A 72,089-nucleotide genomic window follows, 5' to 3' on the forward strand; every position below is an offset into this window, starting at 1 on the left:
ACCGACGCCCTTGTTGGTAGGCCATCGATCTGACATTCTTACCACTAGACCACGCCGCATGAGTGGAGACAGAAGAAGCTTTAAATTTTTCTCAGGCGGTTTCAAACAAATAGGACAGTAGCAACCTTGTTTCACTTGGCTGAAAAACTAGGAAGTTTATTGTTTGAAAATGAACTTTACAGTACGGTAATATAACATTTAGAGTTTAGTTGCTGAAAATTACGCAGCAGTTTACATTTGTATTTTTTTTTTAGAGAAAATAAATGTTGAAATGAAGGTTAACAAAACTTGGTTTTTCGTCATCTTGCTCGTTTCAACTGTTTTTCGACCAAGTTCAGGATGGTAAGATCTTCATTGTAACAGTAAAAGAAGATATTTCACTTCTACAAGCAGGATAAGACGTTTTATAATCTATATCATTTAAGGTCAATGGTAGATTTAATTTAAGTACAGTGGAGTGCGTAGTGGCGCTGAGAGAATAATAGGCGGGTCAATATATGAAAAATATGGGGGCAACCCCAAAAAAATTTATACAAAAGGTTTTTTTGTTCCAAGTGTATGATTAGATTGTAGGCTACTATACCCCAGAAAAAAAGTCTACAAAAATCTGACCCCGGGAAAGAAGTCAATTTACATAATTTGAAAATGGTGACCCCCAACTTTTTCAATGTACACAAAATTTTTTTTAGTTCAATTAACACACTATAAATGTATTATACACATATAAACATGGTATCTATGCACCAAATGAACATATCAGAAACCGTCTGTGATGTCATGGAAGACATAGGCGTCGATATTTTAAAATTTAAGAAAAAATCTGAGGGGGCAAGATGATAAAAAGTGTGAAATATGTACCCAAATTTGAACAGTTCCATAAAATTACACTGTCAAAGCTACAAAAAAGAACAGAAAAGCAATGTGGCTGCCCCCCCAAACAATTTCTACTGGGGGGCGCACCCCCCTGCCTCCCGGGAATCGACGCCTATGATGGAAGAGTATATGCACTAAACGTCAGAAAATGTCAGAGATGAAGTACCATTTTTCAAGTTATGATTGTTACATACTAGTAGTCGTCACAGTTATCATCGGTACTGTCTGTGTCGTCTTGATCCAATGGAAAGACATTGTTTGGGTTTTCACAGGACACAAGTTGGCATTGTCCACAAGGGTCAGGTCTGATGGACATTCTCGAAACTGTTTATGGGGACAATGCAGTAAAGCATATGATGGATGGCAAAGCTGTACAGAGAGCTTTGCGGGGCCACCTCTTGATAGAAAAATGCTTGAATGGGATGCTGGTCTCTGAAATGATGGATAGTGATCCCGAGTTAGCTGGTTCAGTGAAGTCGTGTGAGGACATGTACACCTTGTTGATAGAAGGAAAGACCACATTGAAAACAGTAGCTACTTCGGAGACAAAAGCTAAACTTCAGCAAGCACTTGACAAGAAGAAACTTGGCTTGTCTGATAAATTCAGGACAAGTAAGCTTTGGATTTGTTACATGAACATGGTCAAATGTACACGAATGCTGCTGATGGCAGATCGAATTGGTTCCTGGGATAGACATCTTATTGCTGTTGCCGAGTGCTTACCAATATTTGCTGCTGCAGGGCACCACAACAGCACAACTACTTGAAATCAGCATACTTGTACTTGCAAAACATGCAAAACCTTAAAATGAAGGACCCTGCTGTCTTCAAGAAATTTGGATTACATGTCATCAGGCGAACCGACAAAGTCTGTGCTGGCCTTGGTTCGGACCTTGTAATTGAACAGACATTGATGAGATCGCTAAAGACAACCGGTGGCTTGACAAGGGGTAGTGGAATGAACGAGGAGCAGCGAGCCTTGTGGGTGTTATCCTCACCAGCTTGTTCAGAATACAATCATGCGATGGAGGACTTCAATCCGACTTCAACAAGCGTGCATTTACAACGAGTGCACAGCATAAGGAAATGAGTGGGGCAAGGATGAAGAGAGATCAGGCCGACCTTGCGAAAATCAAAGAAAAGCTCCAATCATTCAGTCCATTTTGTGCGGATCCAACGCTGAGGAACATCATCACTGGAGTGATTGCAAAAGATGGCGTAAATGTTGATGACTATCGAACAGTCGGGAGGAAAATCTTAGAAAAAATGGAGGGTCAGCCAGTTTTTACATATGCAAGTAAACAGAAAGACAAAGTGAAAACTTTACGTGCTTCATGTTGCATCAAAGTTTCTCAAGATAGATCCATCGATCCCGCCCTACTTTTTCAGAGATTTTTGGTCATATCGAATGCAGGTGACTTTTCTCTAGAGGAGGTTCTAGAAGACGAACTGAGCCCATTCCCACCTGCCCTGTTTGAGACAAGCAACATTATGAGGAAGCCAGAGAAAACACAGCTTGCTAAAGCAATCGATGAGTACGCAAGCAGCCTATCTGATGAGGCTGTTACCAACGAAGTACCACAGACCGAGAAGTATGTCCTTGATGGTGGTTCCTCATGCATCGCGTACAATGGACGAAGGGAGGCACCTACGGTGCCATTGCGGATGGCTATGTCGACTTTACCCTACGCAATTACGGGATGGCGACAGTCGTTATGACGGTTATCGTGATCAACCATCAGTGAAGGACTGCACCCACCAACGCAGTCAGCAGAAAAATCATCCAAAAGTTAGCTTCACTCCAGCAACAGTCTTCACTGGAAACAAGAAGGAATTCCTGTCACAGGGCTGCAATAAGCAAGGCCTGATCAATATGATAAGCAACAAACTGCGAGAGAAAGGCCCCACAGCTATAAACGCTGAAGGAGATGCCGACTATGATATTGTTCAGGCAGCTATTGCAGCTTCTGAATACCACACTACAACCCTGGTTGGAGAAGACACAGATCTCTTGATCCTTCTCCTCTATCATATGGACAGTCGGAAGAAGACAATGTATTTTCGTTCGCACAAGAGGTCAAAAGATCAGAGGGTGTACAATATTAATACCCTAAAGGAATGTCTCGGACAACAGCTATGTTCTCAGTTACTCTTCATCCATGCGTTTACAGGATGCGATACCACCTCACGAATCTTCGGAATAGGAAACAGAACACTCTTTCAGAAAACCACCAAAGGCGACAAAGAGCTAGAATCCTTGGCACTTGCATTTACACAACCTGGCCAGAGGGTGGATGCAATTGAAGAGTATGGCAAACAGTCAATGGCTCTACTCTATGCTGGAAAGCAAAGCGATTCGCTGGCATCTTTGCGACATTCTGTGTTGAAAAAGAAAGTAGTTTCAGTGTCATCCTTCGTTGCGCCAGTCCGACTCCCACCAACTGCATCTTCTACAATATTCCATTTCCTACGTGCTTACTATCAAATAATGATATGGTTAGGACTAGAAAGCAATTTGGACCCTAGTGGCTGGGGTTGGAAGATTGAGGACAAACAATTCGCACCAGTAACGACTCTGAAAAACCCTGCACCGGACAATCTGTTAAAGATTGTGCATTGTAATTGCACGATCGCTTGCACAACACGGCGATGTACATGTAGGACGTACGGATTTCCGTGTACCTCTGCTTGTGGACAATGCCAACTTGTGTCCTGTGAAAACCCAAACAATGTCCTTCCATTGGATCAAGACGACACAGACAGTACCGATGATAACTGTGACGACTACTAGTATGTAACAATCATAACTTGAAAAATGGTACTTCATCTCTGACATTCTTTGACGTTTAGTGCATATACTCTTCCATCATAGGCGTCGATTCCCGGGAGGCTGGGGGGCGTGCCCCCCAGTAGAAATTGTTTGGGGGGGCAGCCACCCTGCTTTTCTGTTCTTTTTTGTAGCTTTGACAGTGTAATTTTATGGAACTGTTCAAATTTGGGTACATATTTCACACTTTTTATCATCTTGCCCCCTCAGATTTTTTCTTAAATTTTAAAATATCGACGCCTATGTCTTCCATGACATCATAATGACATCACAGACGGTTTCTGATATGTTCATTTGGTGCATAGATACCATGTTTATATGTGTATAATACATTTATAGTGTGTTAATTGAACTAAAAAAATCTGTGTACATTGAAAAATTTGGGGGGTCACCATTTTCAAATTATGTAAATTGACCACTTTCCCGGGGTCAGATTTTTGTAGACTTTTTTTTCTGGGGTATAGTACAACCTAATCATACACTTGGAACAAAAAAACATTTTGTATAAATTTTTTTGGGGTCAAACCTTATATTGACCCGCCTATAATTGGAGCCCGGTTCCAGTGAGATCCTCGGACACCTAATTGAGACACTTCTAAGAAAATCACACTATATCCAAGAATACGCGGTAGTTAAAAACGACTTTCGTTAATTTGAATTGCTCTGATTAGCCAAATTCTCTTCTTCTTCTTCTTCTTCTTCTTCTTCTTCTTCTTCTTCTTCTTCTTCTTCTTCTTCTTCCTATGAATACTTCATGATACTCGGTTTATTTTATTCTGACGATAGCTCCTGGAGAAAGTCAGACGAAAACTTGCATCTTCAAGCTATGAGTAACTTTCTACTCTTTATGTTTAAGTTATATAGCCTACCACGAAGGAACTCTTATATGTATCATCACTTTCTAAACTAATCAGTGCCAGATTATCTATAAAGCTGAACAAACTGAAGCTTTAGACCGACGAAAATTAGGCCTACCATACATAATAAATAAAATTACTCATGGAAAAAAGACTTAATACTTTTTAAATGCTTCGCTTCTAGTAGTCCTATAATTGCGGTGGTCGGACCACTCGCATGCGACAACTCACCAAGTGCTTGAGCTCAGCAAGTACATTTCAGCTACTGCCAAGTCAGCAAATAATATTTACGTGCTCACGTCGGACTTGCTTGGTCATTGCTTGTCAAACTCATTTTGCTGACTTGTGACATTCCAAAGTTCGGCTTGCACAGTTTTTACTTAATCAGTTTCATCATTTAAGTTACTAACTTCAGTCACTTGCTGAAATGTTGCTAGCTCAGTTGTCACTTGCTCAGTTGTCGCTTGATCAGTTCATCACTACTGCCTTGTAGGAGACTCTATTATTGCGCCATAAGAAATCCTTTCAAAACGGTGTAAAAAATAATTCTTTATTGCCAAGTTTATGCTGTAGCTATAATTTTATACACAATACACCACCAGCAAGAAAAAAACTGCGTTGTATTCTTGCATGATTGTAAAACATTTGTCTTCATTTAACTTTAACAACGTCAAACGTTACAATAACTAGTTGAAATAAGTTTAATACTCATTGCGAGCCAACATAGACCTTGGAAGATTTTGCGCACGTAAAAATCGGCCCACAAGTACAAGTAATCAGGCAGTGAAACTAATTCGTATCTTAGTGATTTTTAGGACGTTTATAAAAAACGAAAAAACTAGACTCCTTAAACTTTCTTATATTCAATTAAAATCTGTAAAGTATTCTAATATCAGTTTCATTCAGGAGAAGAAGAAGAAGAAGATATTGCCCCCAACATAACTGCAGTTGGATTTATAAACCTTGCACACGGTCCTGCGGAGGAGGTGTAAATATACCGAAAGTTGTCAGTCCTGCTGGGCCATGTGGAAGGTGCAATTTGCCTGGCCCCAGGACTTGCAATACACATTGCTGTGTTCGAGACTGTGTGTGGTCTGAGTGGAGTCTTTGGGATGACGAGTGTCCAGTATCTTGTGGTGGAGGAACGAAAATTCGATCAAGAAGTACATTGGTTAAAGAATTTTGTGGAGGCTTGCCATGTACCGGACCGACTAATGAAATAAAGTAAGTGTACAGTCAACAGAAGATTTGAAATAAAAAGTACTTCTCACTAAACAGACTTTTTGAGTAAGAAGAGACTGAAGTGCAGAAGACCAAGATGACGGTTTGACCGTTGGATTGACAATTATATACTACTCTACGTCAGTGGCGGCTTGTGGCTAGTTTTAATGGATAGGCTGCAATAGGCTGCAGAAATGTTTTACATTGATTTACATTACACTTTACATTCACCAGTTCCACGAGGGTAGGCTGCAGCCTTGCAGTCTATTAGAGCGAGCCGCCGATATTCTACGTCATTTTAACATCAACTCAAAACATCAAAAGTGTGACTAGTTCTTAAATCCAGGCTTTCGATTGTCCATGTTGAACATACGAATGAATCATTTTGACTCATAAACAATGAAACAGTTTTGTTTTTATGTTCTCTTGTCTCTGTAGCTTGAGGTTAGATATTTACAAATAATGTAAAAAAACGTGAAATTCAATTTTGCATAATTTGTGAATATAGAAACGAAAAACTGGTGGCATTAAAATTGACACTTGTTTATGAGTCTTTTTAAAGATTTTTCATGAGCGAGTGTTAAAATGTTGTCACAAAAATAATGGATATGATTGCATCTTTATGTAGCCTAACATACCTAATCTTTTGACACCTGCTAAGTTGATGTGAGGCTTCTGTTCCAACAGTACGTCAGTAGCACATACCATTCAATTATTGCATATCATTTTCTGCTTTGTTGTAGAACATCAATTGAACCAATACTTTCTAAATAAGTCATATACTGTAACATATGAAAAACACTTTTCGTATTTGTCTATACAGTGCTTGCAATACCCAGTAGGCTACTGCCTTGTGGGTATTGTGATTGAAACGAATGGTATTCGTTCGAGTTGAAGATTTATACATGGACATGAAGGCAAGGAAACCAATTTCGTGTTCACTTTAAGCATGCCATTGAATAATTGAAAAAGACACATACACATGCTATTGATCGGTGTCGAATAGAATAGACGATCTTCAGGGGCGCCGGAAGCGGGGAGGCAGGGGGGCGGATGCCCCCCTGCCCTCAAATTTTCTGCAGATGGAGGGGCAGGGGGGGCAATGGTGCCCTTTTAAAGTCATGTAAGCTACTGCACATTTTGCAATATAACAATTTCTGCTATTCGCTTTTAGCCTAGTTATAATCTTTCATTTTTGCCTCAAAATAATATTTACGGCACAAAATTTTGCACCCCAGTAGGCCTACAGGCCTTAAAAGTCGTTTTTTTTCGGCAGCCATCGTGGCCTACCGGGAGCTCCTTCTTAGCGGCCAAATCTGCGTGCTTGGAGGCCAAAATACAAAATAAAAATAACGATAGCACAAGTAAATAGAATTAAACTTGCAACAATGCTAAAATGATCACTTAGCGTTGTTGAAGTCTGGGCCTGGGCGACGTCCCACAATAGAATCGCTGCACCCAGGGGCGCCGGAAGCGGGGGGGCAGGGGGGCGAATGCCCCCCCTGCCCTCAATTTTTCTGCAGATGGGGGGGCAGGGGGGGCAATGGTGCCCTTTTAAAGTCATGTAAGCTACTGCACATTCTACAATATAACAATTTCTGCTTTTCGCCTTAAAACTCGTTGTTTTTTTGGCAGCCATCGTGGCCTACCGGGAGCTCCTTCTCGGCGGCCAAATCTGCGTGCTTGGAGGCCAAAATACAAAATAACGATAGCACAAGTAAATAGAATTAAACTTGCAACAATGCTAAAATCATCACTTAGCGTTGTTGAAGTCTGGGTCTGGGCGACGTCCTACAATAGAATCGTTGCACCACGCAATAACTGCTTCATCGGGATTGTAATCCAGTACTGCGAGACCATCTAACGACACTCGCACGAGTGTCTCCAATGTGGCTGATTTTAAAGAAGTTCGCCACTCATCTAGAATTATTTTTAGCAACGAAAAGCAACGTTCGACATGTGTTGACAATGACGGCAAGGTAATAAAATAAGTATTTCAATGATGTGAAGGACATTACTAAAAGAAGCATAATTTTTGCAAAATAGGATGATAAAATGTTTTCCCCTTGGATGTCAACTAACCTAGTTCTCCTTTTTAACAACGATTCAATGTCCGACAACATCGATTCGACATAAAAATGACAATATTGCCAGCCGATGTAAATTAGCACTTTCGAATAAGACTTTATTCAAATATACATCGGGAATTACAAACAAGACTTACAGCGCTGTTGATCGGCTGATCGCAGATGGATATATTCCAGCAATAACAAATATTCCCGCACAATGCAACAGTGGCGATTATGACGCGCTGATCTAATTTTGCGTCACTCTTTGACACTACATATTTTCGACAGTTAATCCACGATCATTCTATTGCGAAATTAAATAATTGGCTAGAAGAGACTGGCGGCCAAACTTGGCCGATTGAGGAGGTAGCACCGGCGGTCATTCAAGCACTACTTAGCGGCCATGGCCGCAGGCTGCTTTAAGGCTTGACAGTAGGTTACATCATTATAACATAGGCTTGCCATTTTTTAGAAATGCAAATCCGGGACGCATATAAAACTGCAAATAATCTTAATGTAGGCCTAATACAAAATAATTTAATGCAACTATAATTATTTAATATGGGAAAATTACCAATATATTTAAGCCTATTTCTCCAACGAAAGCAAGGGAACTTAACAATATTTATGAGCACATGAATCAGGCCTAATAATATTTTTCTGTGCCAAGTACCTTTTTCGAAAGTAGGCTACAGTGTTAGATTTTATCTTTTCATAAAATTCACTACATGTCAAATCAACATTAATTTTGCAAGTGAGGAGAGCTTTGACATTCTGTTCTAGCATTTGGCCTCTGTCATCAGACCACATATTGTTCATAATTGAAAAAATTTGTTCAACTGGTGCTGATGTCCCAGGCAAACAAAATACAAACTCGACAAGGTTTTGAAAGTTTGGAATGGTTATGTTTTTGTTAAAAGTTTACTTTTGTTCAAGAGATGTCGTTGCATTTTGCCATGATTCTTTCCTCTCACTCTTAGACATCTATTTCTTTACCAAAATGTGCTCATCGAAAAAGAAGTCGATGTTGATCATTTGCTTCTGAAACATTTTGTTGATATTTTCCGCAGACCCACTTGAGAAAGAATTGTTTAAGATGACTAGCTCAAGAATTTTTTTTTGCAAATCTCAAATTGAAAACTCCGGAACAAATTGGTTAACCGGGCGAGACAACTGGACAAGGCCTTAAAATCGGGACTGTCCCGGCTAAACCGGGACGTATGGCAAGCATATAATAACATAGCATGATGCCCTTCTTTGCATACCGGACACTTGTATGCTATCATTACTCAACACATAGTGAGCTGATAGATTAGCATTATCGCTATATCTTATCTTAAAACTTGAAAAAAAATTGGCCTTTTAGTAAACAAAAGTGCTCTTTTTTCGTAATCTTGCCCCCCCAGTCAAAAATCGTTCCGGCGCCCCTGGCTGCACCACGCAATAACTGCTTTATCGGGATTGTAATCCAGTACTATTCAAACGACACTCGCACGAGTGTCTCCAATGTGGCTGATTTTATAAAGTTCGCTACTCCCCTAGAATTCTTTTTAGCAACGAAAAACAACGTTCGACATGTGTTGACGATGACGGCAAGGTAATAAAATAAGTATTTCAATGATTAAAACATTACTTGTAGGCTTTAACTGCCCTTTATCAGAACTGACGATGCACTAGCAAGTGCGAAATATTTTTTCTGTTACATCTACTGACATCTGATCCTGTTGCCTTAGCAATTAAGGTTTTAGCTATTTCAATGATGTACATTACTAAAAGACATTACTAAAAGAAGCATAATTTTTGCAAAATATGATCAAAAAATGTTTTCCCCATTTATGTCAACTAACTTTGTTCTCCTTTTTAACAACGATTCAATGTCCGACAACATCGAATCGACATAAAAACGACAATATTGCCAGCCGATGTAAATTAGCAATTCGGATTAAGACTTTGTTAAAATAAACGTCGGGAATTACAAACAAGACTTACAGCGCTGGCGATCGCAGATGGATATTCCATCAATAACAAATATTCCCCACACAATGCAACAGTGGCGATTATGACGCGCTGACCTAACTTTGCGTCACTCTTTGATACTGCATGTTTTCGACAGTTAATCCACGATCATTGTATTGCGAAATTAAATAATTGGCTAGGAGAGACCGGCGGCCAAACTTGGCCGATTGAGGAAGTAGCACCGGCGGTTCATTCAAGCACTACTTAGCGGCCATGGCCGCAGGCTGCTTTAAGGCTTGACAGTAGGTTACATCATTATAAAATAGCATGATGCCCTTCTTTGCATACCGGACACTTGTAGGCTATCATTACTCAATACAGCTGATAGATTAGCATTATCGCTATGCCTTATCTTAAAACTTGAAAAAAAATTGGCCTTTTAGTAAACAAAAGTGCCCTTTTTTCGTAATCTTGCCCCCCCAGTCAAAAATCGTTCCGGCGCCCCTGACGATCTTTCAAATATTACCAGGGCTCTCACCATTTGGCTTTGCAGTCGATTTCGTTTGCGAGATAATGTCAAAATGAGATTTTGCATGAAGTCTTTTGAAACATTTCTGTAACGTAAATGTTGTTTATCCACAATTTAATCATCACAGAAAATGCAACACGAAGTGCTGCGCTGTTGATTGCGTTTGGAACAATTGGGGAAAGTATGGGGATTGTTCGAAAACTTGCGGTGGTGGAAATCAAAAAAGAACTAGAAAAATTGCGAGGCAAGCATCGTGCAATGGCGCACAGTGCGTTGGAAGCTTTGAAGAACAAAGGTAATGATAGTTGATTTAATCAATTAATTTTAATTAGTGCGTGATTGTTTTATTTTAAATGTTGAAAAGATTTCTTTTGTTTCACAAACTTTTACAAGTTCGTTTTTAAGAATAAAACAGTGTTTTTAGAAAAAATGTATTGGCGTATGACGAACTCATTTGTGTCAATGGTCGTGGCTGATCATCGCAGTGGTGGATTCCTGGGGGAGGTGGATTGGGCGATCATCCCCTCTTGAAACGCAGAAAAGTTACTTTATTCATGTTGAATGTGTAATGTAGGATTAATATAGACCGACACATCATTGTGTTTTGTTGATATCGCCCCCCTAAGGTTACTTGTTGGATTCGCCCTTGGATCATCTAAAGTTTGCTCAAACTATTCAAACAAAGAGTAATCTTTGTTTTTCATCGTTTTTATATCCAAGCCTACGCCCAGTTGAACATTTTTAAAGGGACACGAAGGCAAGGGGCAATTAAGCACGCCATTGAATATTTTGAAAAACACACAGACACATACTATTGATCGGTGTCGAATAGACCATTTTTCAAATATTACCAGGGCTCTCACCATTTGGCTATGCAGTCGATTTCGTTTGAGAGGTTGTACCAAAATGAGATTTTTTGCATGAAGTCTTTTGAAACATTTCTGTAACATAAGTGTTGTTTATCCATAACTTAATCATCACAGAAAATGCAACACCAAGTGCTGCGCTGTTGATTGCGTTTGGAACGATTGGGGAAAGTATGGGGATTGTTCGAAAACTTGCGGTGGTGGAAATCAAAAAAGAACTAGAACAATTGCGAGGCAAGCATCGTGCAATGGCGCACAGTGCGTTGGGAGCTTTGAAGAACAAAGGTAATGAAAGTTGATTTAATCAATTAATTTTGATTAGTGCTTGACAGTTTTATTTTAAATGTTGAAAAGAATTCCATTGTTTCACAAACATTTACAAATTCATTTTTAAGAATAAAATAGTGTTTTTAGAAAAAAATGTATTGGCGTATGACGAACTCATTTGTGTCAATGGTCGTGGCTGATCATCGCAGTGGTGGATTCCTGGGGGAGGTGGATTGGGGCGAACACCCCTCTTGAAACGCAGAAATGTTACTTTATTCATGTTGAATGTGTAATGTAAGATTAATATATACCGACACATCATTGTGGTTTGTTGAAATCGCCACCCCAAAGGTGAATTGTTTTTATCGTTTTCGTATCCAAGCCTATGCCCAGTTGAAGATTTATAAATGGACATGAAGGCAAGGAAAACAATTTTGTGTCCACTTTAACCCTATCTTAATTTAAGCTGTTTTCGTACGCGTAAAGCACGTCACAGGTTATGTTAGCCTCGTGCTAATTAATCGGTAATAACGGGAGCTATGAAAATCACAGAGCCAAAATATTTTACAAGATAATAGCCATGTGTATTGTGCATATAGAAATTAAATTTTTGTCCAACAAATTTATTCAAATGAATTGTTTGAGGTGAAAAAACGTCAGAAAGTCGGTTTTTATTCTAATTTCCCGAAAATACCTTCAGAATTGAAATTTGTGAATAACATAAAGTAATGTTAAACTAAACAAAAGATTATTTTTTCTCATAAATATAAGCCATTTTTAGGCGTTTTTACATTTCAAAGTAACTGCACTAACATTTATATTGCACTAACACTAACAAATAAATACAGTAATTAACATTGCACGAAAATGTCTAACCACTTGAGACGAAATGCTTATTGTGAAGGGCAGGAAGGTAGAAAAATGACCAGTTTAAGTTTAGAAATTTTGCAAAGAATAAAAACTAAATATCAAGAAATTTCACATTTCTAGCATATTTCCTTCTGAGAAATATTTCACTACTAGAGTGGGGAGTGCACATAAAGCCTCATGTCAGTACAGATAGGGTTAAGTATGCCATTGAATATTTGAAAAAGACACTACCACATGCTATTGATCGGTGTCAAATAGACGATCTTTCAAATATTACCAGGGCTCTCACCATTTGGCTATGCACTCGATTTCGTTTGAGAGGTTATGTCAGAATGAGATTTTTTGCATGAAGTCTTTTGAAAAATTTTATCAAACGTAAATGTTGTTTATCCACAATTTAATCATCACAGAAAATGCAACACGAAGTGCTGCGCTGTTGATTGCGTTTGGAACGATTGGGGAAATTATAGGGATTGTTCAAAAACTTGCGGTGGTGGAAAGCAAAAAAGAACTAGAACAATTGCGAGGCAAGCATCGTGCAATGGCGCACAGTGCGTTGGGAGCTTTGAAGAACAAAGGTAATGAAAGTTGATTTAATCAATTAATTTTAATTAGTGCTTGACAGTTTCATTTTAAATGTTGAAAAGATTTCCATTGTTTCACAAACTTTTACAAGTTCGTTATTAAGAATAAAACAGTGTTTTTAGAAAAAATGTATTGGCGTATTACGAACTCATTTGTGTCAATGGTTGTGGCTGATCATCGCAGTGGTGGATTCCTGGGGGAGGTGGATTGGGGCGATCACCCCCTCTTGAAACGCAGAAAAGTTACTTTATTCATGTTGAATGTGTAATGTAGGATTATTATAGATCTACAAATCATTGTGTTTTGTTGAAATGGCCACCCCTAAGGTGACTTGTTGGATTCGCCCTTGGATCATCTAAAGTTTGCTCAAATTATTGAAACAAAGAGTAATCTTTGTTTTTTATCGTTTTTATATCCAAGCCTACGCCCAGTTGAACATTTTTAAAGGGACACGAAGGCAAGGGGCAATTAAGCATGCCATTGAATATTTTGAAAAACACACAGCCACATGTTATTGATCGGTGTCGAATAGACGATCTTTCAAATATTACCAGGGCTCTCACCATTTGGCTATGCAGTCGATATCGTTTGAGAGGTTGTACCAAAATGAGATTTTTTGCATGAAATCTTTTGAAACATTTCTGTAACGTAAATGTTGTTTATCCACAATTTAATCATCACAGAAAATGCAACACCAAGTGCTGCGCTATTGATTGCGTTTGGAACGATTGGGGAAAGTATGGGGATTGTTCGAAAACTTGCGGTGGTGGAAAGCAAAAAAGAACTAGAACAATTGCGAGGCAAGCATCGTGCAATGGCGCACAGTGCGTTGGGAGCTTTGAAGAACAAAGGTACTGAAAGTTGCTCAATTAATTTCAATGATTGTTTGACAGTTTTATTTTAAATGTTGAAAAGATTTCTTTTGTTTCACAAACTTTTACAAATTCATTTTTAAGAATCAAATAGTGTTTTTAGAAAAAATGTATTAGCGTATGACGAACTCATTTGTGTCAATGCTTGTGGCTGATCATCGCAGTGGTGGATTCCTGGGAGATGTGGATTGGGGCGATCACCCCTCTTGAAACGCAGAAAAGTTACTTTATTCATGGTGAATTTGTAATGTAGGATTAATATAGATCTACACATCATTGTGGTTTGTTGAAATCGCCACCCCAAAGGTGAATTGTTTTTATCGTTTTCGTATCCAAGCCTATGCCCAGTTGAAGATTTATAAATGGACATGAAGGCAAGGAAAACAATTTTGTGTCCACTTTAACCCTATCTTAATTTAAGCTGTTTTTGTACGCGTAAAGCACGTCACAGGTTATGTTAGCCTTGTGCTAATTAATCGGTAATAACGGGAGCTATGAAAATCACAGAGCCAAAATATTTTACAAGATAATAGCCATGTGTATTGTGCGTATAGAAATTAAAATTTTATTCAACAAATTTATTGAAATAAATTGTTTGAGGTGAAAAAGCGTCAGAAAGTCGGTTTGTATTCTAATTTCCCGAAAATAGCTTCAAAATTGAAATTTTTGAATTGTAACATAAAGTAATGTTAAACTAAACAAAAAATTACTTTTTCTCATAAATATAAGCCATTTTTAGGCGTTTTTACATTTCAAGGTAATTGCACTAATTAACATTTCTATTGCATTAACATTATATATAACTAACATTGCACGAAAATGTCTAACCACTTGAGACGAAATGCTTATTGCGAAGGGCAGGAAGGTAGAAAAATGACCTGTGTAGATTTAGAAAATTCGCCAAGAAGAAAAACTGAAAGTCAAGAAATTTCACATTTCTAGCATATTCACTACTAGAGTGGGGCGTGCTAATAAAGCCCCGTGTTGCTACAGATAAGGTTAAGCATGCCATTGAATATTTTGAAAAATACACAGCCACATACTATTGATCGGTGTCGAATAGACGATCTTTCAAATATTACCTGGGCTCTCACCATTTGGCTATGCAGTCGATTTCGTTTGAGAGGTTATGTCAAAATGAGATTTTTGCATGAAGTTGTTTGAAACATTTCTGTAACGTAAATGTTGTTTATCCACAATATAATCACCACAGAAAATGCAATACCAAGTGCTGCGCTGTTGATTGCGTTTGGAACGATTGGGGAAAGTATGGGGATTGTTCGAAAACTTGCGGTGGTGGAAAGCAAAAAAGAACTAGAACAATTGCGAGGCAATCATCGTGCAATGGCGCACAGTGCGTTGGGAGCTTTGAAGAACAAAGGTAATGAAAAGTTTCTGGGCAGCCGATTGTAGCATCGAATAGACAGCGATAGACACGTGTTTCGCCCATGAGGCTGGGCTCATTAGTATCGCACCGTAGTGTTGAACTGTTTTATTCGCATCAGTGGCTCACGGTACAAAAGATTGACGCGGTGAGAGAGTACAAACAAACATAGCCAGGTCGAGGACTTTAAGAAACCGGCCTGCCACACCCCGCGGCGGCGGGGAGCGGCGTGATTTATGGGGTGACGATGCACCCGGAGAGTTAAGTCCACCAGCTTAGGTCGCGAGGGCCAGGCTGGGGAGTCGAGGTACCTGTGGAGGGAGAGTGTGGATCGAAACACTATATGGCCCGTCCGCAAATTTAGAATGGCGGAGCGGGCCAGGGAGACAGGCTCTTTCTGCATAGCCCAGAATGAAGCCCTGCGACGGACCGGGCGACCCGTCGCGTGTGGAGGCTGAAACCGGCAGTAATTGACCGCTGGGCAGCGCCCACGTCTCCTTTACGCGTCCTCGCGCAGGTACTTTGACTCTTATACCCGGTCTGCCAGTAGGCAGAGCGGATAAAATTGGGGTCTCCCACGAGGAAGAGAGTCGAACCATTTAAGGATAATTTGGCTCTCGTGGCAGACGAATATTCAATAAAAATGTGGAGCAGAGGCTCGATGAATCAATATACTGTAATAAAAAAAAAGTTATGTAATTAATACTCACTGGAGAAGAGTAAGCTTTCATTCGGCGAGCACGGATGTGCACTGGCCAGACGTTGAGGCAGGTTCGCCCAGCTGGGTCGGGGAGGCTAGCGATCGAAACCAGAGGCACTGATAGGCTACATTATCGGTAAAAATAGAAAATTGGGGTAGAAGTTTTGAGGCTGCATCGAGTTGATCAGGGGATCGTGTTGATCAATGCATTGAAAGTGGAGCGATGTTGATCCGAGCGGGCAAGAACAGCGTTACAAGGCGAAAGCAGCGTACTTGGGTAATCGACCGCCGCTTTACCAGTCAGTTTAACTCTTATCTTAGTGGAAAGAAAAGAGCCAACAAAACCAGCAGGTGTCAGGGGTAAGACATGTGAAGAAGGGGTGTTCTGCTCGCTGTACGCTTGCTACTCGCTTGCTGCTCGCTGTACTAGCGAGTGATCAGCCTTGTGCTGATGGCCGGGAAGAACACCCCTTCTTCACAAAGGTAATAAAAGTTGATTTAATCAATTAATTTTAATTAGTGCTTGACTGTTTTATTTTAAAATGTTGAAAAGATTTCCATTGTTTCACAAACTTTCACAAATTCATTTTTAAGAATTAAATAGTGGTTTTAGAAAAAATGTATTGGCGTATTACGAACTCATTTGTGTCAATGCTCGTGGCTGATCATCACAGTGGTGGATTCCTGGGGGAGGTGGATTGGGCGATCATCCCCTTTTGAAACGCAGAAAAGTTACTTTATTCATGATGAACTTGTAATGTGGGATTAATATAGACCGACACATCATTGTGTTTTGTTGAAATGACCACCCCTAAGGTTACTTGTTGGATTCGCCCTTGGATCATTGAAAGTTTGCTCAAATCGTTGAAACAAAGAGCTATCTTTGTTTTTTTTATAGTTTTCGTATCCAAGCCTATGCCCAGTTGGAGATTTATAAATGGACATGAAGGCAAGGAAACCAATTTCGTGTTCACTTTAAGCATGCCATTGAATACTTTGAAAAAGACACAGCCACATGCTATTGATCGGTGTTGAATAGACCATCTTTCAAATATTACTAGGGCTCTCACCATTTGGCTATGCACTCGATTTCGTTTGAGAGGTTATGTCAAAATGGGATTTTTTGCATGAAGTCTTTTGAAACATTTCTGTAACGGAAATGTTGTTTATCCACAATTTAATCATCACAGAAAATGTAACACCAAGTGCTGCGCTGTTGATTGCGTTTGGAACGATTGGGGAAAGTATGGGGATTGTTCGAAAACTTGCGGTGGTGGAAATCAAAAAAGAACTAGAACAATTGCGAGGCAAGCATCGTGCAATGGCGCACAGTGCGTTGGGAGCTTTGAAGAACAAAGGTAATGAAAGTTGATTTAATCAATTAATTTTAATTAGTGCTTGACTGTTTTATTTTAAATGTTGAAAAGATTTCCATTGTTTCACAAACTTTTACAAATTCGTTTTTAAGAATAAAATAGAGTTTTTAGAAAACAATGTACTGGCGTATGACGAACTCATTTGTGTCAATGGTCGTGGCTGATCATCGCAGTGGTGGATTCCTGGGAGATGTGGATTGGGGCGATCACCCCTCTTGAAACGCAGAAAAGTTACTTTATTCATGGTGAATTTGTAATGTAGGACTAATATAGACCTACACATCATTGTGTTTTGTTGAAATGGCCACCCCTAAAGTTACTTGTTGGATTCGCCCTTGGATCATTGAAATTTTGCGCAAATCTATGAAACAAAAAGCTATTTTTGCTTTTTTATTGGTTTCATATCCAAGCCTACCTCCATTTGAAGATTTATAAAGGAACATGAAGGCAAGAAAACCAATTTCGTGTGCACTTTAATTGGAGCTACGAAAATCACAGAGCCAAAATATTTTACAAAATAATAACCATGTGTATTGTGCGTATAGAAATTAAATTTTTATCCAACAAATTTATTGAAATGAATTGTTTGAGGTGAAAAAGCGTCAGAAAGTCGGTTTTTATTCTAATTTCCTGAAAATAGCTTCAAAATTGAAATTTGTGAATAACATAAAGTAATGTTAATCGAAACAAAAAATTATTTTTTCTCATAAATATAAGCCATTTTTAGGCGTTTATACATTTCAAAGTAACTGAACTAACATTTATATTGCACTAACATTAACATAACAGCAATTAACATTGCACGAAAATGTCCAACCACTTAAGACGAAATGCTTATTATGAAGGGCAGGAAGGTAGAAAAATGACCAGTGTAGGTATAGAAATTTCGCAAAGAATAAAAACTAAATATCAAGAAATTTCACATTTCTAGTATATTTCCTTCTGAGAAATACTTCACTACTAGGGTGGGGAGTGCTAATAAAGCCCCGTGTCAGTACAGATAGGGTTAAGCCTGCCATTGAATATTTTGAAAAAGACACAGACACATGCTATTGATCGGTGTCGAATAGAATAGACGATCTTTCAAATATTACCAGGGCTCTCACCATTTAGCTACGCAGTCGATTTCTTTTGAGAGGTTATGACAAAATGGGATTTTTTGCATGAAGTTTTTTGAAACATTTCTCTAACGTAAATGTTGTTTATCCACAATTTAATCATCACAGAAAATGCAACACCAAGTGCTGCGCTGTTGATTGCATTTGGAACGATTGGGGAAAGTATGGGGATTGTTCGAAAACTTGCGGTGGTGGAAATCAAAAAAGAACTAGAACAATTGCGAGGCAAGCATCGTGCAATGGCGCACAGTGCGTTGGGAGCTTAGAAGAACAAAGGTAAAGAAAGTTAATCAATAAATATTAATTATTGTTTGTTTGTTTTATTTTAAATGTTGAAAAGATTTCCATTGTTTCACAATTCGTTTCTAAGAATAAAATAGTGTTTTTAGAAAAAATGTATTGGCGTATTACCAACTCATTTGTGTCAATGCTTGTGGTTGTGGTTCATTCCTGGAAGAGATGGATTGGGGCGATCATCCCCTCTTCAAACGCAGAATAGTTACTTTATTCATGGTGAATTTGTAATGTAGGATTAATATAGACCTACACATCATTGTGTATTGTTGAAATGGCCACCCCTAAGGTTACTTGTTGGATTCGCCCTTGGATCATTGAAAGTTTGCGCAAATCGTTGAAACAAAAAACTATATTTTTTTTATCGTTTTCGTATCCAAGCCTACCCCTAGTTGAAGATTCATAAATGGACATGAAGGCAAGGAAACCAATTTCGTGTACGCCGAAAGCAGGTCCCCGTTTATTTTAGCCTCGTGCTAATTAATCGCTAATAACAGGAGCTATGAAAATCACAGAGCCAAAATGTTTTACAAGATAAATAGCCATGTATATTGTGAGTATAGAAATTAAATTTTTATCCAACAAATTTATTGAAATAAATTTTTGAGGTAAAAAACGTCAAAAAGTCTGTTTTTATTCTAATTTTCCAAAAATAGCTTCACAATTGAAATTTTTGAATTATAATATAAAGTAATGTTAAACTAAACAAAATATTACTTTTTCTCATAAATATAAGCTATTTTTAGGCGTTTATACATTTCAAAGTAAATGCACTAACATTTATATTGCACTAACATTAACATATATATAGCTAACATTATACGAAAATGTCTAACCACTTAAGACGAAATGCTTATTGTGAAGGGCAGGAAGGTAGAAAAATGACCAATTTAGGTTTAGAAAAATCCCAAAGAATAAGAACTAAAAGTCAAGAAATTTCACATTTCTAGTATATTTCCTTCTGTAAAATATTTCACTACTAGAGTTGGGCGTGCTCATAAAGCCCGTGTTGCTACAGATAGGGTTAAGCATGCCATTGAATATTTTGAAAAATACACAGCCACATACTATTGATCGGTGTCGAATAGAATAGACGATCTTTCAAATATTACCAGGGCTCTCACCATTTGGCTATGCAGTCGATATCGTTTGAGAGGTTATGTCAAAATGAGATTTTTTGCATGAAGTCTTTTGAAAAATTTTATCAACCGTAACTGTTGTTTATCTACAATTTAATCATCACAGAAAATGCAACACGAAGTGCTGCGCTGTTGATTGCGTTTGGAACGATTGGGGAAAGTATGGGGATTGTTCGAAAACTTGCGGTGGTGGAAAGCAAAAAAGAACTAGAACAATTGCGAGGCAAGCATCGTGCAATGGCGCACAGTGCGTTGGGAGCTTTGAAGAACAAAGGTACTGAAAGTTGATCAATTAATTTTAATTATTGTTTGACTGTTTCACTTTAAATGTTGAAAAGATTTCCATGGTTTCACAATTCGTTTCTAAAAATAAAATAAGGTTTTTAGAAAAAATGTATTAGCGTATTACGAACTCATTTGTGTCAATGCTTGTGGCTGATCATCGCAGTGGTGGATTCCTGGGGGAGGTGGATTGGGGCAATCACCCCCTCTTGAAACGCAAAAAAGTTACTTTATTCATGGTGAATTTGTAATGAAGGATTAATATAGACCGACACATCATTGTGTTTTGTTGAAATGGCCACAATTAAGGTTACTTGTTGGATCATTGAAAGTTTGCGCAAATCGTTGAAACAAAGAGCTATCTTTGTTTTTTATCGTTTTCGTATCCAAGCCTATGCCCAGTTGAAGATTTATAAATGGACATGAAGGCAAGGAAAATAATTTCGTGTTCACTTCAAGCATGTCATTGAATATTTGGAAAAGACACAGCCACATGCTATGGATCGGTGTCAAATAGCCGATCTTTGAAATATTACCAGGGCTCTCACCATTTGGCTATGCAGTAGGCTGGCGCAAAATCTCAAAAAAATTTTTTTTTCTTTTAAACTTTTTGTCAGTTTGGAATATTGTTCCTTTTGGTAAATGTATCTCCTACACCAAATTTCACAAAAAAATATTAACGTTTGACCCTAGTTCTTCTGGTTTAAATTTTTTCCAAATATCGAATTTTCGCTTATCCCTGAAACTGCTCACACGCTATCTTCTAATGCACTCTAGCATCTTAACGGACACAATAAGAGGCATTGAAAACATGCTGTGTGGGAGATAGCCAGTCGTCGATTGTATAAAGACTGACTTCGAGCAAAAACTTTAGAGTTTTGTGTCAATAAGAGGCAGTAACACAAACTTGTAGCGAGCAAAGTGGTTTAATTAGCAACTCCATGAACACTGACACGTGTATTACTCTCAAAATGTCGAATTCTACCACATTTCAGACATGATTTTCTTTGTGCACCCTTCACCGTAGTAAATATCTACTGCTTTCAGTTTCTTGAATCATTTGACGATGTTTATCGATTTTCACAGGCCAACAAAACTTTTTTTTATACAAAGGCAGTCATTTTAAGGCATTTCGAGGCCACTTATTCTGAAAATGCACTAAGTTTTCTCGAACTGGCTCTAGTTTTTGAGTAAGAGCAAAAATATTTTTTTCGTAATTTTTGAGACCCTATAGATTTAACGTCGTGTCGTTTACTACATAGACAAAACTGGAAGTAATCCCAGGCACATTTCTGAGTTGTATAAACGCCATTTGGAACCAATCACGTTGATTACAACCCAAACAAACAGCTATTTAACGTTTACTGGTCTAGTAACAATCAAAATATGATGTGAAGTAAGCCTGAGGATACAAGATGTAGAATATATAACTTGCGTTTTGCATTAATATATTTGTTGACTTCAACAGTATCAGACTTACTAAGTAAGCTATTAAGTACAAACAAAATGCATACATTGTTTTGCTTAACAGACTAGACAAATAAGCAAAACAAAGCTGTCGATGAACAAACGCAACTCTTTATTATGATTGGCCTACTGAGCAACACCCCATCAAGGTACGAAGGCCATTTATATAATTACAGAATACAAAGTTATGTTATTCAGTAAAGTAGCTGCTTAGAATTTTATCCTTGCTGCGGAAGAACGTAATCTTGGCCTTGGAGTCAAGAATGCCATGTTAATCGAGATGAGGAGCCAAGATTCCAGCTACCACTTTTGATAGCTAAATCTTTAACTACTACAGTAGGTGGTAGAAATTTGGTTTTGAGAAAAAAAACTTGACCTTGCTCCAAAACACTACTGAAGGTATTGAGGTTACTCTCAGTCATGCCCGTTTTCCTATTGTTTCAAGCAAATCACCACTTGAAACTAGAGAGGGCAAACAAAAAACAGAAGTAGCAACGTCCATGCAATGACTGCCTTGCACATTCCATGTAAACATAATGTTCCAACTTCCTTCGAACATCCTCACCGTGCAGAAGTATCAATTTTCATGGTGATGCCACTGCTTTCTTTATGCCATGACACTCTGAACTTCTTAGCCTTGAGCCTAGAAACGGGTTTGCGTGCAATGTTTGCATACTTTATAGGAGGAACCCAGGACTTATCTTGATCACCCAGCTTCATGCCCAAGTTATAATAATAATAATGCTTGTTTTTATATAGCGCTGTATCTATCGCAGAATGCGTTGCTCCTCTGCGTTGCCTCATGCAGCAAAATATATCTGGGTTGTTTGTACAGCATCCTACTTGTCAAAGGCATATTTTATTAGCCTATATGCCATTTATTTAGCCTATAGACCAGAAAAAAAAACTTCTTGCAGCAAAGACTTGGCCTTAGCAAAGGCTTAGAATAAAATTTCATTTGTACAGTATCCATTTCAGTAGGCCTACCTATTCAATATAAAGCTGCATTCATAAACACATGACTTTCGGGATATTTTTCTTGTGAGGTAGGCCTACTGATTCACAACTGTTTTCATTGAATGTTTATGTCTCCCTTATTTTAAACACAGTTCATTTCAACCTTTGCTTGCGATTTGAACTTTTGTCAAGACGGACTATATAGAGGCCATGACAACGTACAATGGGATTGTTAAAACTGGGGGCAGATAGTGACGTCATAGTGCCATTGTCTTCAATTGAATTTCTCTACAGATGCTTCCATTTTGCAGTGCGTTTAGTTCAGGGTAGTCAGGAATTATTTTACCTTAATGAGTACCGGTACAGTAGCCTACTTAAGTTACAACTCTAAACTTGGTAGGAATGTGATTTATCGGTGTCCTACATCAGCATAAGGATGAGATAGATCGATATTTGAAATAGAAATAGCCTACTTTGATTTGTTTTGGTATTTCAAAATATGTTTTTTTAATCGTTTCAAAATCCAAGCAATTTCATTTGGTTATGCGTTTGAAACGATTGTGAAAGACTGGAGAATCTCAGAACGTAGGCCTAAGCTGCAGGACTAAATTTGACCCAACACGTCTGAGGTCTATATGAATGAGAGAGTCTCCTAGGCTACAAGTCAGCAGTTCTTGAGATCACCAGCTGAGTGTATGAAACTGCCATACAAAACTACTAGACTAGGCTACTAGTTTGAGAATCTCAAATAGGTCTTTCAGTTTCTGTGAGGTAGAAAACGAATAATTTACTTTTGCCTTTTCCGGAGTGTTTTTTTTTTATCATTTCATTTTGATTTGAAGAAAATTATATTTTCTTGGCTTCCCCTGAATCCATATTTCGAAGCTTTTTGCAATAAACAGATTGAAATCATCAGTCAAGAAGTTTTCCAACCCCCAGTGCTAAATAGATTTACATTTAGATTCAACCCCCAACCCTAAGTACCCATATTTCGAAATATGTTTGTTTTGAACAGCATTGATGGATAGGCTATTTAACGTCCTAATACGTCTATATTTGATTCAATCTTATATTTGATTTGTTTTACGTTGTGAAGCATTGTTTGTGATATATTAGTACTCTTGTAAATGTGGTTAAGAAGTGCTGTGTCTTTAATTGCAATGGAAATTATAGTGAAGAAAATAAAGTTGCAGTGTTTAAACTGCCTAAATGCGAACCGGAACGTGATAGATGGCTTGCCACTATCCCAAGGGATAATATTTCCGATTCAAAGGACAACTTCGTTTGTGAACGCCATTGGCCAGAAAACTATCCTACCACAAAAGTGACATTATTGTGAGCTTTGAAAATGTCCTGGCTAATGCTTTTAGTGTCCAATTTCCTTTTTTAGCAGGTGATGATGTTGTATTTCGGGCTCATCAGACGCTTGTTTTTCAATGCAAGGAATTTATGCAAGATTCCGACATACCCAAGTTTGTGTTAAGAATTGATGACAATCTGAGCTTTGGAGCATTTCATTCTGGAGTAAAATGCTCTATAACGTCTCTATCAGCAAGTAAATGTTCCAGATGGTCACAAATTCAAGAAGCTGTGAGATTCTTGCATTAAATGGAATTATCTCATCAACAAAGTATTAATCTTTTAACTAAGCGAGTCTTGGCTACGAGTAGCTGGTGCATTGTTTTTTTTAGATACTTTTTGCTAGTGAAGTTACCACTTTTTTAAATATCTCAGTGTTATCATGGCTGTTTTTTTTTTTGTTTTTTTTTTTGCTGACCTTCGTTCTTTGCTGATTTTTTTCCATGGCTGATCCATCGCAATTTTCAAGGTTGGTGTGGTACAATATCAAATGAACGATTTAATTGTATTTTTCCTTTTACAAGTTTGTGGTGGGCCCGTTTGATACGAGATTAAAAAATATATAAATTGTTTACGAGTAGCGTACTTGGTGATTTATTTCAACTTTCAGTAGGCTACCGTTCTGTAACAACATATTAGTTTTTTAAAGCTGCCTGACAGTGCCACAGCTTTCGTTTCAGTGTTATAAATATTAGCCTAACGTACGGTTCAATGTCGGTTCAATTGAAGACAATGGCACTATGACGTCACTATCTGCCCCCAGTTTTAACAATCCCATTGTACGTTGTCATGGCCTCTATATAGTCCGTCTTGACTTTTGTGCAATATAAACTAATTGAACTAGACAAGTGCAATTATGACATCATAATGGTAAACAGGGCTGAAAATAAGTGATTTGCTAATTGAAGATTTTGAGAAACGATTTCAAAAATATTTTCATTGTCGAATATCTCAAAAACTAGAGCCAATTCGAAAAAACTAAGTGCATTTTCGGAATCAGGGGCCCTGAAATACTCTATAATGACTCTCATCTTCTGTGCCAAACTTTTTTTGTTGGTCTATGTTATAAATTCACTGACTGCAAAAAGGATGTAAAATCAACTAAAATGACACTAAAAGCATGCACTATTAGTGTCTCTCAGGCTTGGAGTAGGGTGAAGATGTTCCATGTGGAAGTTAACAGAGGAAGTGATGTCAAAATCAGGTGGTCAAATTTTGAGAAATCCCCTCTTCAGATACTGCTAAACCACTTCGAAATTTATTAATTTTTCAGAAAAATTCAGAATTTCTCCTTGGGTGAACCAGGGTCAAAGGTCAAAACCCAACATAAATTTTTGGTTTACAAATATCAGTGAGCAAAATGGAAAATTATTCAAAACTGACAAAAATTTTAAAGAACATCAAGGAAAATGAGCCACCCTACTATGCAGTCGATTTCGTTTGAGAGGTTATGTCAAAATGAGATTTTTTTGCATGAAGTTTTTTGAAACATTTCTGTAACATAAGTGTTGTTTATCCACAATTTAATCATCACAGAGAATGCAACACCAAGTGCTGCGCTGTTGATTGCGTTTGGAACGATTGGGGAAAGTATGGAGATTGTTCGAAAACTTGCGGTGGTGGAAAGCAAAAAAGAACTAGAACAATTGCGAGGCAAGCATCGTGCAATGGCGCACAGTGCGTTGGGAGCTTTGAAGAACAAAGGTACTGAAAGTTGATCAATTAATTTTAATTATTGTTTGACTGTTTTATTTTAGATGTTGAAAAGATTTTTATTGTTTCACAAACTTTTACAAATTTGTTTTTAAGAATAAAGTAGAGTTTTTAGAAAAAAATGTGTCGGCGTATTAGGAACTCATTTGTGTCAATGCTTGTGGCTGATCATCGCATTGTTTGATTCCTGGGGGAGGTGGATTGGGGCGAACACCTCTCTTGAAACACAGAAAAGTTACTTTATTTATGGTGAATTTGTAATGTAGGATTAGTATAGACCTACACATCATTGTGTTTTGTTGAAATGGCCACAACTAAGGTTACTTGTTGGATTCGCCCTTGGATCATTGAAATTTTGCGCAAATCGTTAAAACAAAAAGCTATTTTTGTTTTTTTATCGTTTTCGTATCCAAGTCTTCGCCCAGTTGAAGATTTATAAATGGACATGAAGGCAAGGAAACCAATTTCGTGTCCACTTTAATGGGAGCTATGAAAATCACAGAGCCAAAATATTTTACAAGATAATAGCCATGTGCATTGTGCGTATAGAAATTAAATTTTTATCCAACAAATTTATTGAAATGAATTGTTTGAGGTGAAAAAACGTCAGAAAGTCGGTTTTTATTCTAATTTCCCGAAAATAGCTTGATATCGCCACCCCTAAAGTTACTTGTTGGATTCGCTCTTGGATCATTGAAAGTTTGCGCAAATCGTTGAAACAAAGAGCTATCTTTGTTTTTTTTTTATCGTTTACGTATGCAAGCCTACGCCCAGTTGAAGATTTATAAATGGACATGAAGGGAAGGAAAACAATTTCGTGTCCACTTTAAGCATGCCATTGAATATTTTGAAAAAGACACAGCCACATGCTATTGATCGGTGTCGAATAGACGATCTTTGAAATATTACCAGGGCTCTCACCATTTGGCTATGCAGTCGATTTCGTTTGAGAGATTATGTCAAAATGAGATTTTTGCATGAAGTTTTTTGAAACATTTCTGTAACGTAAATGTTGTTTATCCACAATTTAATCATCACAGAAAATGCAACACCAAGTGCTGCGCTGTTGATTGCGTTTGGAACAATTGGGGAAATTATGGAGAATGTTCTAAATCGTGTGGTGCAGGAAATCAAACAAGAAATCGAACAATTGCGAGGCAAGCATCGTGTAATGGCGCACAGTGCGTTGGGAGCTTTGAAGAACAAAGGTACAGGAAATTGAATGCACAACCTGCGGTTATTATAAACATATTAAACGATTCTATTTCTACATGGTTAAAGTAGCTACAATGTTGCATAAGTCACAATAGTAACCGAAAGAGTTCAGTTTAATAAAAATGCTTTTAATCAATTTCATCTGAATCAAATTATTGCCTTGCATGTTTTTGAAAAATGCACTTTCAAGACAAAGCCTCATTTGAAACGCTTGATGCTTTATTCAAATTATGGATTAGAAATAAATCATGCTGTCATGTAGATGTAAATGTATTGATCTGTAAATCATAGCGTGAAAAACTCTATTTTTGCCTGGTCAATTTTTCCTTTTAAAATTCTTACTTCAGGATTTGCAATAGCGTTTGTTGTCCTGTTGATTGTATATGGAACGACTGGGAGGAATGGTCCAACTGTTCAAAACCTTGCGGAACTGGTAACTAGGTTAACATTTCTAAACATGACAAAGCATGCAACTTCGTCTATTTGGAAGAAATATCTTCTGAAAGATTTCAAGACTTGGATGAATGTCTTGTATTGCAAATAAACTTATTTTCACACAGTCAGTTCAATGCTATGTCATCAAACGATCGATTTCGACGTGCTATAATTAGGTTATTCAAGTAAAATATTCTTTTTTTACATATCATATACATTATCAATTACAAAATTATATTTCTACAACTTTAGGAAATGAGACAGCAATACGGTCCTATGCTGTGAATTCAACTTGCGGCGGCCACACTTGCGAAGGAAGCAATGATAAGCAACGTAGTTGCAACGAGTTTTCTTGCAAAGGTAAAGGTCCAAGTTTGGATTTTAATGTCGCAGCAAGATTCTACTGTATAATGTAATGATCTTTTCATATTTTGACTAGCTGTGATTTGCCAAGCTCAGTGGGTTTTTTTTTCTGAACATGTTCTGCTAACAAGTTGATTCAGTAGCCTGTGTCAATGCACAATCACCGCTACGATGAAGAACAAAAGTTGCTATGAACTAGGAAATAAATGTTTACATCCAAAAAAAAAAAAAAACGAGACAAAAAGCAGTACTTGTCATTTTAATAAATTTCAATCCAATGTGATATTAAATTATTATTTTTTATTAGCACACCGTTACAAATTTTTTTTACCACATCTTACATCTTATCAAGTTAGTTTGTTCGTGATGTCGAGATAAATTTGTTCTACTTTATTCTTTTGGTCTCTTGCATTTTTTGTGGCTGTTTAACCATGCATTGACGTAGCGTAACCGGCAATTAAGGAAGTGAACTTTTATCCCAACAACCAGTATCCTAAGCGAGTAACGCTACAAGATAGGAGCACACTGTTGCAACTCTTCTATTTTTCGCTTAAGCGGATTGCGAGGTCACTGAGTGGATGGAATGGAGCAACTGTTCTCCCCCTTGTGACGCTACTGGCGCAAGCAACAGGAGTAGGTTGGTATCAGTGATGCATGCATGTGGTGGCGACCCTTGCCCAAGTGTCTTGTGGTAGTCAAAGCCTTGCAACCGGTTCTGCTACAATGGTGGTGTTATGGATGACAGAGGATGCATTTGCCCACCGTATTGGGAAGGCGACTGCTGCCAGACAGTTTTTTTTCTTTAAATCTTCATTTGTGTATGGCAAGATATTCATCCAATGTTATTTGACCAGTCGTCAGCTGCATTGTTGAGTGGTGAGAGCCTTGGTATGACGCTCGAAAGGGCGCTGGTTCAGCACCGCTCAAGAGCAGGCAGTTGTGTCTTTGACATGTCACTTTATGACATGCTTAAAAATCGACACAAAAATTGGCTTCTTGATTTTTCGTCCACTTAATTTAAATCTTCAACAAAGCAGCTTGTCGTAAGCCTATGTAGGCCTACTGTACAACAAAAATAATCTAACCATCAATCTGCAGCAAGCATTATGGGTGCGATAGCCTATTGAAATCAATTTCAAAAATTTAGGAAACCTTCTCAAAATCCATTTTAGATACAAATCAATTCCAAAAACAAACACCATCTGGATTTTGCTATCTTATTAAATGTTTTGATGAGTCCCTTTTTGCGTCTAAACTAGTCAATTTCACAAAAAAATCAGCGGACCAGAATGTAGCCAAAATGTTTGTTAACCGACTAGAAAAAGATGTGACTGATATCTTCCAACAGTTTAAATTTCCAAAGAAAATGACTTTCACTAGCAAAGACAAACAGCACTTAAAAAAAGCTAAAGAATGTCATATCTGTGGAAACCCTTTCGATTCCAACGACGACAAAGTTAGAGATCATTGTCACCTTTCAGAAAAATTTCGAGGGGCTGCTTACAACGAATGCAACCTTAAGTTCAAAGTCCCATAATCTTTCTGGATACGACTCTCATCTGTTCATCAAAAACCTCAGCGGGAATATTAATTGTATTCTCAACAGCGAAGAAAAATACATCTCTTTCACAAAAACAATAGTTATCTACCAATTCATAAATAAACAAGGTAATACCGTAAATGTAAAACGTGATCTGAGATTTATTGATAGTTTCAAATTTATATCAGCCAGTCTAGCAAACCTCGCTTCAAATTTAAACCCAGAAAAATTCTACGTCTTGAAAAAATATTTCTCTGAAGAAAAGAAACTTGATTTGGTGCTCAGAAAGGTGTTTACGTATATGACTACGTTTATTTCTTAGAAAAACTAAACAAAGCATCTCTAGCTTACATCCTAAAGATGCATTTTATTCACAATTAACTGATGAACACATCTCTGACCAGAACTATCTACATGCACAAAAGGTTTGGAAAGAATTCGGATTAAACACACTCAAGGGATATCACAACTTTTACCCTCGAACTGATGTATTCCTTCTTGCCCAAGCCTTTAAAAACTGCCTGGAAACCTGTTTAAACCATTATCAACTCGACCCGCTTGGTACTACACAGCCCCAGGATTAGTGTGGATGCTGCACTGAAGAAAACCAACGTTAATCTTGAATTATTAACCGACCCTGATATGATACTCATGGTTGAGTCTGGCATTCGTGGTGGGATTTCAACAGTTATTACCCTACATGAAAAAGCAAATAACCCTTATATGAAATATTTTTGACAAGTCACTTTCAACCAAGTATCTGATGTATCTTGACGCAAACAATCTGTGTGGTTGGGCGATGAGTAAACCCCTTACGACTTGTGATTTTAAAGGGATGGACTCTACTGAGAACTGGAAGAATACACCCTGTATTCTCTAGGTTGACTTGAAATACCACACTGATCTCGATGACTTACACAACAAATATCTCCTTGTCCCAAAGAAAATTGAAGTAAACATGGTAGAAAAACAAATACCCAATCTTAACAACAAAAGAAAATATGTTGGCCATCATGAAACACTTAAATTATACGAATGCCTTCGGTTGAAAATTTTAAAGATCCATCTGGGGGTGCAATTTACAGAATCTCCTTGGCTGAAACAATATATTGATCTCAACACATGCCTCAGAGCAAAAGCAAAGAACGACTTTGAGAAAAACTTTTTCAAATTGATGAATAACAGTGTATTTGGAGCGACAACGGAAAACATAAGAAACAGGGTTGATGTTCTATTGGATACGAGAAAACGAAAACTTTTAAATCCTTTTTATATATCGTCAATGGGAAATGATCTTATCGATTTCTTTATTTAAAGCTATCTAAATAAGTAGGCTATCTAAGTAAATATCTTAAGTAGCTGCAAATCTAGGTAAAGATCAGTATCTTATTCTTAACCACCGACTGTTTCTGCTTCAGATACAAATTCACAGCAAACTACGACATGTAGAGCGGAAGACTGGACGGACTACTTTGATGGGGATGATCCTACTGGTAGAGGAGACTTTGAAACTCTTGACATACTCAACAAAAAGTACCCCGAGGAGATCTGTTCCAATCCAACTGCTGCAGAGGGAAGAGTAAAAGGAAACACAAATGATGATTCTCTTTCTAGTCAGAACGTAGTGGTCACGAAAACCGGACTCGTTTGCCAAAATATTAACCAAAATTGTCGCGATTATGAAGTCAGGTTCTGTTGTCCAAAAAGTAAGTTGTAAGCAACAAATTAAAGTAATTCTTCTCGTTTGTTTAAACTCAACTAAAAGTGGGAACATCAAGTGAAAAATGGAAACATGCAGCCTACTTATTTTCCAACTTTATAGAATGTATAGACTACTTTAACATAATAACATTTGATAATATATTTTCTCAGTTTCCAATTTCCCATTATATTAAATTAATTTTATATGATTACGGATAATTAGTGACCGAGTGATACAAATTTTAACACAAATTAATTTTATCGGTATCGGATACCATTTGGTTTTAGACACATGACAAGTTTGGTTTGGTTTTGAATCTTTATCGTCGGACTGACAAAGCCTTGATCGGTTATTCGTGGTAGTTTCGCATACTTGTAGAGGCTTTTGATGCAGGTTCGGTTACCGAGATCGACAGAGTGAAGTTTCGATTGTTGAAGTGTTGTTGCCGGGGAATTATTCCATTCACTAGGTGCCGATGAATGTAGAGCAGTCCTGAAATGCGTTGTTCAAGCGCATAAGCAAGAGTCTAACTAGCGCCACGTGATCTTGAGCCGGGCGCGGCGCGTATCCACGGAACTAACCGTGCGGAAATAGGCTCTATAGTTGAATCTGAATATTCCACTAATTTTTTAGTTTTGTGTTGTTGAAGATAACTCTTGTGGTGTATTAACTGTTGCACTACAATTATATTTTGCATAGTTCCAGAATGTGTGAATGGGGAATGGACGTCTTTCCTCGACAGTGACGATCCAACTGGGCGGTGCGATTGTGAATTGCTGCCGAAGTTGCGTTTCAAGTATGGAGACAAAATTTGTGAAAAGCCAACTGCAATTGACGCCAGAAGAGTAGCTGATCAAGAGCACTGGCATTATACTGATTTTGTCTCAGCCATTGATATTAATTTGGAAAGAGGGTTTCGGTGTGATAATACATTGGCCAGAAGGTGTGATGACTTTGAAATTCGCCTGTGTTGTCCCAAAGGTGAGTGTAGATAGTCTTACTACCAGAGTTATTTTTGTAATTTATTGTAACGACAGATTCTAAGGTGATTTTTCAGTTTTTATCTTCATTGAATTGAAAGGTATTTTGGGTCTATATGTACTAGACCTAAACAAATAGATGAAATGCTTCTTCTCTTTTCTCGTGTTGTCGCTATATGTCAGGGCATCCGTTGGTTAGCCACTGCCTGGTGTCGTCATCGATAGAAACTAGGCCTTCCATATGGTCTGTATAACCGGCAATCTTTGATAATGTGGGCTGCCGTCCGCATTTCATCACACTCACAAGCAGTGCTCTCTGCCAAGGCCCAGCGCAACATGTCTGCACCATAGCGTCCAACACCAGTGAGCAAACGGTTACGCCTTGATGAGGCAAGTCTAGAGAGGCCATGGCCCAGCTGGTTCTCGGGCGGGGATCTGCATACTTGGCGAAGTGGAGATGTGCTGCTTGACCATTGTTCACACCATGCGCTGAAATGCTAAATAGTTGATAGGTAAAATCAACAGAAAATTCAACGTTTACTCGGAGTTAAAGAGTTTTTTCACTATCTTTATACCTTTGTTTCCCATTGCAGTTATCAAGCAACAATGCGGACCGAACGATTGGACTGCTTGGTTAAATTGCGACACCCCTTCAGGCCTTGGAGATATTGAGACGATTGATGCCATAAATGAGCGCTATCCTGAATCTATATCATGCACAACACCCGCTGCGATTGAGATAAGAACCGCTGACGATGGAGTCCTTTACAATCCTCAAGTCCCTGACTGGAACATCAGAGCGAGTCCAACATATGGTTTTAGCTGTTATAACCAACCCTATCTGCAATGTCGAGACTTTACTGTCAGATTTTGCTGCCCGAAAAGTGAGAATAATATCTTTTTACTAACTATGCTATATGTTAAGTGAAATCAAGTAAATTGGCATAAGCACCAAAAGCGTTAGGAAATACTTTATAAATATAAATGCTGAACATCAAAAGGTGTTAAACAGATCACATGATATGGTAGAAAGGTAAGGTGCTAAAAAATGATGATTCAGTTACCTTTGATTTTCGTGGAGCCTATATCGTTGAGTTTGAGCTAGTCAGAAGTACTGTGCAGTTTTTGTCTTTTCCTGTTTATAAATTTAGTTAACCATTGTATTTTTATTCAAATGTAGTTGTTGTATGTATAATTGTATATTATTCCTGAAGAGGACATCTTGTGATGTCGAAAACTTTCGATACTTAATTTGCTGCGTAGTTTTGTGTTTCTATATGTAATAAACTTGAAGATGTTAAACTTGATCACGTTACTCGGCTTCGTATGCCTATGGTTCAACAAGACAAACTCTCTACCGAAGCTCTAAATATAACCGCTTTGACCAAAACACTGTAAGTAGGCTACGCTACAGTAATGTTAAATCTTGTGATGTTGCTCAGGTTTAGCTTATATGACTCACATAATATGACCGTACCAAAAATGGGTGAGTTTTGGAAAAGCGTCAAAGATTTTTCTTGCGTTGAGTGTTCATTATAGTGATTTTTTTTTGTTTATTAGTGATTTGCTGTTTATTGTAATAAAAAAAACTTTCAATGGTTCAATCAAATTATTAAAAAAGGGGCGATTACTTTAAACCCGTATCAACGTATAGTCCACAAAGTCGTGGGAAAATCTAGAAGACACCTTGAGTCAGGACATGAAAACTCTCTCAGCCTATCTCCAAAACTGGCGACTGAAACTCAGCGAAACCAAAACTGTGGCAGCAGCTTTCCACCTCCACAATCGGGAAGCTGATCGTGAGCTACACGTCCAGAACAACGGAAAATCTCTGTCCTTCTGCCCCGAACCAAGATATTTTGGGGTGACACTGGACAGATCGCTCACATACCGCCACCATTTGGTGTCACTGCGCAAGAAACTCACATCCCGCGCTGCGCTACTCAAGCGCCTGGCAGGTTCTAGCTGGGAAGCGAGGGCTGACACTTTGCATATACAGTAGCAGCCTTAGCCCTTGTCTACTCTTCAGCAGAGTACTGTGCACCTGTTTGGTGTCGCAGTGCTCACTGCCACAACATCGACACTGCCATAAACAGCGCCCTGCCCACAGTGACTGGATACCTGCGTCCCACACCATTGGACAATCTCCCCATTCTCTCTGGCATCCAACCCGCTGAGCTTCGTCGCGAAGAAGCCACTTTGTCCCTCGGTCGACGGGCACTGGAGCCTGACCACCTTCTCCACCTCAAGATCTCTGCTCTCCCAAACGAGCACCCCCGTCGACTGAAATCAAGACACCCATTCGTGCCAGCCGCTCAACTTCTTACCAACGAAGCTGATGTACAAGACATCTCTGCAGCTACTTGGGCGGACCATGAATGGCATTCTGAATGGAAGTCAAGCGCCGCCAGACTCTATTCGTTCATCCCCGACGCCGACGCAGGCCCCATCGGCCTAACACTACCAAGACAGGCATGGGTGCGCCTTAGCCGTCTCCGTACGGGCGTCGGTATTTTTCGCTCAACCATGCACCAATGGGGAATGGCCTCTTCCTCCTCCTGTGAATGTGGTGCCGAGGAACAGACCGCAGACCATATCATCAATGACTGTTCCATCTTCAAGCCACCTAACGGAGTGGAAGGTCTGCGTGTCACGGATGTTGAAACCAAAGACTGGCTGCTCTCTAGTAGCCTTCCAGTGTAGTCCGGGAACATCGTGAATCTGGGGTGGTAAAAGGATAGACCCTCGGCTCCAGAGGCTCACACGACGATGACGAACGTATAGTCAAAGATTAACAACGTATAGTCTGCGAAATTAGTTTGCTTATAGACTAATTTCGCAAACTAATTTGTTTTTTGGCAATACATAACATTTTTAGTCATTTTCTAAAGTTAACTGCTGTAAATTTTACTGTACTATGCTGTTGATAAAGTTGTATTGAAGAGGGTTCAATACCCGAAATCGCGATATACAACAGAAAAATTTCAAAAGTTTCAAAGGAAGAATTTCAAAGGTCCTGGCTTAACAGCCACTACCAATCATTTTCTTCTTCTGTTTGAATTTACATGTACTCTAAAAGGTCGTCGTTAATATTATAGTATTTACATTTTTCTCAAGTTCAATCAATTGTTGGTAAGATCATACAATTTTGTCTTTATAAGTCAAATTTTTGAGCATTTACAGTAGTTTAATTCAATCTTAACAAGTAGATCAATATAGTGTAAGATGCATATTTTACTTTGCCTAAGTCTATTAATTTTTCATGTCGGCTAATCGAGATTTAGATTATGGTTGGGAAGATTCATTTAATTCCCTTGTGTGTTGTACAAAATATAATGGAAATTGACCCACCCTATTATCTTGATCAACGCAACTCCTGGAAAATGCTGTCAGATTTTCATACAAAAAGTTGTAGCGTTAATTACTGCAGTAACAAAGGAACGGAAATAATTTAACATATCTGGGTTTGAACAATTAAAATGCAACGACTGCTTTTGCGAGGCTGCTGATTGGTCGTCGTCGTCGTCGTATGAGCTTTTGGAGTGGAATGTCTATTCTTTTACCACATTAGTTTCACGATGTTCCCAGACTAAGCTAAAAAGATACTGGAAAGCAATCAATCTTTTGTTTCATCATCCAAGATACGCAGACCTTCCACTCAGTTAGGTGGCCTGAAGATGGTGCAATCGTTGATGATATGGTGGAAATAGATTATTTTCTTACTGATAAGCAAGCCGAAAATATTTAAACTTGTTCAATAGTGTTAAATGCATGAACACCAATTTTTGACAATTATTAAACTATGTTTCTTGACTGACAAAGAGGACAATGCAAATACAGAAGCAAAACAAACGACAGATGTAAGCACTAAGCTGTGAAAGCTATTTCGATGTCATTGAATCTGTTCCCGATTTGGCCTGATATTGAACGTCATGCCAAGACACAACCAAGTTTTCTTGATAATAATCGAACCAATAACCACTAGGTCGTCGAATAGATGCCTTCAGTATTTAGTCACAGAGTGGACAATACAAAAACTTATTTTTTTAATAATAAAATTTAAACCAATTGTTATTGACCATATGTTGGAAATACGGCAAAATTACTTCTCTACCAAAGTCATATTAAAACTCTTATTCTTAAAGTCTGCACTGATGGTTTCAATCTTGAATTAAAGCTGTGGTGTTTATTACAGATAATGTTGTGCCCGAATGCACAAACGGAAAATGGACTGACTACTTTGATTCAGATGATCCAACTGGCCAAGGGGACTTTGAAACGATTTCATCATTGAAAAAAACATTTCCTGATCAATTCTGCACTAACCCAATTGCAATAGATGCTAGACTCGTAGGCACTGACATTCACCATCCAGTCGATGGACGCATTGCTCACTTGAGCATAGAAGATGGATTTTCTTGTAAAACCTCTGACAACAACGCGCGATGTGGAGATTACGAAGTCCGATTTTGTTGCCCCCCACGTAAGTATATGCTAGTTGCAATAACCAGGTCCGTTAAGAAAATATTTTAGGCCCGGTACCAATGAGGTTCTTGAGCCCAAATCAAGATATGTAAAAAAAACGCACTGTATCTAAAAAATACGCTGTGTTTCCTTTATGTGTGCGAACCCTTTGAAAAGGTACTGAGCCGCTAAAATTATCCGAGGCAGAGGTTCAAAAATGCCCCTGGACCCCCCCTGTTAACGCAACCGGCAATAATGATTTACTTGAGCGAGAATGAAAAGCTCATGTACTGTATATATATACTATAACGTATCATATCGTATCATATGTATCACATATCAAGTATATCGTATCGTATCATATCGTATCATTATCAGTATACTATAACGTACATAGGACTTTTCTTGAAAGGGAGAGAGGTGAACATTTCAATTTCCTTTTTCTTTTTTAAGAAAAATGTCTGTTTGCTAATATTGGCCACAAGATTACCATACAAATTTTACATTACGTTACCGTTGTTGATTTTCGAGCACTGAAGATGAAAACAATCTAGTTTTTGAAACGTTTGTTGAACATAAGTTTAATATCCACATTTTGGGCTCTTACTTTTATAAAAATGTAACACATTTCTGAATGTGTTTTTAAATGAAAAATGGTTAAGCTTATCGGCCAATTTATGGCCAGTTTATTGGCAAATGGCATTATATCATAACAACCTTGCCAGCCTTGGTACGAATCAACATAGTACCGCAAGCACACCATGGATGAATTAAGGGTATTGGGCTATGATTTTAGATTTCAATATGTTTGTGATGAGATTTGTGTTTGTTGAATGCTGCAACCCAAAACCATCCAAATTGTTTATTTAAAATTTAGTCGTCTCAAAAAAATCTGACAAAGGAACGATAACTCAATGGTTCCTCTACGTACACTATTAGGCTTACCTTTGTTTTTATATCACACTTCTTTTAATGTGGTGACAAATGAAGTCAGAAAAATTTTATCCAGTAGAGCTAGATCAATAATGATAAACTAGAATTCAAACTTATGTGCCTAAAGACGGGTGTTTGAAGTTATTATAGCAGGAAATAATAAAGTGAATATGCAAATTGCAGAACTGTCATTGATAATTTTTTTGTTATACCGGTGGTTCCCAACCTAAGCTTTACAGATCCTACACAGGTCCATAACAATTTTAACACTAAAAATATCAGGGGGTCCAATTTGACCGCTTTTCATTTTAAAGTGAGTGGTATTTGGTCCGTTTTAAAATCTGGACTTTGACCTTATACGACTTTTAACCATTTTAAAGTTTACATTGATGGGATAATTTTTTTCTGTAATAGTACTTATAAACAGATACCAAACTGTCATATGTGACCGCTATTTCATTTTGTACTCCCTTAGGCAATTTGCTTCCATGATCTCGTTTTTGTTGCAAATGTTACAAAAAGTAGAGGTATAGTAGCTTAAGGTGCTTTACTTTAGCATCAGAGGGAGGTCAAACCTCAAAAAAAAAAATTAAGCAATAATTTGTTGTTTTATGCTGTAGCCTACGGTAGTCCTAATTCGATATTACTAGAAGTACCGAGCCATCAATTTTGACCGTTTTTTATTTTCACTTGAATGGTATTTTGTCCGTTTTAATAACAGGACTTAGAGCATCCACGAGTTTAAATTATGAAAGTTTACTTTGATAGGTTCACGCATGTGAAACACTGTATAAAATATTGTACAGGACATATAACATCGGTATTTTGAATCAGCGGTCGTATGTAATCGCTTGGTTGGGTTAGATTGTGAAAAATCTTGATAGTTCTTAACGTTAAGTTGTAAGTAAAATTAAGTTCGCAAAACTTGCACTTAGGTTTAATAGTTTCAAGATTCTCAGTTGTGATAATTGTTTAAATAAATTCCATGGCCACAAAAGTTTTGGGAATTACTATTTTAAACTTTTTAAACAATGTTTAATTTTTATTTTTCAAAAATAGGCTACATTGCTAGTTTACAGACTGAGCATGCGAAATTGATATCAGGTAAAGCAAATATTTTATGATTTTACACAGCGTCAGAAAAATGCATTGATGGCCGGTGGACGGACTTCTTTAACGTTGACAGTCCAAACGAGGGTGGAGACTTTGAAGATTTGTCAACCCATTACAACATGTTCCCTGATAAACTGTGCCCAAATCCCACAGCAATTGATGTTCGAACCAGTGCAGGAACATCTTATTCAGTTCGAAATCAAAATGTGCTCATCAGCCTAAAGAAAGGCTTCAGATGTTACAACAATCAACCACCTGGTCAAGACTGTTGTGATTATAAAGTCAGATACTGTTGTCCAGGTATATTCAAAGTATTAACACAACCTCGCTTAATTTTGTATTTTTTTACCACAAGTTGAGGGATGGTATAAATTAGGCTCAAAACGCTTTTCTTTTAATTGTAAAATAACACCCCAGCCGATTTGTGATAGGTAAAAAAGCAACAAAATTATAATAAGTAAATGGCTACAAAATAGGCTAAGTGGCTATAAAAATTTCTTTGTCTCTTGAGTATCAATAGAATAGCTTTGTGAAGAAAGGGGCGTTCTTCCCGGCTATCAGCACAAGGCTGAGCACTCACTAGTACTCACTAGTATTCACTAGTAAATTATCGCAAAGAAGCTAATTATTGCGATAATTTACCAGAGAAAAAATCCCATATTCAGTTTCATAACTTTAACATTTTTCATTCTAGTGCGAATAGAATCAGTTAGTATCATTTCAATTAAGTCATAATGTTGCAAAGTTTTTGTTTTTATTGCAAACGTTACACTCTTAGGCGGAAATATGGGCCATTGCCTTTAAGTTTCTTCAGTTGGAGATGTATTTTTAGATTAGCTTTGTCTCTGGTTTAAGCAAAAAGCTTCAAATCTATTTGGTGTGATTAACTAACTTCAATTAGACTTCCTTTTTTTCATTGGTTGTATGTCTTAAAACACTTCTTCCAGAAAGTTGGTCGATAAAATAAACTTCCATGCCATAAACAAGCACGACAGACAACTTTTTGTTTACAAAATTTTTTTTGGTGGTTTGCGACAGATACACCTTTGCCATATCCATTTGGAGTTTTTTATTATCTACTTTCATAATCTAACGTTCAGTTTTTACGTAATTTTGCGCAAAAAAAAAAAAACTATAATAATCAAGCATACTATTTCGTGACGTAGTATGATCTGCAATCATTGATACAACAAATGAATACGCAACAGCTTTACTATTTAATTTTTGTATCTTGTGTACCAGCAAACATTTATATCTAGGAATGGCCCATTTTGTGACTGTAAGGACACAACCAAGTACATCGTAGCAAATGAGGCTTTGTAAATTTGCAGACTATATACGACAGACTATAATACTAGAAAAATATGCATCTTTCTACACTTGAAGCTTAGTTGATGAGAAGTAAAACTTCCTAACACTCGCTATTCTTTTCTTTTCAGAGAAGGCAGAATATGACGATAAGTGTTCACGTTTGAATGGTAAATGGACAGAGTTCTTTGACATTGATGATCCTTCTTCTTCAACGGACGGATGTGATTGTGAATTGTTGTCCTCAATAAGAGCTATAGATTCTTCAGTGTGTCAGTTTCCAGTAGCGATTGATGCTCGCCTGCTTAACAATGCAAATTATACCACTGCTCATCAAATAGTTGACTTAAGTCTTTCAGAAGGCTTCAGTTGTCGCAACAGCCAACAACAACCCCCGGCCACATGTCAAGATTATAAAGTTCGATTTTGTTGCACGAAGGAAAAGTAAAAGGAAGAGGAGATGGCGGAGGTGTAAGAAGTAACATGACTATGGTTTAACTCTATATTTTCCGGGTGGAGCTGATTTGTCGTTTTATCTTTAAAACCAAAAGTGGCAATGATAATACGTAGGCTACATTTCATCCAAAACCTATTTTTTTTCCAATGAAGTAGCCTAAAAGTTCAGAGGTCCCTTGCAAAAAGCAAGCAAATTTTCTTACCAGGTATCGACTTTTTTATCAAAATGCGTTGAGTGAATTTCATGATTTCAACGCAAACGCTGATCCTGTCAATTTACTAAATGAGTGACATCAAATATAGTTGCTACTTTGTAAAATATCTAAAGTCTGTTTCACCCTGAAAGGGGATCATCAGAAGGTTCTGAAAAATATGCTAAAACAATAAAGCAGTAGCCTAATACTTAAAAAGATATTAAACGTTATAATCTTGATTCAATCTGCAAAACAAACCCTCAGAATTAGAAAGGGCTGCCACCAGCAAAAGCTTCAGTTAATTAGTGTTAAACTTCTTGAATCTAATGCAAAAATTATGTGCACAGGTTTGTAAGTAAGTAATGTGCTTGAGACATGTCCCAGTGCACGATATGAGTTAAAACTAAGTCCTTTGATCACAGTGAAGAACCAAGTAATTAGTAAAAATTGGATTACCGGTATGGTATCATTTTAATACATTTGCTGTTTCAAGATAATAGCTATTCGTCATATTCAAATGTGAAAACTGCATTGAAAACTGAAGAATACCCCCTAAAACTGAAGCGGTTACGTTTTGCTTATTTTGATGTGATAATCTCAAATACACATTACCTTCTTTTAATCATTAGAAAGAGTACGTCAAAACCTTTCATAAGATACTTTGCATGAAAAATTCAAGAATAGACTTTTTATCGGTCAAAGTTGCGTCACGGATGAGTGATTACATAAACGTAGATTTAGAAAAAAAGTGTAGTAAACTATTCAACTGTGACAAAAGTATCTTGAAATTTGCATAGAACACTTATGAAGCACCAGCAACAAGTTGATCAAATTCCATATTTATAAAATGAAAACGTCGTCTGTGGTAACAGTTTAAAAATTTCCTTTAAATTTTTATTTTTAATTTCATGCTTGAGTGATGAAAATTTAGAGAATGAAAATTTTTCAGTTATTTTATTTAAACTCCATAGTCTTTTGCATTGGAATGTGCATGTAGTCAAAGATAAAGTCCCAACAGATTGTGCTGTCGTTTGATGTTTATGATTCGGATTCACAACCTGTGGTTTGAAACAATTTCAGGCCCCTTTTCTAAAAAAATAAAGATCTCTATGATCTCGACCCAGTAGTGAATTTCGGAGGAGGGAAGGCGAGATGGTGCTCACACGCCTTATAGGTTACGCTTTTTTTTCGTTTCTTATAAGATCATGTTCAGAGTGCGATAATTTTTGTTTAAAGTACCATAATAAGTTGCATTCGATATTTAAACTTTCACAAAAAGGCTCGATTTATGTTTTAATCTGAAAACATTGCCTGTTAATCAAACTATTATAGTTTTTACTTATCCGTTAAGGCCTACCATCATGCTTTTAATATTCACATATCTAATAATTCAATCCAAAAGTACAGTGACAAACACAAAGACAGTGAGGATATATGTTTCACCAACAGATAGCCTCGGCTACCTTAAACCTTGGTCAGACTATGAAGCAGCATTACGCTACTTTTGATAAAAAAAAGTCAAGTTATGTTGAACGCTTCCCTCCCCCAGTAAAAAATCCTGTGTATGCGATTGATCGTGCCCTCAATACGGGTGGTTCATTGATGGATTGAGTAAGCTAACAACATTGTCTACGGCTCTACGCAAAACATCCTATATGCGACATCGAATATTATGTCACATTTTTTGTTTTCATTACAAAATCTATCTAAACGAGTAAACTAGTTGCTGCAAACTAAATCGTCAATGCAAGCTGAGTATAGTAGGCTAATCTTGCACAATATGACTTACTGGTTACTATTAGCAAATAGCCGTTTTTCAATTCGTTTTCAATTTGAAAAAACAAATTGAATGCCCCCCTTGAGAAAATTCTGCGTAAGCCATTGACCATGGTCGTTTCGTTCACAAACAAGCAAACTTGAAAATCGACATACTGTATCACGGAGAAAATATCCCAAGAAAACTTGTGAACAACAATAGTTCATCGGAGGTCTCCACACAGCTATATAGTATGTTGAAATTGTTTCTGTTTTACATATATACGGTACGGTAATTTTTTTTTGACTATGTTCGAATCGCCCCCTTAGCTTAGTGGTTACGCGCCGCGCCCGGCTCAAGATCACGCGGTGCAAGTTCGACTCTCGGGATGTGCGCTTGAGCAACGCATTTCAAGACTGCTCTCCATTCAGCGGCACCTAGGGAATGCAATAATTCCACGGCAACAACACTTCAACAATCGAAAACTTCACTCTGCCAATCTCGGTAAGTGGCCTTGCGTCAAAAGCCTCTACAAGAATACAAAACTACTAGGAATAACCGATCAAGGCTTTGTCAGTCCGAGGATAAAGATTTAAAAACCAAACCATGTCTGAAAAATCTTTTCTGTCAAGACAACCCACTGCAATTGTATTACGATGCAGCTTGTAACTTACGAGTATGTAATAAATTCCAATTCTTTTTCCACCTCCAAAGACATTCAGAAATGTCACGCGAAATATAACTCAAGTGTACAAAAGCCTTCTCTTCAATTTTGTGAACTGCAATAATAGTTGTAAAAATGATATTGACTTGCCGTACAATCATATGTTCAAGTAAGTTTCTAATGAAAATATATTTTCAGGTTGGCTGAGGATATTTTATAAAAATGATCTAACTGAGTATATAACGACATTCTATATCAATGAAGCAGAAGTTTAAGTTACGGTATACGCAACTAATTTGCAAGCTTGAAACTTGAAAAGATACCTTTATATTAGACAACACAATTTAGAAGTTCTTTGCTTTGGGGTTAGTTGCACTACAATAATTCAAACAATTTGATTACAATTGCTATTTTTTTTTATCGTAAGCGATATAGCTGAAATAGGTCATGAGCCCAACATGCATGGGCTTCGTTATGGGAAGGTCAGGTTAGTTGACTCCGCAAAATAGTTGACTCACCGCTAATATCTAACCCAGTGGCTCTCAACCTTTTTCGGCTTACGGCACCCTGCAAACAACCAAATAACTTAGCGGCACCCACAGTCAAACCAAAAAGTTTCTGCATTAAATAAAAATAATTTTGAAAAGAGTTTTCGCAAAAACAAATCTTACTACAGCTCCGTATCATATCATGTACAATTTAATGAAGTTCGTTTCAAACAAAAGCAGTGCGAAATTTGCGCTGAGTTTTAGCGCAAATCCTTTGAATGACTGGGCGCATATTTGATAACGCTACTCTAATAACTTGCGGCACCCTTGTGAAACGTAAATGGCACCCTTGGGTGTTCTTATGATTCTGGTTAGATATGACTAGTTAGATTCTAACCAGTCATACGTAAAGGAGGAAAAGTTATTCCATTGTTTTATTGGTTACATGACACTAAAAAAATTACATGTCTGAATGCAACAGTTGACGAGTTATGGGAGAAAGTATGTTTTTGATTAAAAAAAGTAAATTTTGATATGAGAAGTACGTAGGCTAAGGTCGTATCTATCTCTTAAAATGGATGTATGTATAAAACAATATTTTTCACAGGTTATAACTAAAGTATGATGCACATTCTGTATAGTTTTAGTTGGTCTCTTCTCTGCAGAAAATTAGTGGCAGACATTTTTCTGATTAAGCACCGAAAGGTTAATTGACTCACTGGCAATCGTCCTAGTTGACTCAGTGAGTCAATTGACTCTACAGCAGGTAATATCAGAACATTTCATGTTTTTTGTAAAAATTAAAGAATAAATAGCTTTTATTCATTGTAATAGCAGATTGGAATGTTGAACTTACAGAAGAAGAAGTTCTTTTATTTTGCATCATCAGCACATGTGAAAAAAACATAAAAACAATACAAGATTACAATGTGAGTTAGGTTGTTTGCTGGTGATGATGGGAGTGGCAGAAGGACCAAACTGGTCATCAAGACTGCCACACCCGCGTGGTGTCATAGCTTATTTGACATGGAACGGTTTCGGAGTTGGACGCAAATATATATTATATAGGCTACAACATAAAAAACAATATACATACGAAATTTAACAGTACAGTATGAAAACAGGAATACAAACAGAGAACTTCTTTCAAGGTAAACAAAATATAAATTCTAATAGCCTACTGTAAATCTATTGTATAGCTACAGTGCTACTCAACTATGGGAAAAAAGCCACGCAAAACTAATAGAGGAGAAATTCCAATACACGTGTTTGAACAAACTGCAAACGCCATGTATGCTGGTACACGTGGGCGGACTGCTGCAAAGCAGTTTGGAATAGACCAAAGAACGTATCGACGGTGCAGTATTTAAAAAAAGGGATTCCAAAGGCTCATCAGGCAGCGTAAAAATGGGATATGGAGAACACAGAAAAATATTCACGGATGAATTGGAGAAAGATTTAGCGGGACACTGCATGAATTTGGTAGAGCAACATCACGGCTTATTTATAGATGAAATAAAACTTCTAGATTTTGAGCTTTTTAAACAAAACCAAGTCACTGTTCCCAAAAACTGGTCTGGCAACAAGAAAACAGGAAGAGAGTTGTTGTGGTCATTTATGAAACGCCATAATTTGCCATTATAAGTAGCCTCTGTTGCCTTTAACACTAGAAGTGCTAAATACATTTTCTTTAATGCCTAACACGAATTGTGCAACAATATACGCATTCATGATCTAGCTACCTGTTCAGCATGAATCAACTATTCCATAGGATGAGTAAACTAATCCTCAGCATTGGATTACTTGACTCAATTTAGTACAAACTTTGAAGCTTCTAAAAATTATACTTGAAAACTCATTATCGCACTGAAACTAGTCGTAGAGTTAGAGTAAAGCGTTCTCCATATTTGATGACATTTTCAGCTTGGTAGAAAAAAGCTGTTTGAAATTAGATGCATTTAAGTGAAAAGTGAGTCAACTAAGCTGACTTTCCCCTCGAGAAGGGGGCCCCCCACCAATTGGAGTGGGGGTAACTAATGCAAATTTATCCCCCTACCAATGCAGAAAAGCATTTGTGAACATGTTATGACACAATCAGAAATATTTTTGTTTTTGTGGATGGAACAAAAGATAACCAAGGTAAACCCCAATTATCCATATGTATCCGTTATGTGGATGACAAACTTTTACCGCAAGAAGATTTTATCGGATTTTATGAAGCACCAGAAACCACTGGTAACTGCATTTCCAAAATTGTACTAGATGTGTTGACAAGATGTCAGCTACCTCTTTCATTTTTACGAGGCCAAACATGTGATAGGACAGCCAACATGCAAGATGCCATGAACGGTTGTCAAAGCCCACTCGCTGTTTTTCAACCATTAGCTTTGTAGAATGCAGGGATACCTAGACACTAACGGGATGCGAAACTCAAAATCCGTCCGTCCAACTGAAGGGCTAACCATGTTGCCTACAATGAATTGCACAATGCGGTGTTACTACACGAGAAAATGTTTGTTTTGCACTGGCTGTTTTATTCGTCGTTTCACAAAAGTTGTATCTGTACATTATTGTCAATCTTATGTTGATGACAAAATTATTAATATTGTAAGTTATAACCAATTCATTAGGCTACATGTAGAATCCACAAAAGAAAAAAACGACCAATGGCTTATTGTTCATAAACTTGGCTACTAGGCTATGTACACAAACAAAAATAATACCAATAAATATCACTGGACAATCAGATATCATAACTTCACACTGTAATCACAATCAGGCAATGACACAAATTCAAGTATTTGCAGTCTTGCGTGAACCACCACTCGTACGCTTGCGTACTGTTCAAGCCATCTTCGCGGGTTCCTCGCGCCTGGAAGCGTTCAAACGTTTTAGTTCATTTTTGGCAAAACAATTAAACGAAGTTTTTCCAATCAACACGAAATTGCAGTGGCCTTTTGAACAAGCCACATCAGCCTGCAAACCAAATGACGTCCCTGCTGCATTTTTAACGGCTCGAATAAAAGCAGAGCGTGAGTTTGGTAGGGTGAGCATTTTCTTTTTAGTAGAAGGATTGCTGAGTACGACATCGTAATACTGAACAGCCATTGTCGTTACAGCAAAGCACAACTCTGTTGGCACTGAAGAATGTACATCAATCCCAAACTGTCATGCAAATACTGAGCAAGTTCGGGCACTGCTGTCATCGTTTGAATGTATGCCAAGAATGTTTGGTTGATCTTCTCCTTCTTTAGGAAATTTCCTTGGCATGCACATGTCATCCTTTTTTGCTACACCTTCAAAACACACAATGCAGTGAGTTAAGTGAGCATTTCACAAACAAAAAGGAAAAAATGTCATCAATAACATTGCTTTAATATGTAACCATTTATAAGAGAGTGCGACGCCTGGAAAGTAACATGTCGAACCGCTATCAGTAGCAAGTCCCGAATTTGGCTATTAATGTGTTGGAATAGTTGCTGGTGATAGTGATTCAACCACTTGCTCATGATCTAATTTGATTGAAAAAAAAAACAGAAAATTTTCACAAGTAATGTTGTGGACAGGAAGCATAATAAACTTTAGAACAGCTTTAGGGTCGTATGCACCAATAAGATTGATCCAAATATGCTGGTTCACTGTTTTTAACTTCTTCCACTGACTTCTGTAAACTTCGCAGAAAAGCTGTTGTTGTTGGTTGTACGAAGTCTGCTTTATATATATGTAAAATTTGCGATATCAGTATAGTGACATGACATACCCTTAAATGGTGATTTAACGGACATGATTTTCCAAATGTTCTATATGAATTTCACAAATCTTGATGTTTCCAGGAACCCAGCATTGCTTTCAGCATACAACTCCAAGGCATGCGCACTGCGCAGTTGATTCACAGAACACACCTGAAAATAGCAAAGGCCATCGTTGGCTTGCGGCTGGCAAAAATAGTCTTATTCAGTATTTTTTATTGTATGACTTTAATTTCGTACACAGTTTCCAGTAATAGTGCTAACCTAAGTTACTAGCATATTATTACTTCCTTTTAAAACAATCTTCTTCTTCATCGTGTGTCACACGGCCGCAGTAGCGTAGCCAGGAATTTTGAAAGGGGGGGGTTTTGACCACCCAGCGGCGGGGGGTCTGGGGGGCCTCCCCCAGAAAATTTTGAAAAATTACTTTGAATTTGGTGCATTCTGAGAGCATTTTCAACAAAAATGTGGGTACGAATATTCCTGTAAAATGGTGCTGTCCGGTAGCATAGCAAAAGGATAAGATCAAGTTTTCTTCGGCATTTTTCGGAAATAAAGCTTAGTCTCTGTGTTTTCTTGTTGCTAATTCCTGGCTGAGATGTTTGGTATTGGCAAAACTCGCTCTTTTAATGCAATTTTGTTTAAAATTAGGCAATTTCTTTTTAGACTGAAAGCATTATTCTCAATATCGTGACGTCATACGCGTGCCAAAGGGGGGGTTGTAACCCCCAAAACCCCCCCCTTGGCTACGCCACTGCACGGCCGTAGCCCAGAGCATCACGCAGGCTCTTGCTCTATCGTTGAACTCGGCCAAATCCTGTGCAGAGCACCTTGCTTTTAGGTCAGGGCATTCGAGTAGATGTTGCATCGTTTGCTCCTGTCCGCATTTGCAACTTGTGCTCCCCATGGAATACCCCCAGTGTCTCATCAAGGTTTTACACCTGCCAATATCAGTTCTTAAGCGGTTGAGGCATCGCCAATACTTCCACGGTTCACGTTTTCCCGGAGGAAGGCTCTCCATGGGTGTGAGCTCCATATTGGCCAATGAAAACAATGAAAACTATGAAAACAATGAAAACTATCAATACTACAAAAAAGTGCTCAATGCTAAATTTTAAAATGTTGTTGTGCTCAATGCTCATATCATCCGGACAAAACCTTTCTGCATACAAGACAGAAACTACACCAGTTGAGCACTATTTATGTGTATGCATTACAAGGCAGTGAATTCTATACTCAATTCACAGATGGGTCTCTGTGTCATTAATACCATATTTTACAACTTTACTTACGGTACTTAAAGCATGTTGCCAGGTGATGTACGTGCTATGCTGCTGGGATTTAGCTATGCTTTCCTCAGTGCAAATGCAGCTTTCAGAGGCTTGTGTTCCTCAAGAGCATACAAGCGTTTTATATGCTCAAAACGAGCAGTGCATTTTTCACCAAGGACGTGTCTATGATCTTCACTAACAGGAGGAAAGTGCATTCTCTTTCTATTCAGAAAATTATTGAAAATATTTTTAAAATTGTGTGTGAAGTCAAATAATAGGTACAAATGCTTTTCTTTCCTTGTAGGATGCACAATGCAACTTGACAATTTGTTGTTCCCGCACATATCCATGAACATTTTTCTAAATAAAAGAGTATGTACATGTACATTGTTAGTTAATTTGAACTATGTGAAGCAAGGCATTACCACCAATAAAATTACACCTTTTGTCCAATAAATTCGTATATACATTCAAACTGCATAAAAGTACACCCAACTTACACGGGTTGACGTCTTTTAGGTGCAGACAGTTAGGCGCCGGTCAAATAGGCGCGCACATGCACAAACTATTACCCTTTAACGGCACTGGGAACTGCCCTGGGTCTAGTGACAAATTAAAGCATGTCAAAAATATCATTACCCAGCTCCCATCACAACCAATTCATGCAGACATAAATACCTGTTACAAACATGATTGTCAATGGAGACAGCAACAACAAAGAAGATTTCATCTAGTGCATTCATCACTTTTTTCAAATCATTAAACGAGTCTTGAATTGTAAATTGTTCGGTTAGTTGTTAAACCATTTTCCCTTTTCAGTCTTGCAGACGCTGTAGATGTAGAAGTGGATCTTTTAGGTGGCTGTTGCTTTGTCAGATAACCAGTAAATATTCTTGGTACAGCTGACGGCTTTAGGCGAAGCTTTTTCAGTTGCAACAATTCTCTTTTTGCAACTCTTCTTTCCCGGACATCGGTAGTAAGTTACTTGTTATAAAGTCTGAATCATAAAAATGTTTTGCACAAACTCTACTGGAGGAAGTGACTGCATATTGTTCTCTAGGAATAGCTTTAATCCAAGCTTGAATTGCATCTTAAATGCGAGGAAATCGAAAAAGTGACACTTTTGGTCTATTACTTTGAGATAAACGATAACCAGTATTACAATTAGGAACGCAACAGGTAAACCCCATATTGCTAAACAATTTGAATGACGTATAGGCCTAACATTCAAGCACAAGTACTTAGTTTCAGGTATATGCACAATGAGATATGAAAAAGACTTGGTAGCATTATATCATACATTGGCACGAGTAGAAATGATGTGTAATTGTGTATTGTTAGCCTACCTACCAGTGTTGGGTCCACGTCTTTTAGGCGCAGACAGTTAGGCGCAGACAGTTAGGCGCCGGTCAAGTAGACGCACACACTGTGGCGTCTGTATATTTAGGTGCGGAGCACAGTGGCGCCCGTTCATTTAGGTGCTATTCTTAGTAAAGTCTGCAGATTGTATCAGCTTGGCAGGTAGGGCAATGCTTTTCACACAAAATGTTATATTGAACAGAAAAATATCTTGTTTTGTTAATGCGCGTGTGGATATGAGGTGCGAGACAACGCTCTACTACTCTTGATTTTAGCTCATCTCCACAGGACATTTGCTATTCATCCTGAACACAGGTTGCAGCCAGACGGACCTTTACTTAATCTGTTATCTTTCACAATTACTTCTACTCGGATGGATTGGTCGTGTTGCGACTACGTACGGTATGAGACAACGCTCTACTCTACTACATGAATACACTTCTAATCTATAGGGCATGTGAACCCTGGTTACAAGTTGCAAGCATAATGGTGCGACTTTGCTCGTTATTCAACCTAGTCAGGGTTCTGATAGAAAACTAAGTTACTCTTCACTCAAGCCTACCACCCGCTTGAATATAGGCTACGGTACCGGTATATTTTTTACTGATGTTTAGTGTAGTTATTATTTGACTTAACTAAAAGTGAACTCAGTAATGTTTGGAAACTTGAATAATTTATTGATAAAACTTTCGCCGACGCAAACCTGGACTAACAACAAATAAATGCCAAACACGCGCATTAAAATACAATATATTTTTCTGTTCAATATATATAACATTTTGTGGGAAAAGCATTGCCGGCATAAGCAGCTTCACTCACGGAAGCCATGACATATTTTTTAGTTCAATATAACATTTTGTGTGAAAAGCATTGCCCTACCTGATATTATACAATCTGCAAACTTTACTAGGAATAGCACCTAAATAAACAGGCGCCACAGTGCTTCGCACCTAAATATCCAGACGCCACAGTGTGCGCGTCTATTTGACCGGCGCCTAACTGTTTGCGCCTAAAAGACTTGCTCCCCCAGTGTTAGCCTACTAATCTCATTGGTCATTCGCTGCTTCCAGCTGATTAGTACTAAACTCAAGTATGTTTTTATTATGAATAAACTTGGACCGTCAGTTTATAATGAAATTAACTATTTCAAGATCAAGCGGCGCTGGTTCGACTCTCGGGGTGTGCGCTTGAGCAACGCACGTTAAGGATTGCTCTCCATTCAGCGGCATCTAATGGATGGAATAGAAATTTGGGTCGATCAAGTATGTGTGCGATGTTCGAAACAAGTTAATGGGACTTAAACTTATTGTCAAAGAGTTGTATGCCAGTGTGGAAAAACTTGTAAGATTGCTATTGGCCAATGGACATTTTTCTGCAGAAGCTGAAAGATCGTTTAGCTCGCTACGCCGCTTAAAAACATGGCTCCGAAGCACAATGACTGCTTTAAGACTCAATTGACAAAAGTATTAATATTTAATAAGTTTTTTGCCTATTACACAAAAAAGTTACATGAAGAACGGACAAAATAAGAAAATCAACGGCTATTGCCGAATTGCGCATTAACTTGGCTAGCATGTACGCAAAACAAACAAAATGCACATCAATATCATTGGACAATCAGACATTTTAACTACAAACTACAACCACAATCAAGTGATGACATAAAGTCAAATATTCGCAGTTTTGCGTGAATCACCACTCGTGAAGCTTGCAAATTGTTCGAGCCATCTTTTCGGGTTCCTCGAGCCTGGGAGCGTTTATTCTATGAAAATGTTCACCTTACCAAACCCACGCTCTGCTTTTGTTCGAGCAGAGACGTCATTCGGCTTGCAGGCTGATGAAGCTTGTCCCATGGGCCAGTATAACTTTGAATTGATTGTTAAAACTTTGTTTAAATGTTTCGCCAAAAATAAACTGAAACGTTTGAACGCTCCCATGCAGGCGCCCAATGATATTGATGTGCATTATTTTTGTTTTGCGTACCTGCTAGCCAAGTTATTGCACAATACGGCAATATGCTAGTCGTTGTTTTTCTTATTTTGTCTGTTCTTCATGTAACTTTATTAATAATAGGCAATAAACTTATGACATATTAATAGTTTTGTAAAAAAAAACATAACAAATACTACTTTAATGAAACGATCAAGTGGAAATCGCCAGTGCAAAGAGCAAACATTCTCATGCAGTAGGGGAGATGTGTCACCAACGGGTCATTTTTCACATATTTGTTATTTTTTGTCCATACAAAGGTTATGCGTCCTTCTTTTTTGGCATAACAGTAGGTCACATACCCTGGTATATTCAGCCAAAAAAGTTTTTTAATTTTCCAACTACTAACTGCCGAAAAATAACTTTTAAATGATAATAAAAAGTGCCCCGTTGGTCAAACCCCTATACGACCAACGGGCCACTGCTATTCGACCAACGGGTCACTTCTACTTGGCAAAAAGCTGATGCACTGGTGCTTATTTTGGACTATTTAATACACGAACAACATACAAACAACACAACAACATAAGCAACAAGCACTATAAATATGCTTTTATTATGAAATTTCATTTCATATTTTCATATTCAATTCAATTTCATAATATGAGATTCAAGTGTTTTTGGTGTTTACTATACTCTTTTTAAATCTCATATTTTTCTAAAGTTGCAGAAAACTTTAAGATACCAGACAGGTGTTTTGTAGATGCCACGGTTGTTGGTGCAGTAGTTTTCTCACTATCCATTGATTCATTCTTTAACATAACGAGCCAACGTTGTTCGTGGTAGCCTATTTCATATAGGTCGCCGAGTTTCGAACAAAAATATTTTGTTTCAAAACATCTTCGACAGCTTTGTTGAGATTTTCAGAACTAAACAACCCTGTTTTATTGCTAGTTGTTTTAATTTCTGACATCTTTAGTCTGAATACATAAAGGAAGACATTGTTTAACAATTAGCTAGTGACCCACTGGTCAGACAGGTGGGTGGTCCGTTGGTCAGATACACGATAGTTCTTGGATTTTATGGCCTAGTTTAATGATGGATAAAATTTAAACATTTATCTCATTGCAATTTCATTAATCAATGAATAAGCAATCAGCAAACAAAAAATAGTCTTGAAAAAATAAATCGATAAGTGAAAAAAATTGCAGAAGAAAAATGTTCAAAATTTACTTTCTACCTTGTAAAACATACTTTCCTTCATAACAATATGAAAAAAAATCACAGGTCCCCGCAAGGAAGATTTCTAAAACCAAAAAGGTTAATCTCGATACCACAATAACATTTTTCGTGCTTCTAACTTTTATTTTAAGAAATAGAAGGGTGGTCCATTGGTCGTACCCTGTCCGTTGGTGGAACATCTCCCCTAACACGGCATTGTTCAATACATTGTAGACAGCATGATTAGCCCTTCAGTTGGACGGGCAGATTTGGAGTTTTGCATCCCGTATAGTGTCAAGATATCCCTGACTAAGTGCAGATGAAATCTGCAAAGAATTTGTTTTTAACAATGCACTAAGATTTAAAGTCTTTGGGGACTTCTGACTGTTCTGCTTACAATACAAGCAGAGTGCACACAGTGTTTTGTTTGAGTTGATGTGTTCGTTTATAACGTTATTTCTTTGTAGTTTTTGTGAGATTTCGGCACAAGGTAGCTTATTACCTGGGTGTTATGGCATTTTTTGTTTAGTATTATTTCTTACACGGCGCAGATGGTAGGCCTTCCTATAGCATGGTATAGATGGTAGGCCATAGTATCGATCAAGATGTCTCTCTATTTTCAGTTGTTGTAAAAGTTAATGCATTTTAGTTTTATTTTATTTTTTCTGAGTTGAATGTAGGTTAGACCAGGGCTACTCAACTGGCGGACCGCGGTCCGAATCCGGACCTTCTGGGTGTTGATGGTGGACCTTGAGCTTTTGGAAGAATAACCTCATTGCCACGTTTCAGAGCTTCTTTAAACAAATTTCTACTCGGAGGAAGCAATTTTTACTGTGATTATCCTAGTTGCTGGAGGGCTTCGACTCCCAGACTCCCAACACTTTCTCAGAAATTCAATTCGAGTTAAATTTACCTAAAAAGTGGTTTGGTACAGATAATTGAACTTTCGTGGTTGCGTGTGAAATAACTTATTCATCGGACCGCTAAAAATTTTCAACTTGTCAAACTGGACCTTTGTTAAGATTAGTTGAGCAACCTTGGCCTAGAGCCCTAGACCAATGGTTCTCGAACCTGTGGTCCGCCGACATTTGCCTAGTGGTCCGCGAGCAAAGTCTGAAATCGTTGTTTTTTAACACTTTGCATAAAAGTTGTTAATTTCATCATATCAAGTCTTATCCACTAAACTGTCGATTTTTTTGCTTCATTATGTTCGAATAAGGATCTTGATCATGAACAGCTACTGATGCATAGGCTATACTCAAGTTTGTTAGTTATCAAGGGGAAAAGTGCCAAACTGTTTGAGTTACGTGATGCTGTGAGAGAGTTTCTTCAAGAAAAAAATCCAAGCTTGTTGCTCATTTCAACGATAGCTTCTGGGTTGGTGTTCTGGCTTACTTGGCTGAAATTTTTGAACAACTGAATAAACTTAATTCATCGCTGCAAGGAAAGCAGACAAATTTGATTACCCTCAGTAATAAAGTGTCTACTTTTACGAAAAAACTTGATGTTTGGAAGACAAGATTATTGCAGGGTAACTGACATGTTTGATCAATTGCACGAATTCACTGAGAAACCAGAAAATGCTAAAATCAATAAACAACTGTTAATGAATTTTATTTCTGACCATACTCAATCACTGCAGGATCAATTTAATTTCTACTTTGGGGATTTAAACGTTTAAAGTTTTTCGTGGGTTTCCAGTCCGTTTCTTGCACACACTGATTCATTAAAATTACCAACATCGGAATTAAACCAATTCATTGAACTGACCAGTGACACTACCGTACTTTGAATATGTTGCATCCGAGAGTGAGCTTGGTGAAATTTTGAATACAAGCTTCACATGAGAATCCACAACTGTCTCAGAAAGCTTTGAAAATAATTTTACCTTTAGCAACATCTTTTCTTTGTCAACTTTCTGCACTGCACTGGGTACAATAAAGACAAAGTATCGCTCCCGACTTGAAGCCCAATATGAACTCCGATTGAATCTTTCAAGTATTACACCTCGTTTGGATATGCTGTGCTCAAATGTGCAAGCTCAAGGCTCGCACTAAATGCACCATTCTTTGTAATACTAACTACTGTTTATGACTTAGCAAGCAATAAGTGACATTTGATTGTTACAAGGGGAGGAGGAAGGGAAATAGTGGTCCTTGACTGAGACACAATTTTTTAAGTGGTCCTTGAATCTCAAAAGGTTGAGAACCTCTAGCCTAGACCCTATAGATGCTGAAACTTGTCTTTTCACTGTAGATGTTATGGCACAGGTTATCGTGTTGTATTTATGTAATTGTAAATTAAGTTATAGATTAAAGCTTTGACCTTAACGCTTTTGACCTTTTAAATCTAACCTTTTAGCGTCTGAAGTGCAAATTTGGAGGACGAGCCAAGGAGAATACAGAGAGGGATTTTTGCGTAAGTCCCCTCTTCCAATCAAAATTGTATCAAACCTTCAAAAAATGTGGCAAGTGTTAAAAAGCTATTGCTCGCGATTACAGATTCGTTGAAATAATTTTTCGATTTTAAATTGTGCTGAAAAGCAAAAATTTTGCGCCTTTGGCGCGAAACATGCCGCCTAAGACGCTGTATAAAAAACTGAAGCTTTCAGTCATGCGAAGGGGGTCTGGGGGCGACCTCCCAGAAGTATATGTGATAATTCAATAAGCCCCTTGTCAATGTCAAAACATCGTTCCCGCCCAGGCTTAAATTACCCCCACTCTCAAGAAGTGTTCGGAGCTCCTGTAACATGGGTTGTCAGAAATTTTTTCGTCGGCTGTATTTTGGACATTCCCTGGTCTAGATCAAGGGGCTCTGCCATTCACCACCCCTGGAAGAATGGGAGTGACCTGAAATAGACATCAAGGCAAGTATGGAGAAGTCATTGTAGCCCATTGTTTGCTTCATTTCATTTAACTAGTAGGCTATAGATCAAGGTAGTTTTATTTACATCAGGTCTCTAAGACGTGCATTATTTGCTCCAATAAATGTGTTCTGAAGACCTTTTTCTGCTGTCTACAACGTTAAAATAACGACGTTTTACTGTATTAACTCCTAAGGTATGCTCACTGAAGACAATAGAATTTGCGGAAAATGAACATTTCCTGAGCTGAAGCGAGCACATTTATTCATGATATCCACACAGGTTTATCCGATGATTTGCATGAAATGCTCTGATTAGCAGGAATAAGGAAAGCTATCGTAGCCTAATTTTAGCCTAAGCATGAAATTGTTTCTGAAATACTTTCAATCACAGTTGTAATTGTAGTTTATTGGAGTTAACTTCAAGATTTTACCATTGTTCTTATGTAGCTCTCCAGGTGTGTTTTCGTGTAATGTAGCTTTCAATGCGCTTTGGTTACTCAAAAAAAAATTGAACTGAGCAAATATGGAACAACGTGATAGAATAGGCTTATTGGTAGGCTAAATTATATAGAGGCCAGAGGCTTAAAGTTGAAAACTAACCTCATGTTACGAAAATTTTTGAAAAACAAACAGTTTTTAACTTTATATTATCAATATCCTACCACAAATCGAATATAACTTTTGCTAAAATGAGTCAAGTTTCTGCTTTTGGGACTCTGTATAATTCGCTTATTCGAATTACTTTTACCAGAAATTTTCAATATCTTTCATGATTGTTGTAGACTTATAGTATTCAAGTAACTGGTTTTAAGATAGCGATGACAGTAACCAAGCTACCATGGCTCTTGATATTTATATGTATATTACATTCGGGGATTGGAGGTAAGTGAATAGCCCCAGACAGAGATGTGATTAGATAGGTTGTATGCATGCTATCGCTAGCAAGATGAGAAACAAAAATAAATCTAAAAAAATGCTACACTCTTGTGAAAAAAGCAACTGCCACAAGGTTGCGCGAGTAATAATATGCATTTTTTGTAAACGCAATTTGTGAGATGCATTTGTAAGTTATGCAATTAATTTCAAAGTAGCTTACAGGCCAATTAATGTAAAATTGTTTTTGAAGTAAAAGTTAAAGTTATTTGACTAATTTGGTGCATTAACCTAACTTTCCATAAATAATTTCAGTAGACTGCATTATTGATATGACAATCCCAACTTTTGACAATGACTCAACCAACCGACTGTTTATTTTTTAAAGAGTAACGAAAAATATTTTAATTTCCTTGCGCATTTCCAAATAAATTTACAATTTTTTTTAGATATTGTAATTACACAATTACAGGCCCGTTGGCTACTATATTATTCAATGTTTTTAAATCATTTTTATATATCGTCCATAGAAAATGATCTTATCGATTTCTTTATTTAAAGCTATCTAAATAAGTAGGCTATCTAAGTAGCTGCAAATCTAGGTAATAATCAATATCTTAACCACCGAACGTTTCAGCTTCAGATACAAATTCACAGCAAACTACGACATGTAAAGAGGAAGACTGGACGGACTACTTTGATGGGGATGATCCCACTGGTAGAGGAGACTTTGAAACTCTTGACATACTCAACAAAAAGTACCCCGAGGAGATCTGCTCCAATCCAATTGCTGCAGAGGGAAGAGTAAAAGGAGACACAAATGATGATTCTCTTTCTAGTCAGAACGTAGTGGTCTCTAAAATGGGACTCGTTTGCAAAAATATTAACCAATATTGTCGCGATTATGAAGTCAGGTTCTGTTGTCCAAAAAGTAAGTTGTAAGCAACAAATTAAAGTAATTCATCTCGTTTGTTGAAACGCAACTAAAAGTGGGAATATCCAGTGAAAAATGAAAACATGCAGCCTACTTACTTTCCAACTTTATAGAATGTGTAGCCTACTTTAACGTTATAACATTTGATAATATATTTGATTTAATATATTGATATAATAAATTTATTAAATCAAATATAGTTATTAGTCTCTAAACCCTTCACAGCCTGTTTCCCCTAAAAGGAGGATCATCAGAAGGTTCTTATTCAAATAGAATCTAATTTAATGGATTAATCAAATAGATTAATAATAATCTAATCAAATAGATTCTATTTGAATAAGGACCTTCTGATTATCCTCCTTTTAGGTGAAACAGGCTGTCAAGGGTTTAAAGACTAATGACCAATTAACCATATTTGGTTTAATTCGCCCTGCTTGGCTTTTTGCTTGGCATTGAGCACTTTTTGTAGTATTATTTATTGTTTAATATATTTATTATATTTAATGATTTTTATGTTTACTGACAGTTGGTGGCCGAGTGATACAAATTTTAACACAATTTTATCAGTAGGCGACAATTCATACATTTGGTTTTGGACACATGACAAGTTATTTATAATCGAATTGATTGAGTTTTGCTTTTAGCAACATGATCGTTGCTTACTTTACAATGTAGATTTTAGCGGTGTTGTACGCGTCATTGAAATAATTTGACGGCGTCAGCGTCAGCGTGAATTGCCTAAAAACTTTACGGCGTAAAGGACTGCGTAAGCTCTTAAAGAAATTGACGGCGTCAGCGTCAGCGCTAATTTCTAGCGCTATTTTTTGCCAGCGCCTCATAAAACGGAAATATTTCAACCAAGTTCAGGCTAACAATAGCTATAAATAAAGAGCAGGTATTATGTTTTGAGACTGTATTGTAATTAGCTGCTCAGCCTATTAGTTATTTCCTTGCAGAAAAACAAGCATTTCAAAACGTTTGTCTAACAATCTGCTGCGTTTGGGACGCATATTCAGGGGCGCCGGAGCGATTTTTGACTGGATGGGCAGGAATATGAAAAAAGGGCGCTTTTGTTGCTGAAAGGCCAATTTTTTTTGTAAGATTTAAGATAAGATATAGCGATAATGCTGATCTATCAGCTCATTATCGAGTAATGATACAAGTGTCCGCTATACAAAGAACAATGGCACGAAAAGGCATCATGCTATTTTATAATGATGTAATATAACTTACTGTGATGGAAAATTTTGTGTCGTGAATATTATTTTGAGGCAAAAATAGAACATTATAATTAGGCTAAAAGCGAATAGCATATTGCAAAGTGTGCAGTATAGCTTACATGACCTTAAAAGGGCACCATTGCTCCCTCTTCCCTCCCCATCCACAGAAATGTGAGGGCAGGGGGGCATCCGCTTTCCCTGCTCCCCCCCGCTTCCGGCGCCCTTGCGCATATTGTCCTTTCCAAGTGAAAACATGCCTTCCACAGCAGCGCTGGTTGGTATTGGTGTGTTGTATTTCAAAAACAAGTTGAAAACGTTTAGTCGGAAAGGTATCACTTCCAAGCGTGCTGTGATAGTTTAGCATTAATAACTCTTTTAACGAGGTCCACTGCACCAACATCGCTCTTTTCAGGGGCATAGAGCTCTTGAAATAAAGTATATTCAACGTCCGCGATGCCATTCATGGATTTTTCGCTTTCTGTCTCTGATCCCTCGTTCTCAATACAAGGGTGATCACCATTTGGCGAACTTCTTCCGCATGTATTCCAGGGAGCCATTCCAACCAACGCAAAAGCCGGTAATTCGGATGAGTCGCGCTGGCCACAATACATTGTGAAACTCTTATTGTGAAACGAGATTTTCCATGAAAACAAAAAATGATGCTTAGCGCTTGACGCTTAAAATCGGCAAAATAGTTGACGGCGCTATCACTTCCGTCAACTGAAAAATAAATTGACGGCGCTAGCCTCAGCGTCAACAAAAAGTTGACGCCGTCAAATTGACGGCGTCAACGTACAACACTGGATTTTAGCGACCTGTTTTCGCCTGATGCTGCGAGTTTGCCGTGATAATAGCGGATTGCACTAGTTTCGGAACACAATTCCCTACAGTCATAGCACATGACTAGGGAACTGTGTTCCGAAAGCTAGTACAATCCACTATTACCATATCTATAAGGCTCCTAGAATCTGAATAATCCACCAATTTTTTGGTTTTGTGTTGTTGAAGATAATTCTTGTGGCGTATTAATTGTTGCAATACAATTATATTTTGCATAGTTCCAGAATGTGTTAATGGGGAATGGACGTCTTTCCTCGACAGCGACGATCCAACTGGGCGGTGCGATTGTGAATTGATGCCGAGGTTGCGTTTGAAGTATGGAGACAAAATTTGTGAAAAGCCAACTGCAATTGACGCCAGAAGAGTAGCTGATCAAAAGCACTGGCATTATACTGATTTTGTCTCAGCCATTGATATTAATTTGGAAAGAGGGTTTCGGTGTGACAATACATTGAACAGAAGGTGTGACGACTTTGAAATTCGCCTGTGTTGTCCCAAAGGTGAGTGGAGATAGTCTTATTGTCAAAGTTATTTTTGTAATTCCATGTACCGACAGTTTTTAAGTTATGATTTTCAGTTTTTATTAAAATAAAATATATATTGGATCAATATGTACTAGGCCTAAACAAATAGATGACATGCTAAATAGTTGATAGATAGCATCAATAGAAAATTCAACGTTTATTCAGAGTTAAAGAGTTTTTTCACTATCTTTATACCTTTGTTTCCCATTGCAGTTATCAAGCAACAATGCGGACCGAACGATTGGACTGCTTGGTTAAATTGCGACACCCCTTCCGGCCTTGGAGATATTGAGACGATTGATGCCATAAATGAACGCTACCCTGAATCTATATCATGCACAACACCCGCTGCGATTGAGATAAGAACCGCTGACGATGGAGTCCTTTACAATCCTCAAATCTCTGCCTGGAACATGAGAGCCAGTCCAACATACGGTTTTAGCTGTTATAACGAGCCCCATATGCAATGTCGAGACTTTACTGTCAGATTTTGCTGCCCAAAAAGTGAGAATACTATCTTTTTAACTAACTATGCTATATGTTGAACGGAATCAAGTAAGTTGGCACAAGCACCAAAAGCGTTAAGGAATCCTTTATAAATATAAATGCTTTGATCTAGGCTACAGTAATGTTAAATCGTGAAATGTTGCTAATTTTTAACCTATATAGGCTATGACTTAAACATGATCGTACTAAAATAGACGCGTTTTGGAGAAGTGCAAAGATTTTTCATTCTGTTTGAAATCTTCAGTTTCACATTAGACTTTTCCTGCGTTGAGTGTTTATTTCAGTGGTTTTTATTTTTGTTTATTAGGGATTTGCTGTTTATTTTAATAAAAAAAAAGTTTTAACGGTTCAGTCAAATGCTGATTAGATCATAAAATATTATCTTTTTAAGTCAAATTTTTGAACGTTTACAGTAGTTCAATGCAATCTTAATAAGTAGGTCAATAATGTAAGATATAGGCTATATTTTACTTTGCCTGAGTCTATTAATTTGCCATGTCTGCTGTTCGAGATGTAGATTATGGTTGGGAGGATTTATTTAATTCCTTTGTGTGCTGTAGGCTACAAAGTATAACGGAAATTGACTCACCGTATTGTCTTCATCAACACAACTCCTGGAAATTGCTGTCAGATTTTCATAAAAAAGAATTGCATTAATTAGTATTAATCACTGCGGTAACATAGGAACGGAAATAATTTAACATATCTGGGTTTGAACAATTAAAATCAAACGCCTGCTTTTGCGAGGCTGCTGATTGGTCGTCGTCGTCGTATGAGCTTTTGGAGTGGAAGGTCTATTCTTTTACCACCCCAGTTTCATGATGCTCCCAGACTATAAGCTAAAAAGCTACTAGAGAGCAACCAATCTTTTGTTTCATCTTCCAAGACACGCAGACCTTCCACTTAATTAGGTGGCCTGAAGATGGTGCAATTGTTAATTAATGATTATGTGGTGGAAATGATTATTTGCTTACTGAAAACCAAGCCGAAAACATTTAAACTTGTTGACTAGTGTAAAAAGGATGAACAACAATGTTTGACCATTATTCCACTTCGTTTGTTGGCTAACAAACAGGACAATGCAAATACAAAAGCAAAACAAACGACAGAAGTAAGCACGAAGCAATGAAAGCTATTTCGATGTTATTGAATTTGTTCCCTATTTGGCCTGATATTGAGTGTCATGCCAAGACACAACCAGGGGCGCCGGAACGATTTTTGACTGGGGGGGCAAGATTACGAAAAAAGGGCACTTTTGTTTACTAAAAGGCCAATTTTTTTTTCAAGTTTTAAGATAAGATGTAGCGATAATGCTAATCTATCAGCTCACTATGTATTGAGTAATAATAGCCTACAAGTGTCCGGTATACAAAAAAGGGCATCATGTTATATTATAATGATGTAACCTACTGTCAAGCCTTAAAGCAGCCTGCGGCCATGGCCGCTAAGTAGTGCTTGAATGACTGCTGGTGCTACCTCCTCAATCGGCCAAGTTTGGCCGCCGGTCTCTTCTAGCCAATTATTTAATTTCGCAATAGAATGATCGTGGATTGACTGACGAAAATATGTAGTATCAAAGAGTGACGCAAAATTAGGTCAGCGCGTCATAATCGCCACTGTTGCATTGTGCGGGAATATTTGTTATTGATGGAATATATCCATCTGCGATCACCAGCGGTGTAAGTCTTGTTTGTAATTCCTGACGTTTATTTTAACAAAGTCTTAATCCGAAGTGCTAATTTATGTCGACTGGCAATATTGTCGTTTTTATGTCGATTCGATGTTGTCGGACATTGAATCGTTGTTAAAAAGGAGAAATAGGTTAGTTGACGTCCGAGGGGAAAACATTTTTTGATCATATTTTGCAAAAATTATACTTCTTTTAGTAATGTTCTTCACATCATTGAAATACTTATTTCATTACCTTGCCGTCATCGTCAACACATGTCGAACGTTGTTTTTTGTTGCTAAAAAGAATTCTAGGGAAGTGGCGAATTTCTTTAAAATCAGCCACATTGGAGACACTCGTGCGAGTGTCGTTAGAGTTAGATGGTCCCGCATCAGTACTGGATTACTATCCCGATAAAGCAGTTATTGCGTGGTGCAACGAATCTATTGTAGGACGTCGCCCAGGCCCAGATTTCAACAACGCTAAGTGATCATTTTAGCATTGTTGCAAGTTTAATTCTATTTACTTGTGCTATCGTTATTTTTATTTTGTATTTTAGCCTCCAAGCACGCAGATTTGGCCGCCGAGAAGGAGCTCCCGGTAGGCCACGATGGCTGCCGAAAAAAAAAGAGTTTTAAGGCCTGTAGGCTACTGTGTTGCAAAATTTTGTGCCGTAAATATTATTTTGAGGCAAAAATGAAAGATTATAATCAAGCTAAGAGCGAATAGCAGAAATTGTTATATTGCAAAATGTGCAGTAGCTTACATGACTTTAAAAGGGCACCATTGCCCCCCCTGCCCCTCCATCTGCAGAAAAATTGAGGGCAGGGGGGGGCATCCGCTCCTCCTGCCCCCCCGCTTCCGGCGCCCCTGGACACAACCAAGTTTTCTTGATAATAATCGAACCAATAACCACTAGGTCGTCGAATAGATGCCTTCAGTATTTAGTCACAGAGTGGACAACACAAAAACTTCTTCGTTTAATAAAAATATTTACACGAATTGTTATTAACCATATGTTTGGAATACGGCAAAATTACTTCTCTACCAAAGTTATATTAAAACTCTTATCATTAAAAATCGAGTCTGCACTGATGGTTTCAATCCTGATTTAAAACTGTGGTGTTTTTTACAGATAATGTTGTGCCTGAATGCACAAACGGAAAATGGACTGACTACTTTGATTCAGATGATCCAACTGGCCAAGGGGACTTTGAAACGATCTCATCATTGAAAAAAACATTTCCTGATCAATTCTGCACTAACCCAATTGCAATAGATGCTAGACTCGTAGGCACAGACATTCACCATCCAGTCGATGGACGCATCGCTCACTTGAGCATAGAAGATGGATTTTCTTGCAAAACCTCTGACAACAACGCACAATGTGGAGATTACGAAGTACGATTTTGTTGCCCCCCACGTAAGTAAAAGCTAGTTGCAATAACCAGGTCCGCTGAGAGAATATTTTAGGCCCGGTACCAATGAGATTCTTGGGCCCAAATCAAGATATGTAAAAAAACGCGCACTGTAGCCAAAGGATACGCTATGTTTGTTTTTTCTTTTCAAGAAAAATGTCTGTTTGCTGATATTAGCCACAGGGTTGTCATACAAATTGTACATTACGCTACCATTGTTGATTTTCGAGCACTGAAGATGAAGACAGTCTAATTTTCGAAACGTTTGTTGAACATGAGTTTAACATCCACATTTTGGGCTCTCTCTTTTATTAAAATGTAACGCATTTCTGGATTTGTGTTTAATTTTACCCAAAAATGGAAAATGGCTGAGTTTATGGCCCATTCAGACAAATGGCCACATTGGGCTCAATTTGAAAATTTGATATTGCTTAGTTGACTGAATTTAAAGTTTTTTTATGGCCAAATCATTATCGTAACAACCCTGCCAGCCTTGGTACGAATCAACAAAGTGCCGCAAGCACAGCATGGATGAATGAAGGGTATTATGCCAGGATTTTAGATTTCAATGTGTTTGTGGTGAAATTTTGTGTTTTTTGAATGCTGCTACCTAAAACAAGTCAAATCGTTTGTTTAGTCGTCTAAGAAAAATCTGATAAAGGAAAGATAACTTAATGGTTCCTCTACGACTATACGTACACCACTAGGCTTACCTTTGATTTTATATCAATCGTCTGTCTAATGTGGTGGCAAATGAAGTCAGAAAAATTTCATCCAGTAGGCCTACAGCTAGACCAATAATGATAAACTAGAATCCATACTTATGTCGCTAAAGGCGAGTGTTTGAAGTTATTAGCAGGAAGTAATAAAGTGAATGTGCAAATTGCAGAACCGTCACTGATAATTTTTTTCTAAACCGGTGGTTCCCAACAACCTAAGCTTTACAGATCCTACACAAGTCTATAAAAATTTTAACACTAAAAGTATTAAGCGGTACAATGACCGCTTTACATTTTAAAGTGAATGGTATTTCGTCCGTTTCAAAATCAGGACTTTGACCTTATACGACTTTTAACCATTTTGTTAAAAGTTTACACTGATGGAATAATTTTTGCTGTAGGCTAATATTCCCTATAAATAGATACCAAGCTGTCTGTGTGTGACCGCTGTTTCATTTTGTACTCCCTTATGCAATTTACTTCTATGATCTCGTTTTTGTTGCAAATGTTACAAAAAGTAAAGGTATAGTAGCTTACGGCGCTTTACATTTTCATGAGAAGGAGGTCAAACCTCAAAACATAAAAATAAAACAATAATTTGTTGTTTTATGCTCTACCATAATCCTAATTCGATAATACTAGAAGTAGGCTACCGAGCCATCAATTTTGACGGTTTTTCACTTGAATGGTGTTTTGTCCGTTTTAACAACCGGACTTAGAGCATCCACGAGTTTAAATTATGAAAGTTTACTTTGATAGGTTCACGCATGTGAAACACTGCATAAAATATTGTACAGGACATATAACATCGGCATTGTGTGTTCTGTATTCATCTAGGTATAAAATTCAATTCAATTTATTTTTCTTTGTCAGAATACAAAAGAAATGATATTGTGAAAAAGAATGCAAAATGCAATATCGGTATTTTGAAACAGTGGTCGTATGTAATCGCTTGGTTGGGTTAGGTTGTGAAAAGTCTTGACAGTTCTTGGTTAACTTGTAAGTAAATTTAAGTTTGCAGAGCTCGCACTGAAGCTCAATAGTTTCAAGATTCTCAGTTGTGATAATTGTTTGAAAAAAGTCCATGGCAACAAAAGTTTTGGAAAATACTGTTATTTATTTTTTTAAACAATTTTTATTTTTCAAACTTACGTTGCTAGTTTACAGACTGAGCATGCGAAATTGATATCAGGTAAAAACAATTATGATTTTACACAGCGTCAGAAAAATGCATTGATGGCCGGTGGACGGACTTCTTTAACGTTGACAGTCCAAACGAGGGTGGAGACTTTGAAGATTTGTCAACCCATTACAACATGTTCCCTGATAAGCTGTGCCCAAACCCCACAGCAATTGATGTTCGAACCAGTGCAGGAACACCTTATTCAGTTCGAAATCAAAATGTGCTCATCAACCTAAAGAAAGGCTTCAGATGTTACAACAATCAACCACCTGGTCAAGACTGTTGTGATTATAAAGTCAGATACTGTTGTCCAGGTATACTGTATTCAAAGTATTAACACAACCTCGCTTTCATTTTGTTTTTGTTACTACAAGTTGAGGGATGGTATAAACTAGGCTCAAAACGCTTTTATTTTTATTGTAAAAATTTTTATCCCAGCCTATTTGCGTTAGATAAAAAAAAAGGCAATAAAAATACAAAAAATACATGACTACAAAAATAAGTGGCTGCAAAAAACTTTTTGTCTCTTGAGTATCAATAGAATAGCCTACTTTCTTTGCAATAATATAACCAAACAAAAATCCCATATTCAACTTCATAACTTTATTATATTTCTTTCTAGTGTCAATAGAATATTTGTGTTAGGATTTCATTTCAATTAAGTTACAATATTGCAAAGTTTTTGTTTTTTATGCAAACGTTACACTTATAGGCGTAAATATGGACCATTGCCTCTAAGTTTCTTCAGTTAGAGATGTATTCTCGGATTAGCTTTTTCTCTGGTTTAAGCAAAAAGCTTCAATCTTTTCAGTATGATTAACTAACTTCAATTAGACTTCTTCTTTTTTTCATTGATTGTATGTCAACACTATTTCCAAAAAGATTGGTTGATAAACTAAACTCCCTTGCCATAAACAAGCACGACGGGCAACTTTCTGTTTACAAAATTGTTTGGTGGTTTGCGACAGATACACCTTTCCCTATCCATTTGGAGTTCTTTATTATCCACTTTCATAATCTAACGTCGAGTTTCTAATTTTGAGAAAAGAAACAAAAAACTATAATAATCAAGTATACTATTTCGTGACGTAGTATGATTTGCAATTATTGATCCAACAGATGAATACGTAACAGCTTTACTATTTAATTTGTGTATCTTGTTAATGCTTTTGCTTACTCAATCGACGCGAACTGTGCAAAGTGACATATAGTTTTATGATGCTGTCTAGTGCAAGGGTTATTTTTATCTGACAAAGCAGGCTACTTTACAGTAACCTACTTTTGTGACAAAACTTTTACTTTAAACTGTAAACTTTTGTGATTGTAAGGGCACAACCAACGGACCAAGTACATCAGAGCATGGGAGACTTTGCAGACTTGTAGGCAATTTATATTAGGAAAATAGACATCAAACTTGGCTTGATGAGAAGTAAAACTTCCTAACACTCGCTATCCTTTACTTTTCAGAAAAGGCAGAATGTGAAGATAAGTGCTCACGTTTGAATGGTATATGGACAGAGTTCTTTGACATTGATGATCCTTCTTCTTCAACGGACGGATGTGATTGTGAATTGTTGTCCTCAATAAGAGCGATAGATTCCTCAGTGTGTCAGTTTCCAGTAGCGATTGATGCTCGTCTACTCAACAATGCAAATTATACTACTGCTCATCAAATAGTTGACTTAAGTCTTTCAGGAGGCTTCAGTTGTCGCAACAGCCAACAACAACCCCCGGCCACATGTCAAGATTATAAAGTTCGATTTTGTTGCACGAAGGAAGAGGAGGAAGAGATGGTGACGGTGGCGGATGTTATTGTGGTGGAGGAAGACGAGGAGATGGTGGAGGTGTAAAAAGTTTCATGACTAAAGTTAACTCTATATTTTCCGGGTGGTGCTGATTCAGCATGCAGTAGGCCCTCTCTGAACATGCTGTCGTGTAGTAACCATTTGCTCTATAGATCCAGAATTTTTTTTTTACCTGAATATTATTATCGAATTTTATCATGTAAAAAATTCGCCTTTCAGCTCTTAAAACTTTTCATGCATGCATATGGATTTAAGCGCACTTGCAGAAACTATGCTCATTTTGGAAAAGATTGTGTTTCTTTATTAGGCTACTCATCATCATGGAGCACAACGCTTGGAAGGTGCTGTCTGAAAATAAAACCACAAATCATGTGATTCATGCTTTCATTGCCTGTTTTCTGCTTCATCATCATCATCATCATCATTGTCAGCCATTGTTGTTCCACTGCAGGACGAAGGCCTTCCTCATATCTTTATAATTTTGTCTGTTTTTGCACGTTTGTGCCCGGTGTTTGTCGAATTGGTAGAGTTCGTCTCGCCATCTTTCTGCTTAACCCTATCTTAATACGAGCTGTTTTCGTACGCGGAAAGCACGTCACGGGCTTTCTTAGCCCCGTGCTAATTAATCGCTAAAAACGGGAGCTATGAAAATCACGGAACCAAAATATTTTACAAGGTAATAGCCATGTGTATTGTGCGTATAGAAATTAAATTTTTACTCAACAACTTTATTTAAATAAAGTGTTTGAGATGAAAAAACGTCAGAAAGTCGGTTTTTATTCTAATTTCCCAAAAATAGCTTTAAAATTGAAATTTTTGACTTATAACAGAACTAAACAAAAAATTACTTGTGCTCATTAATATAAACCAAGGCATTTTTGAACGTTTCTCTATTTCAAAGTAATGGTACTGTTCCCGACAATTTTCACCAAATCAAACGTCATATAAAAACCGTTATGGTCTACTTAACCTAGCTGGCATCTTACGTCATGGAAATTGCTAGAAAATGTCCAAATATTGCACCATCGGTCGTAAGACCTGATGAAATATTGCATCACTACCTTTGAACACCGGTTTGAATTGCGTGACAATGTCTTTCATTATTGCGTCACAGTTACTGTCTACGTACATTTGAGATATTGCAAATCATTCTGGTTATTCGTAAAATTGTTTGTTGGAAGTCAGTCGCATATTTAACTGTTTGCTTGGTGCTTGCTAGCTCTGGACAAATTTTCCGTCTTTTAACTAAGTAATCTGTTCTGTAGTGACAAGTTTTAGTGGTGTACGGCGTTGCATCCAATTTCGACAGCTTTGAGGCTATTTTTACAGAAATACAATTTTGAATAGACGTTTCAAAGGAGTGTTTCTTTTTCGGTCATTACATACAGACGAACGGATCCGGGAACTTTATGTTACAATTTTCCCACGAAGAGATTATGGTTTACCGCTGTGACCAGGTACCACCATTTATATTGCACTAACATTAACATATATATAACTAGCATTGCACGAAAATGTCTAGCCACCTGAGACGAAATGCTTATTGTGAAGGGCAGGAAGGTAAAGAAATGACCAGTTTAGGTGTAGAAAATTCGCAAAGAATAAAAAATCTAAAAGTCAACAAATTTCATATTTCCTTCTGTGAAATATTTCACTAATAGAGTGGGGCGTCCTCACAAAACCCCGTGTCTCTACAGATAGGGTTAAAGTTTAATAGCGCGTCAATCAAACATTTGTGCCAAAGGAGAAAACTTTACATTGCTGCAAACATAAGTTTCCTTTAATAAATGTTTAGAGGCCACTTGCAAAACCATAGCAGATTTTCTTGGCATATATAGACTTTTTTGGTCAAAATACTTGGTACCCATTTCATTGTTTCAATGCAAATGCTGATCCTGTCAATTTACCAAGTGAAAGATTTTGTCATTTACAGTTAAACTTATCACAAAAATCCTAGGGAAGGAAAAAGGCTAACTACTCGCCTAGATCAGAGGAGAGCCACTGATCTAGCTGACTTAGGCTATTTTATAAACTGTCTAGTAATTCGGTTGTCTAGCTAACTTTTAAAAAAATCTAAAAAGGCTAGCAAAAAGTGAGGCAGATAGCGCTTTCACTCGCTCGCTCTAGCGAGGAAAGCAAAGTTTATCGGATGAGCACTTTTGGCAGCACTGTCTCCAATGTTGCCAGAGCACAAAGTCGTTCAAAATTTGAATAAAAGTCAGCTCAGAAACTTACCCTATTCAAATAGAATTTTTGGCATGTATCGGTATTTTTATCAAAATACTTGTTACCAATTTCATCGTTTCAATGTAAACGCTGATCCATTTGCTTAGTGAAAGATTTTTTTTCGTTTGCTGTTAAACTTATCACAATTGGCTTGTCAGCCGCTCCCCAGCTAGCAAGTCATTCCTTTTTTACATCAAGTAACCGTTTGTAGACATTTGTTTGTAGACTTTGAATCGATGAAAAAAATTAGATTTGCTGGCTGGGTCAAGCATATAGACCAAAACAAGTAGTCAGTTAGTTTTAGTACAACGCACTAGATGCGCTTGCGTTGCAAATAGGCTATGCGATCCTGGTTCGACTACCAGCTTCAACTGTTTGTTGAAAAATGTTGTTCACTTCTGCCCAGAGTGTAATAAATTTGATAGTTTGTTACCTTCATTATCCATTGACTACAGAAATCTATCCTAGTGAAATCTTCAAAATGATGGCATTTTGAGCGTCTTTTTGTAATGCAAGTAGGTCACAACGGTAAACCATAATCTCTTCGTGGGAAATTTGTAACATAAATTTTCCGGATCCGTTCGTCTGTATGCAATGACCGAAAGAAACACTCTTCTGAAAACGTCTATTCAAGAATTGTATTTCTGTAAAAATAGCCTCAAGGCTGTCGAAGAATGAAGGCAACACCGTAGTCTACCCACTAAAACTTGTCACCACAATACAAATTACTGAGATAAAGACGGAAATTTCGTCCAGCTGGCAAGCACAAACAAAACCGTTTTAATATGCGATCAACTTTTCAAGCAAAAATTTTAAGAATGATGAGAATAGATTGCAATCTTCCAAACGCACGTAAGCATCTTATGTGACGTAATAATGATAAGCATTATGAAGCTATTCAAGCACCTGTTCAATTTGGCTTATACCATATCTCGTAATTCAAGATTTAACGATGATGTAATGTTTCAACAGGTGTGACAAAGGTGATGCAATCTTTGCCTATTTCTAGCAAGTCCATGACGTAAGACGTCAGGTTCAGTAGACAACGGTTTTATGTGACGTTTGATTTGTACAGAGACTGTCCGTAACACAAGTATAAATTCCTCAATTACGTAATTTCGAAACATCATTTTAATGGAAGTCAACTTGCAATCATGTTTGTTTGGTTACTATTTTTACATTTTTTTTAAACATTTTTTTTGTCTTGGGAAGACTAAGTGCAAAACTAAGACTTGTGATGAAACTAAGCATAATGCGAGGTAGACTACTTCATATTCAACCCAATGTATGATAATAATAATGTTATGTTTTCATTTAGTGTCGCTCTACAACTGCTAATGTCTTTTAGCAACAGGGCTAATTTTCAATTTTTCATATCAGATTTACGATGTCACCACTTATCCTCACTGTGTTATGCAAGAAAAAACACAATCGGTAGCCTACCGTACTGTTTTCGAAATCTTCAGTTTGACTAGATTTAGAATCGAACTCCTATCTACCAGCACCCGAGCCGAAGGTGAAACCACTCGGCCAATAAGCTGGTTTCCATTATATGAATTCCTTTTCGTAAGTGTGACTGTGTGTACTCCAGGGTTACTCAACTAATGTTAACAAACGTCCAGCTTGACAAACTGAATACTTTTAGCGGTGCAGTGAATAAGTTATTTCACAGGCAGCCATGAAAGTTAAATTATCTGTACCAAACCACTTTTTTAGGTAAAATGTAACTAGAATTGGATTTCTGAGAAAGTGTTGGGAGTCTGGGAGTCGAAGCCCCCAGCAACTAGGATAATCACAGTAAAAATTGCTGCCTCCCAGTAGAAATCTGTTTAAAGAAGCTCTGAAACATGGCAATGAGGTTATTCTTCCACAAGCTCAAGGTCCACCATCAACACCCAGAATGTCCGAATTCGGACAGCGGTCCTCCACTTGAGTAGCCCTGGTGTAGTTTATACATTTGTCGTTTTATCTTCAAAATCAAAAGTGGGAATAACAATACAGGTTCTGGGGCCACTTGCAAAATGTAAGCAAATTTTCTTAACAGGTGTCGACTTTTTTATCAAAATGCGTTGAGTGAATTCCATCATTTCAACCCAAACACTGATCCTGTCAATTTACTAAATGAGTGACATCAACAAAACTTCTACACTATACAGCCTGTTTCACCCTAAAAGGGTGATCATAAAAAGGTTCTGAAAAATCTGCAAAAACAATAAATCGGAAATACCTGAAAAGATATTAAACGTTATAACCTTGATTCAATCTGCAAAAAAAACCCTCAGAATTACAAAGGGCTACCACCAGGGGATGCCACAAAAGCCTCAATTAATTAGTGTTAAACCTCTTGAACCTAATGCAAAAATTATGTTGACAGGTTTGTAAGTAAGTAATGTGCCTGAGGCATGTCCCAGTGCTCGATTTGAGTTAAAACTAAGTCTTTTGACAACAGTGAACAACAAAGTAGTTAGTAAAAATTGGATTACCGGTATGGTATCATTCTAATACATTTGCTGTTTTAAGATAATTGCTATTTGTCATATTTAAATGTGTTACGGACAATCAGTCCCCAGATCAAACGTCACATA

At 37.5% G+C, this 72,089-nt stretch overlaps 3 protein-coding genes across 3 annotated transcripts; all 3 read left to right on the forward strand.

The window, feature by feature from the left end:
• Window positions 1-261: 261 nt before the first annotated feature.
• LOC145772560 (spondin-1-like) lies at window positions 262-12,917 on the forward strand. Its single transcript, XM_082584422.1, has 5 exons — window positions 262-342; window positions 5,464-5,781; window positions 10,460-10,627; window positions 11,316-11,483; window positions 12,746-12,917. Exons 1-5 carry the CDS (start codon window positions 272-274, stop codon window positions 12,915-12,917), a joined length of 897 nt encoding a protein of 298 aa, XP_082440548.1. The 5' UTR covers window positions 262-271.
• A 163-nt stretch (window positions 12,918-13,080) lies between these two features.
• LOC145772561 (uncharacterized) lies at window positions 13,081-40,789 on the forward strand. The gene is made up of 16 exons (XM_082584423.1): window positions 13,081-13,184; window positions 13,604-13,771; window positions 15,006-15,173; window positions 17,067-17,234; window positions 18,479-18,646; window positions 19,910-20,077; window positions 25,405-25,572; window positions 26,622-26,789; window positions 27,144-27,229; window positions 27,484-27,591; window positions 30,553-30,840; window positions 31,536-31,817; window positions 32,410-32,700; window positions 36,012-36,299; window positions 38,348-38,626; window positions 39,766-40,789. Exons 1-16 carry the CDS (start codon window positions 13,081-13,083, stop codon window positions 40,080-40,082), a joined length of 3,219 nt encoding a protein of 1,072 aa, XP_082440549.1. The 3' UTR covers window positions 40,083-40,789.
• Window positions 40,790-56,336: 15,547 nt separating this feature from the next.
• Window positions 56,337-67,657, forward strand: LOC145772076 (mucin-5AC-like). The gene is made up of 7 exons (XM_082583891.1): window positions 56,337-56,468; window positions 57,097-57,390; window positions 59,672-59,953; window positions 60,191-60,481; window positions 63,289-63,576; window positions 65,509-65,787; window positions 66,941-67,657. Exons 1-7 carry the CDS (start codon window positions 56,405-56,407, stop codon window positions 67,321-67,323), a joined length of 1,881 nt encoding a protein of 626 aa, XP_082440017.1. The 5' UTR covers window positions 56,337-56,404; the 3' UTR covers window positions 67,324-67,657.
• The last annotated feature ends 4,432 nt before the right edge of the window (window positions 67,658-72,089 follow it).

This window comes from Aplidium turbinatum, chromosome 6, assembly GCF_918807975.1.
Source record: "Aplidium turbinatum chromosome 6, kaAplTurb1.1, whole genome shotgun sequence".
Lineage (NCBI taxonomy): Eukaryota > Metazoa > Chordata > Ascidiacea > Aplousobranchia > Polyclinidae > Aplidium > Aplidium turbinatum.

Excerpts from the sequence above, each read along its gene's own strand:
- LOC145772076 (XM_082583891.1), top strand. The coding sequence starts at position 56,405 with ATGACAGTAACCAAGCTACCATGGCTCTTGATATTTATATGTATATTA. Across the intron at positions 57,391-59,671 it reads CAGGTTCTGTTGTCCAAAAA|TTCCAGAATGTGTTAATGGG; the intron begins GTAAGTTGTAAG and ends TATTTTGCATAG. Across the intron at positions 59,954-60,190 it reads TCGCCTGTGTTGTCCCAAAG|TTATCAAGCAACAATGCGGA; the intron begins GTGAGTGGAGAT and ends TTCCCATTGCAG.
- LOC145772561 (XM_082584423.1), top strand. The coding sequence starts at position 13,081 with ATGGTTGTGGCTGATCATCGCAGTGGTGGATTCCTGGGGGAGGTGGAT. Across the intron at positions 18,647-19,909 it reads GGGAGCTTAGAAGAACAAAG|AAAATGCAACACGAAGTGCT; the intron begins GTAAAGAAAGTT and ends TAATCATCACAG. Across the intron at positions 20,078-25,404 it reads GGGAGCTTTGAAGAACAAAG|AGAATGCAACACCAAGTGCT; the intron begins GTACTGAAAGTT and ends TAATCATCACAG.
- LOC145772560 (XM_082584422.1), top strand. The coding sequence starts at position 272 with ATGAAGGTTAACAAAACTTGGTTTTTCGTCATCTTGCTCGTTTCAACT. Across the intron at positions 343-5,463 it reads TTTCGACCAAGTTCAGGATG|GAGAAGAAGAAGAAGAAGAT; the intron begins GTAAGATCTTCA and ends AGTTTCATTCAG. Across the intron at positions 11,484-12,745 it reads GGGAGCTTTGAAGAACAAAG|AAAATGCAACACGAAGTGCT; the intron begins GTAATGAAAGTT and ends TAATCATCACAG.